The sequence below is a fragment of the Drosophila yakuba genome, chromosome 3R (assembly GCF_016746365.2).
Source record: "Drosophila yakuba strain Tai18E2 chromosome 3R, Prin_Dyak_Tai18E2_2.1, whole genome shotgun sequence".
Lineage (NCBI taxonomy): Eukaryota > Metazoa > Arthropoda > Insecta > Diptera > Drosophilidae > Drosophila > Drosophila yakuba.
This window is the reverse complement of record NC_052530.2, coordinates 2,083,296-2,145,263: the sequence shown is the minus strand read 5'-3', so window position 1 is coordinate 2,145,263 and position 61,968 is coordinate 2,083,296. Positions and strand designations below refer to the sequence as shown.

General features: G+C 42.2%; 3 protein-coding genes and 2 long non-coding RNA genes across 6 annotated transcripts; 2 read left to right on the top strand and 3 right to left on the bottom strand.

Moving 5' to 3' along the window:
- Positions 1 to 5,733: 5,733 nt before the first annotated feature.
- On the bottom strand, positions 5,734 to 7,023 carry LOC122319615. The gene is made up of 2 exons (XM_043207163.1): positions 6,312 to 7,023; positions 5,734 to 6,260 (listed from the first exon to the last, which is right to left on the bottom strand). The coding sequence occupies exons 1-2, from the start codon at positions 7,021 to 7,023 to the stop codon at positions 5,734 to 5,736; spliced, it is 1,239 nt and encodes a 412-aa protein (XP_043063098.1).
- A 22,652-nt stretch (positions 7,024 to 29,675) lies between these two features.
- LOC120322048 lies at positions 29,676 to 30,769 on the bottom strand. The gene is made up of 2 exons (XR_005561843.2): positions 30,474 to 30,769; positions 29,676 to 29,835 (listed from the first exon to the last, which is right to left on the bottom strand). It is a non-coding gene; the product is annotated as an uncharacterized LOC120322048 (long non-coding RNA).
- Positions 30,770 to 31,919: 1,150 nt separating this feature from the next.
- Positions 31,920 to 37,618, top strand: LOC26536186 (histone-lysine N-methyltransferase SETD1). Of its 2 annotated transcripts, XM_039376904.1 has the most exons (6): positions 31,920 to 32,161; positions 32,307 to 32,566; positions 32,621 to 32,870; positions 32,925 to 36,493; positions 36,549 to 37,182; positions 37,236 to 37,618. In XM_039376904.1, the coding sequence occupies exons 2-6, from the start codon at positions 32,307 to 32,309 to the stop codon at positions 37,407 to 37,409; spliced, it is 4,887 nt and encodes a 1,628-aa protein (XP_039232838.1). In that variant the 5' UTR covers positions 31,920 to 32,161; the 3' UTR covers positions 37,410 to 37,618. The 2 variants fall into 2 exon arrangements, with proteins under 2 accessions (XP_039232838.1, XP_039232837.1); XM_039376903.1 differs by having other exon boundaries at positions 31,920 to 32,566.
- Positions 37,619 to 37,864: 246 nt separating this feature from the next.
- On the bottom strand, positions 37,865 to 38,666 carry LOC6535239 (mediator of RNA polymerase II transcription subunit 21). Its single transcript, XM_002095860.4, has 3 exons — positions 38,527 to 38,666; positions 38,348 to 38,410; positions 37,865 to 38,295 (listed from the first exon to the last, which is right to left on the bottom strand). The coding sequence occupies exons 2-3, from the start codon at positions 38,387 to 38,389 to the stop codon at positions 37,909 to 37,911; spliced, it is 429 nt and encodes a 142-aa protein (XP_002095896.1). The 5' UTR covers positions 38,390 to 38,410; positions 38,527 to 38,666; the 3' UTR covers positions 37,865 to 37,908.
- Positions 38,667 to 39,831: 1,165 nt separating this feature from the next.
- Positions 39,832 to 43,699, top strand: LOC120322047. The gene is made up of 2 exons (XR_005561842.2): positions 39,832 to 41,886; positions 42,069 to 43,699. It is a non-coding gene; the product is annotated as an uncharacterized LOC120322047 (long non-coding RNA).
- Positions 43,700 to 61,968: the final 18,269 nt, after the last annotated feature.

Here is a 61,968-nt window from a genome sequence, read left to right as displayed (position 1 = left end):
TTGACCGGTACGATGGAATGGCGCTACATTCCAACTGCATTTTTTATCCGGCACATATTCATTCGCGAGGAGCTCTTCCAAGCGAGCTTTACGAGTCCCCCTTGCGAGCCCATGGACCGCCTTTTCTGAGTCACCCCATAACTGATAGGTCACAAACAGTAGTAACTGAGAAGCCAATACTGGAACTTCGTCCAAGGGTCTTGCTTGTAAAATCTCTGTACACTGATATTGTTGCATGATCTCCATGTACGTTTGGATACATCCATAAGTTTTGCAAGCGCATTCGACATTCTGGCATACTGTCACAGACGTCAAAGTGGGACTTATCTGTTGCCGAGTCTGGTTTATCTTGCTCAGTTATGGAATAATATTAAATCCTTGCAGACCTAAGGGGTTGAACCGCCGTCTAGTCCACTTGCCTCGCTGTCACCCTTCATTAACCAAGTTCTTCGGGTAGATGGTCGGTTAAAGTACTCTTCGTTGGATTTCCAAAAGTTCATCTTGAAATCACTGGCACCGTCTTCTGTATACTAATTTTTTTATAAGCCTGAGCCGTGCCATAAGGCTCCTGTAAAATGCTCCGTGTGTGTTTTTATTTGCTTCGCATCCAAGGCGATACAATTTGAGCTCATTAAGGAATTTTCTACAGTTGCTTTCTTGCACGGCCTAAAACGGTTTATATGCATAATAAGGAGTCCACGACAAATTATTTGCTTACTTTTGCACGTGATACGACTGTTAATACACATCCATTAATTATAGTAAAATATGGAAAATAAAGGTCAAAGTATGTAGTTTTTAACGTATGTAGTTAATACATGTAGATATATGTTTATAGTTTATTGATAATTAATAGCTATTTAAGTAATACAACGAATAATAGCTCGGCAAATGTTTATAATAAGTAAGAGACTTGACAACAGCACTTGATAACGGGTTCTGCTACGGCCTTAGATTACATCTTTAGGTTACTGCTTTAGGTTACTGCTTTAGTTCGGCTCGGCTTCTTTATAGCAACTCTTTACACGTCCTTCTTTTCCAATGGCTCTCGATCGACTTCTGACTTCTAGTGCTGCCAACTCTAGTCTCTCCAACCAACGCCGCCAACTGCTCGATATATCGCCTGCTTACATTCGGTCATCCTGCTCCTCGTCGTCTGTCCCAGACGACAAAAAGTCTTAATTTGCTGCTACATATCTCCACAACTTGATGTTATGTACGCTTATGGAGGTATAATTTGGAACTTTAAACTCGGCAGCCTTCTTGACGTCATAGCAACCACAGCGTTTCACTTTCACCACCTCGTAAGGAAAAAGAAAAGTATTAGCCAGTTTCCTACCAGGGACGAACTGCGTCCGCTTAATGGCAACCAGATCCCCTTCCTTATAAGTGACCTCCTCCTTTCTCTTTTTGTCAAAATTGTGTTTGTAGACATCTTGGGCTTTTTGTATCTGCATTCGAGCTTCGCGACGCATTTCTTTCTTAAAATCTTCCATTAATTCTTGTTCTAGGACCATAGTTATCTTGTCTGTAATTTTGGTCAGCATCTTGGTAACAAACATAAGCTCGAATGGTAATTTTTGTGTAGTCGAATGAACATGCGAGTTGATTGATTTTTGGACTTCGGCAACGAACTTATATCATTAAGTTGTATCGTCTGCAGAAAGTTTACTAATGATGGACAGGATAACTTGCTCTATCTGACCGTTTCCTCTGAGTCTGAGGTATAAGCTGCTCCTCTATCCGTCACGATCCGAACAGGAAATCCAAAAACTTTTGACCATTCCTTCAGCTTTTTGATAACTTCATCGGCCCCTGTAGACTTTGTAGCGAACAACCACACGAACTTCGAAAATCCATCAACTATTGCAAATATGTACTTATAAAGTTTTGCCGTAGAATCCATTGGGCCAAGGTGATTCAGATGCAGCGTCTGTAACGGTTGACCGCCTTTGTCTATACAGTTCAGGCCAGGCCAAATCCTTACGTTTTGAACCGTATGTCCGAGGAAACAAATCCTGTTTTCCAGAAAACGGCATTTTTTCCATTTTATTATCAATGAAAAACAAGCAGCACTAATTTAAGCTTTTCCAAGCATTCATCTACCGACATGCCGTATATGATAATGTCATCCATATAAATAACATCCATATAAATAACAAGATCTTGGAAAACGGCGTTTATAAATCGTATAAACGTAGCTGGCGAGTTTGTGAATCCGAAGGGCGTTTTATTGAACTCGAACAGACCTTCCTTGGTTATAAATGCTGTGTATTTCCGGCTTTCCTCTTCTACAGAGACGTGAAAAAAACTGTTCTCCAAATCCATGACAACAAAAAGCTTTGCTGCCTGCAGTTTTTCGAGGATGTCATCCATAAGCTGCACGGGAAAGCAGTCTTTTAAAACCATGGCCATGCATGGCGTTAAGTTGACGAAAATCAACGCAGACTCTGTTGGATCCATCTTTCTTATTGACGATGACAACTATGCTAGCAAAATTCGACGTCGACTTGCGTACTATTTTGTCTCGTAGCCATTCCGCAACTTGATTTCGAATCGCTTCGCATTCAACCATTGAGTATCGACTGGGCTGGTGTTTAAATGGTATCATCTTCTCCTTTGGCACAATCTTCAGCTCGATTGGGCTTTTTGCAGCGGGCGATTCTAGCTTATAAGCCGTGACAATGGATCCTATAACTGTCTCGAACTGGGAGGAGTGTGGATTTCAGTATTGGCTTCTACAACATAATATATACTTAGCTCATTGTGCGCCTCCTGTTCCACCGGCGCAACCTTCCTAGAAAAGTGAAAACCACTCTAATCCAAAACCCCACAAAATTTTGACACGAAATCGTAGCCCAGAAGACCATTGTACTCGAGTTTGTCATCCGGCACCACGACGAACTTCTGCTGAACTTGTATGTTGTCCACCAGCACATCAGCAACAAAATGTACTATTGGCAATGTTTTAGTGTTGCCCAGACCCCTCAGCATTGATACCGACTTCTGCAGCTGGACATCAGGAAACATTTGAAACACGCTGGCTTTTATGATGGATACATCAGTGCCTGTGTCAACCAGACAATCGATCGCAACTTTATTGATGACAACAGAGCTAAGGCGGTTGTTCATAAATAAACCGCCAGTGTTACTGTTTAGTTTGATTTATTGGTTAATTTCCGACACTTAATATTAATTAGTTCGATACCGATGCGTACGATTTCTTGTAGATCAAAAATGTGACTGACTTAAGCTTTGGCTGTACTCACGCCATACGATTAAACTAGCATAAGACGTAAACAAGTTACAGTTAGAAGAAGTTAGAAGTTTGGAAAAGTACTGGGCAAGCTCGCGGACAATTACATTGATTCCGCTGATAAGCTCCGCTGCAGCTGCAGACAAATGCAAATGTAAATGTAAACAAAGATAAAGGGTGACTTGTTCGCGCGGTGTCTCGTTCCCAAATATACCGGCCCCCCTGAACGGTTGTTCAGCAGAGAGGCAGTACAGCGATTTTGGCAATTGGGCGTTTGTATAATCCGTGAGCAGTCTTCACTGTAACGACTCGGACCTTGTTGTCGATTCCTGCGTGCACTGCGGTGATGCGGCCAAGAATCCATTTAGAGGGCGGTAGATTGGGCTCCTTGAGTACTACCAGTGTGTCGATCTTCAGATTCTCGGTTTCCAGATGCCACTTTGTCCGCTCATGAAGAGATGTCAGGTATTCCATATGCCACCTTTTCCAAAAGCCTTGAACCATGGCTTGCAGCTGGTTCCACCTCTCCAATCGATTGACTTGCATATCCAGACGACAGGGTTCAGGCAATGCAGTATACGGAGATCCAGTCAAAAAATGAGCAGGCGTCAGTGGATCCAAAGAAATGGGCACAGCGGGCGTGAATTCAGGATAGCTTCAATTTGGGTCAGGACAGTAGAGAGCTCCTCAAACGTTAAAGCTTTTGATCCAAGTATCCGTTTCATATGGAGTTTAATTGAGCGAACTCCAGCTTCCCACATCCCTCCAAAATGGGGAGCAGACGGGGGTATAATGTGCCAAGAAATCCCTTCATTGGCAAAGAATCCTGCTAGTTCCTCATCTTTGGCTTGTTGAATGGCCAGACGTCTCATGTCATCCAAAGTTCGCTTGCCTCCATGAAATGTAGTTCCGTTGTCCGAATACAGGTCAGTAGGCTTCGCTCGGCGGGCAATGAATCGTTGAAAGGTGCGATGAACGCCTGTGTAGTTAGCTCACTAACAACCTCGATGTGAAGTGCCTTTGTAGTGAGGCACACGAAAATAGAAAACCATGCCTTTCCGATGCGTGGAGTTCTTCCTTTTGATTCCTTGATTGCGATCGGTCCAGCGTAGTCCAGCCCTGTGTGTTGAAAGCAGCGGCTAGCTTGAACTCGAGGAATTGGTAGCTCTCCCATGATCTGGTTGCTTGTGCCCTTTCGTTGAAGAAAACAGGATTTGCATTGGAAGACTGCCTTTCCGACGAGATTGCGGGCTCCCAGAATCCAGTACTGCTGACGAAGATTGGTGAACGGTGCATCAACTCCAGTGTGCAGATAGGAGACATGAAAATGTCGAACCAGCAGTCCAGCTAGTGGTGTATCTTTAGGTATCAGAATCGGGTGCTTGGCGTTGTAGTTGAGTGTAGATTGCTCGATTCTCCCACCGACTCGCATGACTCCATAATCATCCAGAAACGGAGAAAACCGGATAAGATGCGATTTAGCGTTAAGCTGGCGTCGATTCTCTAGCTGCGCATATTCTCTGGCAAAGGATTTTTGTTGCACATGTCGAATAAGTCGGCGGTGTGCGTCCAGCAACTCTTCAGACGTAAGGAATGTTGCCGAATTCCTATGATGCGTAAACTACCGCACCGTAGGCGTGCGAGGATGCGTCGGCGAATCCGTGTAGTTGAACATCTCGAAATGGTGACGCAACATACCGTGGTACTTGGCATTGCGTAAGTGCTGGCAAATCCTCTACTAAGGCTCTCCAGCGCGTACGTGGACTTTCAGGAATGGGGTCGTCCCACTGCAGGACACTTGTCCAGCTTTCTTGGAAGATTAGCTTGAGTAGAACTGTGACCGGCGCTACCAGTCCAAGCGGATCATAAATTCTTGATAGCTGAGACAAGATTTCTCTTTTCGTCGGAGAAATGGTCGCATCGCATCCCTTTAGGTTGAGATACAGAACGTCCTTCCCAGGGTTCCATTGGATACCAAGAACTTTGACAGGTGAATCCGCAGCTGATTTGTTGAGGAGCTGGATAGGTTCAAAACATCTATCTTCCTCTGGTAATGATTTCAGAAGACGCCAACTATTAGAACTCCATTTGCGTAGCTTGAATTTTGCCTTATCCAAGAGGGCTATAAGCTCGTCCTTGAGAATCATAAGCTCCTCGAGTGTGTTGGCGCCTGTAGGGATATCGTCCACATAGGCATCGTGCAGAAGAGCGTGAGCTGCTGCAGGGTATTCATGGCCATGATCATCGGCAAGTTGCTTTAGAACTCGAACAGCCAGAAATGGTGACGGTGCCAATCCGTAGGTAACCGTCAGCAGGCGAAAATGAAGCAGAGGTTCATTCTCAGTCTTGCGCCAAACAATGCGCTGAAAATTGGTGTGTGGCTTAAAGATTCTAATGCCTCGAAACATCTTTTCAACATCTGCGCATAAAACATATTGGTGCTGCCGGAAGCGTAGACAAACGCCAAGAAGATCGCGTTAAATCGGTGGACCAATATGTAGTCTGTCATTGAGCGATACTCCAGAGCTGTCCTTTCCTGATCCATCAAAAACTACACGACATTTGGTAGTCAGACTGTCCAGTTTGATGACAGCGTGGTGCGGCAAATAGAAGCAGGTGTCTGGGGACTCCTCAACCTGAGCCGAGGTCAGTTGTTCCATATGTCCACGTTGCAAGTAGTCGTCCAGGAAGGCTTCGTACTGCTGCTTCAATTCTGGATGCCGACGGAATTTGCGTTTCAGCGAGAAGAAGCGATTGATGGCCTGTGGCAAGGTCGAATCAATAGGCGGTGCCTTCTCCTTGAAGGGATACCCGACGACGTACACCCCGTCCGTTGAGCGCTTGTGTGTGGCAGCAAAATGACGCTCTGTGGGATCGCTGGCGTCCAGGAGAGCCTGGTTAGGCTGAGTGCTGTCCATCTCCATGAATGAACGAACCATCGTGTCTAGGTCCGCGTGATGAGTAACCGCAGAAGTAGGGTGATCATCGAATGCAGAGTAAGAGCCTGCAAGAATCCAACCAAATACAGTATTGAGAGCGATAGGAAAGTCGTTACCAAAGTGTTTCCGATCTCCTGTGTATAGAGACCAAAGTTGATCCGATCCAACAATGACATCGATTGCTCCAGGTGTGCAGAACGTTGGGTCTGCCAATGGAAGCTCGCAGATTTGCCTCCACGTAGAGGATGAGGTGTCAATAACTTGGGCAGGAAGTGATGACGTCAGCGAGTTGAGAATGAACGAGACCAATTCGACAGTTTGGATCGAATGACGAGAGCGCAGCTTGATATGTGCGCGTCCTCGGGTAACGCCCGCGCTGTTGGCGGCGAGACCGAGAATAGAAATCCGTGCGTGCGTTCGACGCACGCCTATTCGCTGAACAAATGATTCCGATGCCAAGGTTATTGTAGATCCAGTGTCCAGGAGCAGCCTGCAGGTTGTAGTATTTCCCCAGGCGTCGATGACGTCAGCAAGGATGGTTGGCAACAGAGTCTGAGAACCAGCCGCCGGAATATTCTCCAGAGTATGATGCGTAAAGTTGTTTTCCGCGGGAGTCTCGCTTCCCAAGCGATGACCTTCTCGAGCTAGCGGTTGATTGTGGCCAATTGTAGATCCCGCATGTGAGACTGCTGGTCGATCGCGGCTGCCAACACTTGCCGTGTCAATGTTGTTGCCATTTTGAATTGGCTGCGACGAGCCATGAACCAAAGTATGATGCTTGCGGCGGCAGATCCGACAAGTATGCCTCGATGTACAGTTGCCCACCATATGAGCCGGGCTGAGGCAATTGAAACAGAGCTTTCTTGATTTGAGGAAGTCTCGGCGAGATGCAATGTCGAGTGCGATGAATTGAGGACACTTAAACAGTTGGTGATTCTGCTGGCACGATGTGCACTTCGGCTCTTCCCGTCTTGGATGCGTGTCTGCGTGGTGCGTGGTAGCTGCGCGTCGAGCTTGGGTTGATTGAGTTAAGTTAAAAGCCTCCAACGTATCGCAGCGTGAAGTGAGGAATTTCAGGAATCGGGTAATGGTCACACCTTTTTCCTCGGATTCTGCGCACTGAGCCCAGGCTTGGCGGGTATCGCTATCTAATTTTGAAAGTAAAATGAAAATTAGCCAGGGATCCCTCTCTTCGCAATTAAGAGCTCGTAGACCACGAATAACTTCGTCTGCACCATCGGCAATTTTCCGCACTGTGCCGATATTTGAATTTATAGCACTCGGAAGGCTCATGAAACTGTTTAAGAACGATCGAATAATTAGCGATTGTTTGTTATATCGCTGTTCCAGACGATCCCATGCTTCCCGATAGTTGTCATTAGTAACTGGAATATGTTTAACTAATGCAAGCGCGTCTCCGGCAAGGTACGATTTTAAATAATGAAATCGTTGGCAATCCGTCAGGCTCGAGTTGGAAGCAATCGATCCAATAAACATGTTCGAAAAATGTTTCCAGTCCTCATAATTTCCAGAAAAAGTCGGAAGTTTAATTCGCTCGAACTGAAAATCGACATGACTTCTCTGGGATGTGCCTGCGGCTTGAACTGTGGCATCAACACTGTTTGAGGTGACATCCCGTCTCAACTCCTCCAAAGTATTGCTGAGAATAGCGTGTGTAGCATAATGTTTGTCCTCATATGCGTCAAAATCATCGTCAGGGTCCTCCCAATCGGCTTCCGATTTAAATGCATACAGCTCTTCCGAGAGCCGTACGAACCGCAAATAATTTTCCTGTAGTTGCGCCAGGCGGACAACTATTGTTTGCACTGAATGAATGTCATCAACAAATTTTAAGGCATTATTATGCGCACGAGTAATTTGGCTTTTGCAGAAGCCCCGTTGCTGAATCACACTCCGCATGGTGGTCGAAAGAAGGGAACGATTCTATACGATGTAGGAATCTGTAGATCACCGTTTGCCAAAAGGCCAATAATCAAAATCAAATGCCCGAAAGAAACGCAGTTCCGGTAATCCGGCTCTCGAAGGACCAATTTTTTATGTTCATAAATAAACCGCCAGTGTTACTGTTTAGTTTGATTTATTGCTTAATTTCCGAAACTTAATATTAATTAGTTCGATACCGATGCGTACGATTTCTTGTAGATCAAAAATGTGACTGACTTAAGCTTTGGCTATACTCACGCCATACGATTAAACTAGCATAAGACGTAAACAAGTTACAGTTAGAAGAAGTTTGGAAAAGTACTGGGCAAGCTCGCGGACAATTACATTGATTCCGCTGATAAGCTCCGCTGCAGCTGCAGACAAATGCAAATGTAAATGTAAACAAAGATAAAGGGTGACTTGTTCGCGCGGTGTCTCGTTCCCAAACAGCGGTTGTTGTCTCGTATCACTCTTACGCTTTGCACAGCTCTTGGACAATTTTTCGACATGTGACCACTTTCGCCGCACTTGAAACATTTAGTCGCAGCTTAACAATCTTTCCTGAGATGATCTGTGGATCCGCAATTGAAACAATGCGCTGCTCTGCCTTCATATTCGGCTTTTTTCCCTGATCCGGCTGTATATTTATGAACTGGTTCGCGTTCTTTCATTTGCTCGTAAATTGAATACTGACTCTGTAGTTCAACGTAAGTCTTGCAGCTGTACATGCTGTATTTGTATTCATTTTTTATGTTCAATCCATCGACTGTGTACCGGATAACAGACATCGTATCCACACCTGCAACGAGCGCAGCAATTTGCCTCATCTGTAAAACGTATTCATGAAACGATTCGGCTTCTCGTTTCTTTCTCTCGGCCAGCTTCTTATGTACATCAGCGCTGGCGTACATACGTTTGAATTCAGCGATTAATACACTTTTCAGCTCTTCGTATGAACAAAGACTGTATTTAAAACTAAGGCTGCTGCCTTGGTCATTTTACTGCGTGCTTGTACATATCGCTGCTTTTCATCCAGAACGTAGGCATCTGCATTTTTTTCAAAGTTAAAAAATATTCTGTCCATCAAATTCAGGCACCACCTTTGAAAAACTTTCTGCTGATATTATGCTGGTGTTCTGTGGTCTCTGAGCATTTTGGCATTGTATGCTCAGCAACTTCACTACTTCCTCGAGACTTCTACTGTTTTGCCAAACTTGTTGTTCCATCGTCACTTTTCTAGGATTATTTAAAGCCAATTTTTCGACTTCCTTTTGTTTTTCTGTTTCCGACATATACTTCGCTTTTTCCCCGTCGCAGATCGTGTGTGTGCCCTCTGGCACTGCTGGTTTAGACGGCTTCAATGACATTTACACAGCTAAAGGTTTCGCTTCAATGTTCTGTCTCTGTTGCTGCTGGTACTGCTGGTTTCTGAGCGGCTTTTCTTGGTGTACTTGCGGTTTTTTTTGCGAATTTCCTTTTCTCATTTTCTTTTACAGTTTCGGCACGTTTAACTATTTATCAGCACACTTTCAGCCTTTTGATTACGCACAATCCGTCACGGTTAGGCAAGGTTGAGCGCCCAAATGTAGATATATGTTTAGAGTTTATTGATAATTAATAGGTATTTAAGTAATACAACTAATAATAGCTCGGCGAATGTTTATAATAAGTTAGAGACTTGACAATAGCCCTTGATAACGGCTTCTACTACGGCTTTAGATTACGGCTTTAGGTTACTGCTTTAGGTTACTGCTTTAGTTCGGCTCGTCTTCTTTGTAGTAACTCTTTACACGTCCTTCTTATCCAATGGTTCTCGATCGACTTCTGACTTCTAGTGCTGCCAACTCTAGTCTCTCCAACCAACGCTGCCAACTGCTCGATATACCTGCTTACATACATGTGTAGTTGTACTGTATTTGTGTTGCTTAACAGCCAATTTTTTGTGTATTTTAATAGAAAAATCTAACGTGTCCAGTGTGCTTCGTGTAGTACTATTTAACTATTGTCTTTGACGGTAAAGTAATATATTTAGCCCATTTTTGCTTGTTTTCTAAGAATTTGATTTCTATATAGGCAAGATGGAGTTCAGACATAGCGACCTCCTGGACATTTGGATGCGTGACAATCGGCAAATAAGTTACGTTTCAGATTACGTTTATTCTGCAATCAACAACAATAATCTGGAATTGAAAAAGACAGAAAAGATTAGACCGATTTATTTCCAAACATACTAAGTGGATGGCGTCTAAGATAACAATTCGTGCTAGTGATTTTGAAAACTCCAAGACACCACAGCAAATAGGACGCCGAGACTTATCTTGTCAAAATGCAGGAGGAAGATTATGTACACGTATACACATTTATTATTATTTAAAAAAACAATAAAATTTCGTTGACTCCTGAGTCATACCATTAAGAGAGAGGCAAGAAAGGGTGTGGTCGCACAGACTCCAAATTTTGTGTGATTTAACAACAAAATGTACAAGTTTGAAGTCTTTAGCTCAATTTTTAGACTTTATGCCAATAAAATCGAATTATGGAACACAGAGCAACGGGGGGAGTACGTTTCAGCCGCCAGCAGCACCTAAACTTATGTCCAGTTGTTGCCAACATTGGCGAAAGCAATTCATCCACGGTACTTTAACTTATTTCGTGGTGTTATTAGTGGAGTAACTCTGCTAATATGTGTTTCAAAATTAATTTCCTTAAGATGTCGGCGAACCGGTTTCTCACTGATATCGATTTTTGCTTCTTCTTGTACTTCTTTGACAACCAATCGGGGAATTTGTATAACATTATGCTTAAACGTCCGTAAAATATGAGCTTTGTCTTATTCAGTTGTTCTACGTGGCCGGCATAACGGGTTTTTGGTTGTATGTGTTTTCTTATATTTATTTTTTGGTAATACACAGTTGCCCGCGGAATTATATATAAATCAATGATAGTTTGTACCGAAATACCAGAGTTATACTCAATTATTATTTTGTATTTTATAAATTCGCTCAGTTTCCTTGTTTTCACCATGCCTAAAAAGGATTTAAAAGGAATATAGAAGGGAAAAAAATTCATACAGATCAATATATTTGAAGCCATTTTTTGTTTATACTTCCTAGCAAGTTTATTTTTAATAGGTGTTATATTTTATTTATTCATTATTAAATTATCAATTTCTTATGCCAGCTCAGGGTCTTCCCAATGCGGAGTTTTCCCTTTGCCACACAACACGCAATTTAAATATCAATAACTATCGACGTCTTACAACTCTACACAACTACGGTTTCTAATAAACAACCAAACAGAAAAAGGCAAACAAATGTATTCATTTTAAATAAACGACGATTTGTGCCCCCACCCAACCGAGGATGCCCTGAGGATGTAACGGACATCACCCATAATCAGTACGTCGGTGTCGCTCCAGACGACTACGACGCTTACATCTCCCCTACAATGAATACTCACTCAAACATTTTGGTAAGTTCACACATTTTAATAAAAGTAATTATGGACTAATGCTAAAATTATTCACATTTTCTTGTCAATCCCTCATCAGGCAGCAATCACCCTTGATCGTCGACTGCTTTTGAAACTGTCAAAGCGACAAGTCCAGAAAGCCTTCGAGATCTACAAAACACCGCGGAAACTTGTCCCGCAATTGGCTGTGCTTTGTACCCGGCACTACAATGGACGTATTTACATACGTTTAGGGTCACCTAATTCTGAGCAACTCCAAGGGATAAGACCAAACGTGAGTATGTGTTATATATTCCTGTCAGACTAACTAAATTCTCACGACCCAATTTTAGCGGCAATGGAACGGCACGCCGACAACAATTCGGACTCGCGTTTGACTCCGGGTTGATAAACAAAGATCGAGGTAAGTGGAACAATGTAGAAAAATAGATTTAAATCCTTAATCTGGAATGCCTGTTGGACGAGTAAGTTTCCCAAATCGGGCCAATTCCTAAGCAGAGAGGTTAGAGCTGTCTTGCTTCAAGAAATATTTTTTTTGCCGACTTCCAATTTACCCGGGTAACCTTCATGTTGGGGCCCCGGTTGTTGTAGGGACAAATGCAGAAATAAATAACTTTACACAACACTAAATAAGTTGCAACCGGATATCTCGTCGGTATGGCTTAAATGGACAATAACTTCCATTTTATCATGCTCCCCGTCATATTCCAAATCCTCTCTTTGGGTCATTAGACATAATCCAGGCCATTTAAGAGTAATACCGGTGCCGTCGTTAAAGGCTTTGCTGAAATCATTCACCACGAAGTTCCTCCAAAAGACTTCCTGTCTTGGCTTGGCGTGCAGTGTGCGGGCTTACTTGTCACAGCGCTGACGACTCATCTCATAGGCGACCTCGAGGTGTTTCTGGACTTTGGCGTGAATAACCCGATGTTTATTCTTCGCCTGCATCCCTGCCATTATATGGTCGCACAGAGACCTCAGCTGTCTGCCCAGCTTAAAAAATGGAGCTTATCTTGTATGGCCACATCGATCTCTGGCAGATGCGCTCTCACTCTCTGTGATTCTCGTCCAAGAAGCTCCGGATTGCCGACACCACATTTCGATTTATCCTCTGCACTGCGTTGCTTTGATGTGTACTGCTTACTATTTTCCGAATGTACAGTTGAAATCCGCATGAACCAGAACCGGTGCGCTCGCCAGGGCGTTAATGCTTTAAAGCAAAACTTGGATATCTTCAGGGCGATTGTTAACCCAGCTGATTTCAGGCTCTTGGCTACGAGAAGCAGGTACTTCAAATGTGTTTGGAAATCGGGGGCCAGGATTAGAAGGTCATCCAGATAAACAAAAACGTTGGATCTCATCTCCGCTGGTATCACCCGGTCTATCAGCTGCACCAAGCGTTGCGCTGTGTTGCACAGCCCGAATGGGATAATCCGGAACCAATACAACGGCCTCCCAGGAACCGTCAAAGCCGTAAATTCCTTATTCTTGTTATCTTATTCGATCCTTCTCCGTCAAAGGGTTCAGTTTGCGGGCAACTCCCAACGCCATCATCTTGTCCACTTCATCTCAAGAACTTCTGCTTTGCCGAAGACATGGGATAGGGTCGATTCTTAAAGACCCGGACACCGACTAGCTCGATAGAATGTCTTTCCTAGACCATCTCGTTCAAAGGTGAGGGCCTCACACTCTTGACCCTTTCTAAGGCTTCCATTTCATGCGCAGACAGACTCCAGGATTCCGGCTCCTCCTGGGCTTCGTCCATCTCCTCTTGGTCGGCGTAGTACTCGATTTGCCTGGCATCGATTTCTGCGGCTGCCTTTCCTGGCTTCGGCACGATTTCCTCTACTACCGCTGGTGTTAGCCCGAGCGCTCGCCAGAAATCGATTCTAAAGTAGTCAGATTGTTTCAGGTAAGAGCCTGATAATGGACCGATCCTCACCAGACGCCGTTCTCACCACCGAGAAGTATGGCTGTTCGGCGTCCCTAGTCTAGAATCCCGAGATTCGATACGCTTTACGGCGGCCACCACCTCGCGTCGCTTAGATCTCCTGATCTTCAAGCGGTCCCTCGTCTTTTTAACCATCTTCGAATCCAGCCGCATGCCGTTAATTTGGTGTTCCGTGAAAATTCGATTTCGGACCTCTAAATACCGTTGCATTCGTTACTCCGCTGGTAAGAATCTTAGGATAGACTTACGACTACCCAATCCTGTTTCTAGGCTCCAGGCTCTCACAGTTCCAGCATTCTGCTCTCGTTGCGGATCCAGGTCTGGTACGGATCTCATCCACCTCGAGGGGGAGGGGGATAAATTTCACCTCAACGCACTACTCCCGAAGCTCATATACGGTGAACAACTCCATCGCGTATACTTATCGCGCTATTTCATCTCACAAGACTTTCTTAACCCCTTTACCAATTGCCGTTCCGGCATTGGTTTTTTCAGGCGTGAGGCGAGTTGTTGCATGAAATGGATGTAATCATCCGCGCTTTCCACCGGCTGTTGCTCGCTCTGAAGCAGCTCGTGCATGCGTTCGTGCTCCGCATGGTGGCCACGGAACCACTCTGGACTGTCGACCGTGGACCCAATACCACTCCATCGCTCTTCCCAATAGGAGGACATGGAAGTTCTCACGTACACCGGTGCTGACGCTGCAGGTACTTCTCTGCGGAATTCCGGTCGTCCTCGCCATCAAACGTTACCTTCCCGCAATCCACATGGATGTAACGGCTTCCGTCGATGGCACCTGTGTTGGCATACTGTCTCTGTTCATCCTGAGTCTCCGCGGTCTTCGGTCCATTGCGACCGCCCAACGTAGTCGCTTCTTCCGGTCATCTGGTATTCCGTTTCGTCGGCCCGCTGCTCTCAACTTCCGTAGGGTTTAGGACTGGTGGCCGATGCCGCTGCCTGGGCGGCAATTCCGGTGGTCCTCGACAACGTCTACCCGTCTCTGGTAGATGGCAACCTGGAACCCGCGAATCCTGGCCGGACTGTTTGCCTTAAGTATGTACTTGCATGATCCAAGTCCTTTAACAGCAGCATCATGTCAAGTAAACCGTCACTTGCCTTGACATCTGTTGACCAAACTTCGTCTACGTCGAAGAACCTTTCGACCTCAAATGGTGGTCCTGCCCAGCCCCCGATTGCTCATTCGATTACATTCTTTTCACTAATTCAATTTTTAATGGCTAGTATGAATAAATAAATAAAAAGATTTTCCTAAATAATATATCTAAGCAAACAAAAAAATCTTCGTATTGTGGACTCCAAACTGGTGACCCATACTCGGGGATCGGACGGACTAGAGAAATAAATAAGGTTTTGGTCATGTAAGGATCATCAAATTTCTTTGACCACCGTTTTATAAAACGAAGCACACCCCTTGCCTTATTGACAATAGACGAAATATGGTCTAAAAATTTAAGCTTAGGGTCCAGAAGAACACCAAGATCATTAACATGTGTTATTCTGTCCAAAGAGCACACACTTAAAGTGTAAGTTGCGTGCATTAAGTTGTCATAACTTTACACTTAGAGCCATTTAAGTTTAATACGTTATCACGGCACCAGGTTTGAAAGCAATCTAGATCGGATTGTAAGTCCAAATAGCGAGAAATGTCCTTATATTGCAAGCATAATTTTACATCATCAGCGTACATTAGTACACGCGAATGATTTATTATTAGGGGAAGGTCGTTAATAAATAAGGTAAAAAGGAGCGGACCTAGGTGGCTCCCTTGTGGGATGCCGGATAGGACTCGGAGAATACAAGAAAGAGAATTTTTAAAGAGGACCCCTTGCGTCCTGCCATTCAGATAACTTAGAACTTAGGTTAGCTCCAGAAGGTTAGTAGTTGTTGATCTGCGTTTGATAAACCCATGCTGACATGGTGATAGAATTGACCTACAAAGGTGCTGCAAATGAGGAGTGATAACGTTTTCAAAAAGCTTTGGGATAGCAGACAATTTGGAGATTCCTATGTAATTGCTTGCATCCGATTTGCTACCATTTTTATGGAGAGGGATCACAAAGGACTCTTTCCATATTTGAGGGAACTGTGTAGATTCCAGAGATAAGTTGAACAATTTCAGTAGAGGTTTGCACAAGGCTTCCGCACGGAATCTAAGCACACAGCCAGGAATTCCGTCGGGACCTGGCGAATAAACAGGCTTAACTCGCTGAAGATCATAAAGCAGTGAGCTTTCGATTAGAGTGGGACAGAATATTAAATTTGACTTTGATACCGCGTAAGAGTAAGGCCGTTCGGAATGAGGTTACGTAGAATGTGTGGTTTGAAAAAACATGGCAAATAGATCGGCTATTGCCTGATCCGATGTTACCGAAGTATTTTCAAAAAATAGCGAAGAAGGGTAACTGGTTGTTTTGCGCTAAGTGTTAACGAAATTATAAAACTGTTTGGGATCCTCAGCTAACTGGAACTTACAACGGTTTAAATAATTCTTATAACACTGAGCATTAGGCACGGTAAAATTTATCCGAGCACTTACATATTTAGAAAATATAGATTGAGAACCGGTATTTTTAAATTTTATATAAAGTCTGGACTAAACATTTCTTAGATGTGTCAACTCTTTATAAAACCAAGGAGGTTTGTTAGAGGTAGACGGATAGTACATCGGAACACAAGAGTTAAAAAATGATTTAATTGCATTATAAAAACAAGAGAGAACGCTATAGTCGAGTTCCCCGACTATCTGATACCCGTTACTCAGCTAGTGTAAGTGCGAAGGACAGTTTTTGGCGGTTTGTGGGCGTTAGAGTGGGCGTGGCCAAAAGTTTTGTGGCAAATAGATAGAAATTTACAAGACTAATACAAAAATGAAAAAATATCAAAACATTTTTCAAAAGTGTGGGCGTGGCAGCTTTGGTCGGTTTGTGGACGTTAGAGTGGGCGTGGCAAAAAGTTTTTTTGCAAATCGTTAGAAATTTTCAAGACCAATACAAAAATCAAAAAATATTAAAACATTTTTCAAAAGTGTGGGCGGTGCAGTTTTGGGCGGTTTGTGGGCGTTAGAGTGGGCGTGGCAAAAAGTTTTTTTGCAAATCGTTAGAAATTTACAAGACCAATACAAAAATGAAAAAATATTAAAACATTTTTCAAAAGTGTGGGCGTCGCAGTTTTGGGCGGTTTGTGGGCGTTAGAGTGGGCGTGGCAACATGAATCGATAAACTTGCGCTGCTTCTATGTCCCTGGAGTTTGTATGCTTAATCTCAACTTTCTAGCTTTAGTAGTTCCTGAGATCTCGACGTTCATACGGACGGACAGACGGACGGACAGACGGACATGGCCAGATCGACTCGGCTATTGATCCTGATCAAGAATATATATACTTTATATGGTCGAAAACGCTTCCTTCTGCCTGTTACATACTTTTCAACGAATCTAGTATACCCTTTTACTCTACGAGTAACGGGTATAACAAGGGAGAACGCTATAGTCGAGTTCCCCGACTATCTGATACCCGTTACTCAGCTAGTAGAAGTGCAAAGGAGAGTCTTTAACACTGACAGTTTTTAGCGCTTTGTGGGCGTTAGAGTGGGCGTGGCAAAAAGTATTTTTGGCAAATTGATAGAAATTTACAAGACTAATACAAAAATGAAAAAATATCAAAACATTTTTCAAAAGTGTGGGCGTGGCAGCTTTGAGCGGTTTGTGGGCGTTAGAGTGGGCGTAGCAAAAAGTTTTTTGACAAGTCAATAGAAATTTACAAGACCAATACAAAAATGAAAAAATATTTAAACATTTTTCGAAAGTGTAGTCGTGGCAGTTTTGGGCAGTTTGTGGGCGTTAGAGTAGCCGTGGCAACATGATTCGACAAACTTGCGCTGCGTCTATGTCCCTGAAATCTGTATGCCTAATCTCAACTTTCTAGCTTTTGTAGTTCCTGAGATCTCGACGTTCATACGGACAGACAGGCGGACAGATCGACTCGGCTATTGATCCTGATCAAGAATTATATACTTTATATGGTCGGAAACGCTTCCTTCTGCCTGTTACATACTTTTCAACGAATTCAGTATACCCTTTTACTCTACGAGTAACGGGTATAACAAGGGAGAACGCTATAGTCGAGTTCCCCGACTATCTGATACCCGTTACTCAGCTAGTAGAAGTGCAAAGGAGAGTCTTTAACACTGACAGTTTTTAGCGCTTTGTGGGCGTTAGAGTGGGCGTGGCAAAAAGTATTTTTGGCAAATTGATAGAAATTTACAAGACTAATACAAAAATGAAAAAATATCAAAACATTTTACAAAAGTGTGGGCGTGGCAGCTTTGGGCGGTTTGTGGGCGTTAGAGTGGGCGTGGCAAAAAGTTTTTTTGCAAATCGTTAGAAATTTACAAGACCAATACAAAAATGAAAAAATATTAAATCATTTTTCAAAAGTGTGGGCGTCGCAGTTTTGGGCGGTTTGTGGGCGTTAGAGTGGGCGTGGCAACATGAATCGATAAACTTGCGCTGCTTCTATGTCCCTGGAGTCTGTATACTTAATCTCAACTTTCTAGCTTTTGTAGTTCCTGAGATCTCGACGTTCATACGGACAGACAGACGGACAGACGGACGGACAGACGGACATGGCCAAATCGACTCGGCTATTGATCCTGATCAAGAATATATATACTTTATATGGTCGGAAACGCTTCCTTCTGCCTGTTACATACTTTTCAACGAATCTAGTATACCCTTTTACTCTACGAGTAACGGGTATAAAAATTATACTTTTTAAACAAATAATTTTTAAATTTTTATTAATATACATATGTATTTGCATATAATCTTAATAGTGCTACAAGCGTGCCTTTGTAAAGATCTTTTAATACTGTTTATTTATTGATATTGATTGATTTTTTTATTGATAATCAAGAACAATAATTTAAGCTTGACTGTTTTTATACCCGTTACTCGTAGAGTAAAAGGGTATACTAGATTCGTTGAAAAGTATGTAACAGGCAGAAGGAAGCGTTTCCGACCATATAAAGTATATATATTCTTGATTAGGATCAATAGCCGAGTCGATTTGGCCATGTCCGTCTGTCCGTCCGTCTGTCCGTCTGTCCGTCTGTCCGTATGAACGTCGAGATCTCAGGAACTACAAAAGCTAGAAAGTTGAGACTAAGCATACAGACTCCAGGGACATAGACGCAGCGCAAGTTTGTCGAATCATGCTGCCACGCCCACTCTAACGCCCACAAACCGCCCAAAACTGCCACGCCCACACTTTTGAAAAATGTTTTAATATTTTTTCATTTTTGTATTGGTCTTATAAATTTCTATCAATTTGCAAAAAAACTTTTTGCCACGCCCACTTTAACGCCCACAAACCGCCCAAAGCTGCCACGCCCACACTTTTGAAAAATGTTTCGATATTTTTTCATTTTTGTATTAGTCTTGTAAATTTCTATCTATTTGCCAAAAAACTTTTGGCCACGCCCACTCTAACGCCCACAAACCGCCAAAAACTGTCCTTCGCACTTACACTAGCTGAGTAACGGGTATCAGATAGTCGGGGAACTCGACTATAGCGTTCTCTCTTGTTTATAACTTATTCTTATCATATTTCTACCCGTTACTCGTAGAGTAAAAGGGTATACTAGATTCGTTTAAAAGTATGTAACAGGCAGAAGGAAGCGTTTCCGACCATATAAAGTATATAAATTTCTATCGATTTGCCAAACAACTTTTTGCCACGCCCACTCTAACGCCCACAAACCGCCAAAAACTGTCAGTGTTGAAACCCTCCTTCGCACTTTCACTAGATGAGTAACGGGTATCAGATAGTCGGGGAACTCAACTATAGCGTTTTCTCTTGTTTTTTTCAATTAAATATAAATTTGAGCGCATTAAATAATATATTTTTAATAGTAGTAGTGTTCATCATTTTTAAAAATGTCGCGTCTTAACAGACCCACACTGCTTCTCAACGTGCAAGAACGCAAATGTTGAGAAATAGGATAAATAGGTGGAGAGGTGCAGAGTTGGAGAGAGTGGCAAATACAGTATCTCAGCGTAGGCGTAGGGAAGACTCGTTAGTCAGGAATGCAGAACAGGGCGTCAATACAGTGTCGCGAAGGTCGAGACGCTTGAATCGTCCTGTTCGTGCGATTGGGCATGAATCTAACTCTCAGTTTCATTCTCAAAAGCGGCTAGATCCTGCAATTCGCGCAGCTGAACAAACAGCCGATACTGTGCGACGCTTTCCAATGAATATAGACCCCGCGACTCGAGAGGTTGAACAAGCAGCCGCTACTCGTCGTTGTTCTGAAAGGCGACAAAATCGTGAGAATCGAGCTGTGGAGCAGGTTCAAAATACTGCTGGCCATAGGGAAAGGCGCTTGGATCCTGCTCTTCGCGCAGTTGAGCAAGCAGCCGATACCCGGCGCCCTGTGTCGGGCAAGAGATACACAGGAACGCTTATTAGAAAGAGAGCGTTAGGGCTAACAGAGCTAGGGCTAGGAACGGTAGGGATCGCAGGGTAGTCGAGCAGGTGAGATATACACTTGCTAGACGAAGCGCACGATTAGCTGCTCGACAAGCAACGATCGATGCAATTAGAAATATAAATCAAAGAGTTAGTCAGTAGAGAAGCCTTAGGGAAGCAGAAAATCTTCGGAATGCACTTCGAAGAAGAATTGCGAATTCAGGGAAGAGATATACCAAAATGCAAGACATCTTGCTTTCACTGGTAATCTTTACAAGTTTTGCAAATGTTGTCACACCAACATTAAAGCCGGCCGAAAGGCCAAAGGGGCCACTTCAAATGGCTTAGATTTCCTAGAAATGTATAACTCTTCGGGTGGCCTAACTGCCTTGGAAGAACGACTGATTTCACCTCGCCTTCCATTTATGATTATAAAGTCATTAGGTCATGAGCGTCAAAATGCTATTAAAGGAGCAGTTTTTAATGTCCCTATTCCAGTAAGCAATATCGTGACGTCTCTTTTATTAGCTTTCAATAAGGCAGAGCTAATTCAGCTCCACCTCAAACGAAGAATGGAATACGGACATGATTTCATGGCAGAAACCATACGGCAGAAACCAAAATTGCTGACGCTTTTAGGTATTTAGTTAATACGGAGCTTTATAGAAAGCACAATGTGTCAGTTAACGACTTTACATCCGAAACTGTTCCAATCATAGCATCTAAAGCTGATATAGCCTTTGTAGAGGGACAACTAGCTATCTAGCAGGAGGATGAAAACTAGGAGGCGCGTAATTCTGATTAGAATACAGAAGCCGAAGAACTAAGTCCCGGAGGACAAGAAACTTTGCTTAAGAATAACCAGACACATACTGTAGGAATGACGAGAACTACAATAGCTCCAGGTGAGGGCCAAAAGCCTCTCGACGTAATTATCGATGCTGATTCTGAAGAACTGGCATTCCCTAGCATTTCTCCTGTCATTAAAAGACCATCTTTAGAAAATTACACAACCATAGTAAGATCAGAACTTAGAAACGTAGATAGACGTGGTTGTCGAACTGATAAGTTATTCTTCAATTATAAGAAGTTGGAATAAATAAAAATTCGAAATAATATTTCAACTTGCTTATGTAAGCGGAGCGCCTCCAGTGCCATCACAGCTGCTAACGTACTTAATGAAGATTTTATGGGCAACCTTAATTGTCATGATAAGGGATATAGGATCCTTAGGGATATTCGCACGTCTCCTGCTCACTGGAAAATTGAGAAGAAAAAGGTCATGGCCATGATTCGCCAATTTGGGCTGCCAAGTTTTTTCATAATATAAATGAAAAAATCATAATTTTTCATAATATAAATGAATATAAATGAAGAAGAAGCTTCAAAACAGTTTAGGGAAAAGGCATGTTTGGATGCCCCAAAAGTGGATTTAAGCAATGAAGACTCTATGTGTAGTGTAAAAGCCTTCATTGATCAGTTTGTAACTGTGGATGTTACAAACCCAGATTTGGCTCCGTATATTGAATACCAAAAACATAAGCACGAGCATTCGTGTGTGACGCGCCGAAACGCGCACATAGTATAATAAGAGAAAAAACATGAAGTACATAGTAGAATAAGAGAAAAAACATGAAGTACATAGTAGAATAAGAGAAAAAACATGAAGTAAACCTATTTAGTTAAAACCTATTTTATATTTCAACGAAAACATGAAGTAAGCATATTTAGATAAAACATATAAACATGGAATCAATCAATGAAGTAAAACGCACAACCCGCATTCGAATTCAAACACAATAGATCGGCCACACTAATACAGCATTAAATCGGTTGGGATATGCGGGCACACTATCCGCTGCCAAACCGCTATATAAGGCGCACCCCAGCCCTCTAGAAGTCATTCAGTTCGGCCGGCGATAGGCAACAAGACCTCCAGGAAGAGGAGCTACCAGGAGCAGGATCAGCGGTATGGAATCGACAGAACCACAGGAGGCAGGCAAGGAGGTGGTAACTAACTAACCATAATAGTCTTTACATATTACGTCTCATTCTCCGGCTCGGTTCACCGACCCGCGTGTTCCATTAGCAGACCTTAGCGGCCTCTAAACTCTTCTCATACATAGCAGACCTTAGCGGCCTCTAAGCTCCTCATCCTTAGCAGACCTTATCGGCCTCTGAACTCCTATCCTTAGCAGACCTCATCGGCCTCATAACTGTTCCTATCCTTAGCAGACCTTATCGGCCTCTAAACTCCTATCCTTAGCAGACTTCATTGGCCTCTAAATTTCTATCCTTAGCAGACATAATCGGCCTCTAAAACTGTTCCTATTCTTAGCAGACCTAATCGGCCTCTTAAACTGTTCTCACCATTAGCAGACCTAATCGGCCTCTAAAACTCGTCTCATACTTAGCAGACCTAATCGGCCTCTAAAACTCGTCTCATACTTAGCAGACCTAATTGGCCTCCACAACTCTTCTTATATTTAGCAGACCTAATCGGCCTCTACAACTCGTCTCATACGTAGCAGACCTTAGCAACCGTGTATTGTTGTCTGGGAATGACGTTGTCCGAAGCATGTAATAAGTGCGTTCATATAAACACCTTCTCTCCAGAACACCGAGTTCCTATGCTTCGCGACCTTCAAAATATGCCTCAGAATTCAACTGACATATTTCTGAAAGTATTGCTGGATAGATACGAAAAAAGACCAGATTTCCATGAAGACCTGCGTTTAGCCGATTTTTCAGCAGAAGTACTCGTCAGATGGCAAATAGTGACGATGACGCTGAATAAGGCAACGACGTTTTAGAAGATGTATATTTTCCGCTCCGAGATGGAAGCGGCTTTATTAGGGAAAGAAAAAAGGCTAGTATTATTAGGTATAGGCCATTTAATATTAATACAGATAGGATAAATTATTTTAGAAAACTAGTAATGCCAACTTTGAAAAGTATAATGCCATAGATAGTTTAGAAGACGCGCTTAGAAGGGCCTTGGAAGCAGATAATAGAGAAGAACATGACGAAGAGGAGGTAGAACCAAATGAGGAGTTTAGGGCATTAGCTATTCCTGAAATATCTTCTGAAATTAATATTTTAAACTTAAACAACAATTTGTTAGATGTTGATCCGGACAGCAATATCCGGGTAATAAAGCTTTAAACTTAGCAAACTTAGTTTGATCTCTAAATTGGGAGCAAAAAACTTTCCTTACACATGTCTTGCATAATGCAAGGACAAATCGAACTTTTTATGAGATTATGAGTAGGTGTCCGCAAAAGTACACTTATATCAACCTTATTTTAGTCCCTATCCAAGAAGTATAATGGTAGAGTAGGATGCGACCAAACTTCTGTAAAAATTTTACTGTGTGCTCCCACAGGCAATGCTGCTTTCGGAATCTGAGGATCCAGTCTTCATTCCATGTTCTTCCTCCCTGTGAATCAGGCTGGGTCCGCATTTAGAAGTTTAAGCCCTGATTTGTTGAATACCCTATGTTCAATATTTATTGATCTTAAAATTCTTATAATAGACGAAATTTCTATGGTCGGTGCAACAATGTTTTCTTATTTGGACTCTCGCCTAAAGCAAATTTTTTCTAATGTTGAAACTCCTTTCGGAGGTATTTCGGTTATCGTGTTCGGCGATCTTAGGCAATTGCGGCCCGTATGTGATCGCTAGATTTTTCAGGCCCCGTCGCATGATCCGTACAGTGCTATATTTGGATCGTATCTGTGGAGTCCTTTTAGGTTTTTTGAACTCACAGAGATAATGTGACAGTGAGATGACCAACCGTTTGCAATTGCACTTAATAACATGGCATCCGGCCAAATGACGTCTGATGATGTTAGGTTGCTTATATCTATAATTTCCGATGAAAGTCAAATTCCAAATGACTCAATTTACCTTTTTACAAGTAATCAGGACACAGATCGGTACAATAGGGAGAGGCTTAACTCGATTCCCACTGCACAATTTCTCTCGGAAGCCATAGACTCAGTTAAGTCCGCTCAAATAAGCTTAGAGCAGAGGAACAGATGCCTGGAACAAGCTAGGTCCCTAAAAACATCTGAGACACAAGGATTGTATACCTCTCTGACTTTCACGACCACTGCCAAATATATGATGACGGTCAATACATCAAATGGTCTCGTAAACGGAGCCACTGGTGTCCTTAGGGAGATAGGCTTCAGTACGTCCAACACTCCAGATCTTCTTTGGATACAATTTTTAGATGAAATCATAAGAGTAAATGCGCGTTCCAAGCGCAGACATTGTGAGAAGGCTTCATGGACGCCGATTTCGAAAATTTTAAAAAGTTTTCAAATTAATTCTAACCAGGCCACTACAATTGAGCAGTTTCCAGTGGTTTCTGCAGAAGCAATTACTATTCATAAAAGTCAAGGAGCTTAGTACAGTAAAGTGGTCGTTCACAATAACTCCAGCATGCAGAGAGCTGCGCTGTAAGTAGTCTGTAGTAGAGTCACAACTGCGGCGGGTCTCTTCATTATTGGACCTTTTGTCTGCCCAAGAGCCGCTCAGGATTCAGCTTCAGAAGCAGAGCTCCGAGAATTGCGTTCCACTAAGCTACTGAATATCCATTTCGATTGTTTAATCAATAGTCTGAACCTTCATATTTTTTTTCCATAATACGGAAAGTTTACACTGCCACTTTAGCGATTTTTGTCTAATGCTTAGGTCTTCTCTTTTGTGCTTCGTTGAAGCATCAACATACTCAAATGAGATATATGAAATTCCTGGCTTTACCACAGCAGTGAGATTGGATTTTCAGTCAGTATTTTATTCGAAACGAACTATTTGAGAATGTTAGCCTTTGCTGAAGTGGTCGATTTTAGCCTCTCCACTGTTTGAGTTTGCTATCTTTAAGTACCGATTTTTATATTGTATATAAAAGTCCGAGATATCCCTTAAAGAAGTTTGAAACTGAGTTTAAGAAGTTATTTCAAATGTAAAATTGCGATTTTTAGAACGAAAAGAGGCTTAGAAGGTTATTCTGTGGAAGGAAAATTACCTGCCTAGATACTTAGGCAGCGATGTCTTGGTCTTTTATTCCGTACTAGAGCTTTTATTCAACTCCCTAATTGATTGGGTAGGATTGGGTAAGTGCTCACATCTGTTTGTATTCAACGTTCTGTTGAAAAAACTTTCCGCGTTTCCCGTTTTGGTAGTACTACAGTGCAAATTTTCGTTCCAAATATTTAGATACATTTCAGCATTTATAATTTCGTCTATAAAAGGATTTTCAAACTCCTCAAGTGGACATGCATGTTGGTCTAACATTTTTATACCCGTTACTAAAAAGAAAGTTGAGATTAAGTATGCAGACTCCAGAGACATAGACGCAGGGAGTTTTGTTGACCCAAACCGCCAAAAACTGTGCTGAAGTCTCTCCTTCGCACTTCCAATAGCTGAGTAACGGGTATCAGATAGTTGGTGAACTCCACTATAGCGATCTCTCTTGTTTAACTTTAATTCTTTCCCGAGTTTTCGATATGATATATTAACTGGTGAAAGCAACGACTTTTGTCAAGGGCATCTCCCTTGCAAATCTGCTATGCGACGCTTCTGGGCGCCGTCTGTTCCTTGTCGGTCTGCTGTGGCGTCGCTTCCTCACCGAACTTAGTTCCAACGTAGCATCCGCGACCGTGACATGGTTTCTTTTGATAGCGGATGTATCGTCTGTATGGTTAAGCCTGAGGTGCCTCTGAAATCTTCCTCTTGATCTCAACCGCATCCTGACCTTCCTCTCCTGGTGATTTTTAACCTTCAACGCTCGGCGTACCGTCCCGCTTCTTGGTGGTTTCCCAAGGCGATACGTAGTACGTTATTAGAGGTTATGCCGCAAAGTATCTGAGTCTTCTGTTTTGAGAAGTCTTTGGGTGGCGTTATCTAGGGGTCGCTTGGGAAAGGACGAGATAGCCATTTTTGGATTGAGTATGAGTAACAGGGGTAAATGTCGGGTTTTCTCTGTCCGAAATATTCACCTCTGTCTCCACGCTTAGGTTACCGCCAAAAAGAGGGCGACAGAAGCGAATATTTCCGCTCATTTTGCAAAAAGCTCTTTTATAAAGAGTTTAAGGAGAAAATGAGAGATAAAGGTATTTCGCAAAGTGTCGCAACACAAATGAAAAAGTAGAGATAAATTCGGGTGCATCCGCAACCAATGTTTCAGCAGAATGATGATTGGCAAACAACGTCCTGCGGGCCTATTGTTTTCTGAAAAAGCGGTGGTTGTGTGGGGTGGGAGAGAACAGTTCGAGAGAGGGGAGTGGAAATAATTCGCGCCTTTCCTGACAAGAATGGCGGAGTGTTGGAACCCCTGCTGGGAGGCGTCCATAGGTGGTATATAAGGTGGTACCCTGGCAGCCACAAAAATTCAAAGTGCAGTGTCGCAGATATTTTATATTAAAATAGTGAACGTAAACATCGCGCCATGCTGAGGCAATGCATGATTCTGCCTTATACAGAACATAACTGATCACTTTTCTTCGTCGATTGCAACAGCCGTGGGTAGCACGTGGTAAGTTGTTGTTGTTGGGGTATTAGGGCCGGTTAGCCTGACTCAGATTTCCTTGATAGGCTAGGTCTTGGCGGACAGAAAATGAAAACAGCCTAACAAGCATGGCTACCGCGTGCCTACAGTTTCTTCGTCGCACATCGGAAAGAAATAGGTCTCTGGCGACAGAGACCGCGCGTGGCCAAGAATCACATATATTAGCATTAACAATTTTTTGGCAGTGCTTTCACCAAAACCTGTCAGTGCTGAAGACTCTTCTTCGCACTTCCACTAGCTAAGTAACGGGTATCTGATAGTCGGGTAACCCGACTATAGCGTTCTCTCTTGTTTTTATGTATGTTTTATTTGTTGTGAAGCTAAATTTTATATTTGTTTAATGTTAGATTTATGTGAATAAATTATAATTAATCCGGAATAGAGTTTTGAGTAAAGCTCGCGCTGATGTAGCTCCGGAAATATGGATGGAGGGGTCGTTGGAAAGGTAGGGAAGGAACGATTACTTCAATAGTGGTCACGTTTTGTGTGTGTGTCCAATATGAGAGTTATATATTCTTGTTATATATATTCTTGATTAGGATCAACAGCCGAGTCGAAATGGCCCTGTAAGCCTGTCCGCTAAAAAATCTAGAGACGTTAATAGAAAATTAACCTACACAGCGGCGAAATAGGTGGTAAGCGCAGGCCTTGCTCGATTGGCTAGCTTGAGTCCAAAGTCCAGCGCGGCACCGTTAGTTCACGGTCTCTCCGCTTTGCCGGGGTCCAAGGTCCATTATTTACCGTTTGACCTGGCCGCTCTTGCTCGCGGTGGACCCAAGAACGCGGGGCCGCAGAGTTTCAGAACGACTCGAGACGTATGCCAACAAAAGAGCCAATGACGGGACCCGATACATCCGGGTGGACTGCTGGAGGGACACGTTTGATGGCGGGGAAGACCTCAATCCTGTTGACGGATTACATCCGTTCCATGCAACAACTCACCCTCGCCCAAAAAACAGTGACGTAACGGCCATTAATGAAGGTAGTTAGGAAAGGCTTAAGGAGTTCCCTAGCCTAGTCAGAAATAATTAGCCACCCCAATAATGTAAGCCTGAGCTAAGATTCTTACCGCCGATGGAGCTGTCATAGTCGCCTGAAGCGCCTCTTATTTACCAATAAATGGTGATGCTCTCCGGGCAATCTGGGATCGGTGGGTCCGCAAAAGGCACTACAACTGCTTTTATTATACCCGTTACTCGTAGAGTAAAAGGGTATACTAGATTCGTTGAAAAGTATGTAACAGGCAGAAGGAAGCGTTTTCGACCATATAAAGTATATATATTCTTGATCAGGATCAATAGCCGATACGATCTGGCCATGTCCGTCTGTCCGTCCGTCTGTCCGTATGAACGTCGAGATTTCAGGAACTATAAAAACTAGAAAGTTGAGATTAGGCATACAGACTCCAGAGACATAGACGCAGCGCAAGTTTGTCGATTCATGTTGCCACGCTCACTCTAACGCCCACAAACCGCCCAAAACTGCCACGCCTACACTTTTGAAAAATAATTTAATATTTTTTCATTTTTGTATTGGTCTTGTAAATTTCTATCAATTTGCCAAAAAACTTTTTGCCACGCCCACTCTAACGCCCACAAACCGCCCAAAGCTGCCACGCCCACACTTTTGTAAAATGTTTTGATATTTTTTCATTTTTGTATTAGTCTTGTAAATTTCTATCAATTTGCCAAAAATACTTTTTGCCACGCCCACTCTAACGCCCACAAAGCGCTAAAAACTGTCAGTGTTAAAGACTCTCCTTTGCACTTCTACTAGCTGAGTAACGGGTATCAGATAGTCGGGGAACTCGACTATAGCGTTCTCCCTTGTTATACCCGTTACTCGTAGAGTAAAAGGGTATACTAAATTCGTTGAAAAGTATGTAACAGGCAGAAGGAAGCGTTTCCGACCATATAAAGTATATAATTCTTGATCAGGATCAATAGCCGAGTCGATCTGTCCGCCTGTCTGTCCGTATGAACGTCGAGATCTCAGGAACTACAAAAGCTAGTAAGTTGAGATTAGGCATACAGATTTCAGGGACATAGACGCAGCGCAAGTTTGTCGAATCATGTTGCCACGCCTACTCTAACGCCCACAAACTGCCCAAAACTGCCACGACTACACTTTCGAAAAATGTTTAAATATTTTTTCATTTTTGTATTGGTCTTGTAAATTTCTATTGACTTGTCAAAAAACTTTTTGCCACGCCCACTCTAACGCCCACAAACCGCTCAAAGCTGCCACGCCCACACTTTTGAAAAATGTTTTGATATTTTTTCAGTTTTGTATTAGTCTTGTAAATTTCTATCGATTTGCCAAAAAACTTTTTGCCACGCCCACTCTAACGCCCACAAACCGGCAAAATCAGTCAGTGTTGAAGACTCTCCTTCGCACTTCCACTAACTGAGTAACGGGTATCAGATAGTCGGGGAACTCGACTATAGCGTTCTCTCTTGTTTTTATTTGTGGTTGTGCCGCTAGCTCAGGATTTTCCCAGGGTGGAGCTTTCGCCTAGCCACACAGCTCGCAACATAAACATATACATATACAACATAAACGCAACATCGATTCTATACCACTACGATTTGTAATCACGCAAACAAACTGAAAAATGTAAGCAAATGCATTAATTTTCAATGAACGACAAATACTTTAATTTCTGGTGGCATCAGATTTAGTGACCAGATTTAGACTACGACGACTACATCTCCGAATTGAACATTCACTCAAATATTCTGGTAAGTTCACTCGTTTTAATAAATATAAACATAATTATGGACTAATTATTACATTATTCACATTTTCTTGTCAATCAGGCAACAATCACCCTTGTTCGTCGACTGCTTTTGGAACGTTCAAAGCGACAAGTCTACGAAGACTTCAAGATCTGCAACACACAAACATTAAGCCTAATTTAGTTTTAAATTTCAGCGCCAGGACTAGCAGTAGCAGTTGACGCCTGTTGAAGGCAGATGCGGAAGTCGTTGTCTCGCGGAATAGCCAAGAATTGTGCTGGACTTAAATCCATACTAGTTTTTGAACGCAGGTTTTATTGGTTTGAACATTTTGTGTTATTTATTGATTAATTCTTTTATCATATACTATAAACCACTGTGTAGGCCAGAACACGTATTGATGAAGCACAATAAAAATCTTCTGTTGTTGTCCGATAACGAGCGACAACCAATCTTAAGACAATCGAGTAGGCTTTAAAAAAATTATAATTATTTGAGTTGATATAATTATTATGTTGGGGCTAGTGAGGCTAAACACAACCCATAGACTGTAAACTGTAACTCATTTTGCACTCTTAAAGAGAATGAAGGAGGCTATGAATGAGTACTGTCATTTTAAATTAATTTTTTGTTACAAAACTTTAAATTTGAACCTTTGTATGAAACCAAGTCAAAATGTTTTTTTTTTATCGATAAATATTAATTATTTTGTTAGTCATGTTTTTTGAAAAGTTCAAAAATACTATTTAATTGAAAATTGACAAGTTATGTACTTTTGTATATTTTCATTTTTTTTTTCAAAAGCTGCAAATTTGCTTCTTCTTTTGCTAACTCGCAATTGAGCGCGCCGAAACGATTTCAACACAGTGAATTGCGCATTTGTTAGCGTTGTTTTCGTTGTATGCGAAATGAGTGAAATTTAAACCAAAGCGGAATGGATGAAATAAGTGAATGCAGAGTAAATGTTTAGACTACTTGTATAAAATAATAAAGAAAATGGGAAATGGGAAAAAAAAAGTTTACTCAGTGGTCTATTGATGTTTTTTCCTCATCGCCACAAAATCATTCTGCCACTTAGTTATTTTATAAAAAAATTATTTCTGACCACACCTCATACTTGACAAACAAAATGTTGCCGTCGGCAACAACAATTTACGATTTGGTAAGGGGTCGATAAGTACGTCGCCAAAAGCTATCGCGAAGGCTGCCATACTGTTGGTGAAACGAAACAGGCAGATAAAAGTACCTATAAAATATAAAAGAATTCATTAATTAATTTAAAAGAGGGCCAAAAGTGTTCTTTGTAAATAATGCTATTTAATTGAATTACTTAAATGGTCAAAGTGAAGTAAAACAGTAATTGCGAACATCGGAATTAGAACTGTGAAAAAGGTGGTAGCTCTAGATTTTCTCAAGCCATCCATCTTCCGCCTTTTCTTTCATTCAAATCAAGCAATTGCAAATATAAAAGGCATTTATCGTGTTGTTTGATTTTGACAAATAGTATAAAACAGGCGATTGAGCTGCAAGAAGCGATGAGAAACGAAACATTCCGATAGCAAAACGAGAGCAAAAATGTTGCGAAAACCAGACCTAAAAACGTAATTGTACGATTTGGCCCAAATCGAAATCGAAAAAAACTTTTACTGAGGCATTTCTGAAAAATAGAGCATTTTCAGATGCTAGAAATTTAATTTCAGAAAAACGATGTATTATTATTGCTATCAATTCTGATACTATTAACAAAATTATGTTTCTGCATTCAGTAATTGAATCATAAAATAAATAAATTACATACATATATATAATAATTACTCCATGTCTTTCCATTTTTCTCTGTCTTGTATTAAAAAGCAAGACACAAACGAAAAATCGAACACGTAATAAATTTGACGTCGCCAATGCGGTGCACAGTTAACTGTCTCCGTTATTCCGAGTACTCGGTCGCTAGTACACTAATTGGTGCATTGCTTCGCCGTTCTCACTTGGGCAGTCAGAACATTGAGTAGGAGTACCAAATAAAGCAGCAGCGACTGTATTCATGCAGACCTCTACTATAAATCTTTTGATCAAGGACCAGTTTCGCTGCTTACGTCGCTGTTACCCTTAAAGCAATAGATTTGAGAATAATTTATTTTGTAATTTCAGATTCACATTGTAAAAATAACTGGAGCAATGGAAACTCCGCTGTATACCAAAATTAACTTTTTATTCTTACTTCCCACGCTCGAAAATGGATTTCCCTTCAAACAAACTTCTCATATGACTAGGGATTGCTCATGAATTTAAATTGCTAATATATTTTTATTCACCCATTAAAATATAATATATAAAAGTTAAAAGCCGTCTAAACGCAACGCAACACCATAAAAAATATTTCGTATGTAACAAACTTTTCTTGGCTTTAAACATCCGTATACTGTTAAATGAATTGAAAGAGAAATCTCTCTCCAAACTCCACATTGTAGCAATAGTCTGAACAGGTTATTATTATCTAAATCGATTTCACAAATATCGTACCTACAAATCGAAAGCCTCGTTTTTTGTGTATTTTTTGCATTGTGATCTAGTATTTCATATATTTGAGAGTTTAATTTAACATTCAACCAATATAATAATGATAAAACCAGGTTCATTATTATTTCTATAAATAAAAAGCACCGTGTACGATTTCAATTAGACCCATATATTTGGCTTATGATCCCTTTGTAATCCAATCAAAGCGAAGAGAATTTTATTGTGATTTTCCGAATATTTTGATATTCTATTATAAGCCAATTTTTTAATAAGCAAATTAGGTATGTAAGATTTTATATTCATGGAGCAGTAAACTTCGTACAAATTTTTCAGTTTTATTAGCTTTTACAAAAGCTAATATTAAACAGTTGCACCTGAGTTGTAGATAGGGTAGTTCATAATTGAACAGAGGCTCCTTTGACACAGATGCAGGACATTCGTAATATTACCCTTGTCAACAATTCCGGCAACAACCATGATTCGTCTCTGGCCAACTCCAAAATGCCGCGCAACTTTAAACTGCTAGCTGATCCACAGTTGGTTAAATGTGGTACCAGACTCTATCGTTACGATGGTTTAATGCCAGGAGACCCGGCTTATCCAACAATAACTCCCAGGGACCCACGGAATCCACTTATTCGCATACGCGCCAGGGCTGTTGAACCACTTATGCTTCTTATTCCGAGGTAACCATTACCTAAATTTAAAATGTCATCTAATTACCCAGACCTTACCCATAGGTTTGTCATCGATTCCGACTACGTGGGCCAGCCCCCTGCAGTGGAAGTTACAATAGTGAACCTAAATGATAACATCGACAAGCAGTTTCTTGCTAACATGCTGGACAAATGTGGAACATCTGATGAAATACATATTTACCATCATCCCATCACAAACAAACACATGGGCATTGCTCGTATAGTGTTTGATAGTACAAAGGGAGCGAGACAATTCGTTGAAAAATACAATCAAAAGTCTGTAATGGGAAAGGTAAGCCGTAGCTTGGAAGCTTTTGTCGTTTTTTAAAGTATTTATGTCTTTAAGATCTTGGATGTGTTTTGCGACCCTTTTGGTGCCACATTAAAAAAAGCTATTGAGAGCCTTACAAATCCAGTCGCTGCAAAACCATTGATAGGTACCAAAGAAACGTTAAAATGGACATTACAGCATTCGGCTTTAGAGGACACCGAACTCATCCACGGATATCTTGAAAAAAACGGCGAACATGTAAATGATATCTACACCACTTTTAAAAGCAATCCTACTGCAGACCGCAGTAGAGATCGAAACTGGAATCGTGACAAGGAAAGAGATCGACATTTTAAGGACCGCAGTCGACACTCGCCAGAGCGAAGTTATGATCGTGATCGTGGAATGCGTGAAAACGTTGGCGCTTCAGTAAGAAGTAAACGTAGTTTTTATCGACGCCGTTCTAAAGATATATCCCCAGAAGATTCTCGGGATATATTGATCACGACAAGAGAACGAGGTAGAGATTCAGATTCACGGCCTCGCGACTATTGTCGTTCTAGGGAGCGAGAATCGTTTCGAGACCGTAAAAGATCTCGCGACAAAAGCCGAGACCAGCCCAGGGAAAAGAGAGAACATCGTTTTAACTCATCTAAAGATCGAGAGTATCGCGGAAGAGATCGCGACCGATCTGCTGAAATCGATCGAAGGGATCGCGAAAGTCTTAAGTATTGTAACCGCTATTCATTGCATGAATATATTGAAACTGATAGTAGACGCTCATCGAATACAATAACTAGTTACTATTCCAGTTCCAGTTTGCCTAGCACAAACCATGGTTTCAGTAGCTGTTCTTACCCTTCAATTGAAAATATTCAGAAATGGTCAGATCATAGAGGTTGGACCGCGCCTCAGCCCGACTTTCAGCCAGTACAACCACCCCCGCCGCCACCAGAAGAGATTGAAAACTGGGATGAAGAGGAACACCATAAAAATTGTTTTACGTCAACTGCGCATTATGGCTGCGCAAATATTCAACCGCCAGTGCCGTCAAACGTTAATTACATGACTAAATTAAAGTCAGTTACACAATTAAATTCCGATCCAGGGAACGTAGATTTAGATACTCGAATTGCGTTAATATTTAAAGGAAAAACGTTTGGAAATGCACCACCTTTTCTTCAAATGGATAGTAGCGATTCAGAAACAGATAAATGCAAACCTGATGTTTTTTCAGATGTTTATTCCGATTCAAACAACTCAGAGCACAAAAAAAAGTCAAGTGACAAAAATGAAGCAAGTGATATATCAAGTGATGAAGAAATAATAGGTAAAAAGGACAAGTCGAAAACCAGTTTAAGTGAAAAAGAAGTAGATGATGACAATATGTCTTTATCGAGCTTATCTTCCCATGAGGATCCTATTCAGACTAAAGAAGGTGCAGAGAAACCTATTATGTCACCTTACATATATTCCCATTCAAATCAAAATCCTTTTTATTACCATGCAACAGGCTATGGGCACTATCTATCCGGTATCCCGTCGGAATCTACAAGTCGTTTTTTTTCAAATGGCGCTTACATGCAGTCTGATTATTTAAAAGCCGTTGCTTCATTTAATTTTGATTCGTTTTCAAAGCCATACAACTACCATGAAAGTGCTCTATCAGATCCGAATGATGGGATACGCAAAAAAGTAAAAAAAGTAATTGGTTATATTGTCGAGGAGCTGAAACAGATTTTAAAAAGGGACGTTAATAAGCGTATGATTGAGATAACTGCATTTAAAAATTTTGAGACATGGTGGGACGAGCATACAATAAAAGCTCGTTCAAAGCCGCTATCCGAAATATCAGACTCCATTGTCAATACACCCTTAAATTTGATTAAAGATACTTCCTATAAGGAAAAGAATGCTGACATTGGTCTTCTTAATAATTCCCAAAGGGAAGTCGCAGATTTTCAATCCTTCTCAAGTATAGGCTTACGGGCGGCAATGCCCAAGCTGCCATCATTTCGACGTATAAGAAAACATCCTAGTCCTATACCTAACAAAGGAAATTTTTTGGAAAGAGATTTAAGTGACCAAGAGGAAATGGTGCAATGTTCAGATTCTGAAAAAGAGGATTCTAATATGGGAATCTCCAATACTGCACGTTCAAACATAAAGGGTCCAGACCCACTTCAAGAGTCAGATCATAAATCGCGAATATCTGATTTAATTTTAAAAAGAAAGGGAAGTGCTTCAAGTTTCTTTTCATCTTCGTCTTCTTCCGCTTCTTGTGAAGCTGAATATGAAGCCAGCGATTGTGTCGAAAAAGCAAGGACTAGTGAAGAAGATAGTCCTGAAGGATATGGTCAAAGAAATAGGAATCTACGGAAAAAAAGTTTTAGAAACAAAAACAGAGTCGGTACAAGGGATAAAATTTTGAAAAGTATGGATTCGGGCTCAGATGAAAACAAGAAAGAGAACGTAACAAGGCACACAAAAAAAAATAATATATATTCCGATACAGATGAAGATAATGATAGAACGTTGTTTACTGCTTTACAAGAAAAAAATATTTCAACTATTCTATCTGATCTCGAAGAAATAAGTAAAGATAGTTGCTTCGGATTAGACGAAAACGTGATCGAGCCCACATTTTTAACAAAGATACCAAACACGCCGAAAATGAACGAATTTAGGCGCTCTCTTACCCCTGTTCCACCACCGGGGTACAATGAAGAAGAAATTAAAAAAAATGACTGTAAACAAAAGTCAGTATTTGATTATAATAGAATTTACAGCGACTCCGAGGAGGAGAAAGAATATCAGGAAAAGAGAAGAAGAAATACTGAGTACATGGCTCAAATAGAACGAGAATTTTTAGAGGAACAAGAAAAGAGTATTGAAAATTCTTTGGATAGAAACCTACAATCCCCTAATACCACGGTACAAAGCGGAAAAACCCCAAGAAATAAAAATGACGAAACTCGAGAAATATTTAATTCCCAAATTAAACCATGCTTTGAAAGTGCAAGTAAAGTTGACAATACTGCAGTCAATGTAGAAAATATTGAGAAAAATCTAAATGAATTTGTCGCTGTAGAGAGTGATGTTCTTTCAAACGGTTGTAACAAAGTGTATCCAAATTCAAAAGGTGAAACCAAAGGAACTCAATCGCCAGTGTACTCTGACGGCGGTTCCAGTCAAGCGTCACAGGCCAGCCAGGTTGCGCTAGAGCATTGTTATTCGTTGCCGCCGCACGCACAATCAGTTTCTTTGTGCAATTTTCCATCTGGCCAGTTGAATGAGACTAAAAACATTTTAAAACAAGAACCAGAGAACATTGCAATTGTTAACCAAATGACGAGGACAGGTCCAGGCAGACCTCGCAAGGATCCAAGTCGCACTCAAAAGAAAAAGAAAGATTCGGTCCTCAGGGTGCCAAATGTAAAGAACAAAATGGCACCAAACAGAGATGCGTGGGCCGAATTGGCACGAAGAACTGCAAATTTTGTTCCGTATGATATGTATAAAACTCGTGATCAGAATGAAGAAATGGTTATTTTGTACACTTTCTTAACAAAAGGCATTGATGCAGAAGATATAAACTTTATAAAAATGAGTTATTTGGACCATTTGCATAAGGAGCCGTATGCGTGAGTGTTATTACTTATTATATATTATAGAATTTCATGAGCATTTATTTTCTAGTATGTTTTTAAATAATACTCACTGGGTGGATCACTGCACAACTGACCGAGCTTTTTGGCCACCGCCTCCAAAAAAACGAAGAAAAGATGATGAACTGATGCGCCATAAGACTGGATCTGCACGAACTGAAGGATTTTACAAATTAGATGTTCGAGAAAAAGCTAAGCACAAGTACCATCACGCTAAAGCCAATACAGAAGATTCCCTTAATGAAGATCGGAGCGATGAACCTACAGCACTTACAAACAACCATCACAATAAAATAATTTCCAAAATGCAAGGAATTTCCCGCGAAGCTCGCTCAAACCAGCGAAGGCTCTTAACAGCCTTTGGTTCTATGGGTGAGTCTGAGCTCTTAAAATTTAATCAGCTAAAGTTTCGGAAGAAACAGCTTAAATTTGCCAAATCTGCGATACATGATTGGGGATTATTTGCAATGGAGCCCATAGCTGCAGATGAAATGGTTATTGAATATGTTGGTCAGATGATTCGACCTGTAGTAGCTGATCTAAGAGAAACAAAGTACGAAGCGATTGGAATTGGTAGTTCCTATTTGTTTCGAATCGACATGGAAACTATAATCGATGCAACTAAATGTGGAAACTTGGCTCGTTTTATAAATCACAGTTGCAATGTAAGTATAGCTAGCTTTTTTTGACGTTTCTAACACACAATTTTGTTTTTCAGCCGAACTGCTACGCTAAGGTTATAACTATTGAATCTGAAAAAAAAATAGTTATATATTCAAAACAACCCATTGGTATCAACGAGGAAATAACGTACGACTATAAATTTCCATTGGAAGAAGAAAAAATACCGTGCCTGTGCGGCGCCCAAGGATGTCGAGGCACACTTAACTAATACTTATTTACAACTATGAATGAAATATTTAAGAGCTCATACATTTAATTTATTTATAAAATCCAAAGCGGGGTATATGTAAGTACATATAGTATTTTTTTTTACAACTTGCAGAAAAGTTTTGTTCAACTAAAACAATGAGTAAATTTATATAAATCATTATTTTGCATCACGTCAATAAACAACAAAGTAGCAATATATGAGGAAAAGAAAAAGTGTAAATTTCTTGTTATATCCGTTAAAACCAGCTAATACTTAATATAGCTAAACCGGGTATGTTTAAATAGACGATTGTAGTGCACACGAAGAAATATTTGCCGACATAGAACGGCGCGCCACACTCATTTAAATCAACGAGGTCAGAAGTGATGTTAAAAATGGTCTTAACTAAGGTAAATAAAGATGCGTTTTGTATATGCATAAGGCAAAAATGCAATAAATTAATAATCTTAAAATTTTAAAACTAATTATGCCTTTATATTAAAAGTTAGATTTGCGCCTATTGTAAATCATGTTTAAGTGTTATTTGCATATCTAATTGAGCCTGAGCAATGCTTTCCAAAGCATACTGCATTTTTTCTAGCAAAAGTTCGCCTTTTTGCACTACTTCCTCAAGGTCTTTTGCAGTTTCTTGGTTTTCGATCTCAAGTCTCTTAAGGCTAGAATTTTGAAGTTCAATGGAGCTGTCTTCATTTGGAAGCGACTCAATTAAGGTGTCGATGTCTTTAGCACATCGAGCAATTAACTGTGCAAATAGTTGGGCATAATCTTCTTGCGGCTGACACGAGTTTGGCGTTTGGGGTCCAATGCGTTCAAAATTAACAAATTTACTCGGAAAAGAGGTTTGTTGAATTACACCAATAGCATTGCAGAAGTTCTCGGCTTGCTGCAATGATTTTATTTACTTATTTGCAGTTATTTTTAATGCGGAGTGCTACCTGATTAACGGTGTCTTGCAATTGTGTAAGGCGGTCAGCCATTGTAGTATCCAATTAAAATTTCTAGGAAAACATAAATGAAAAGGTAAAGATATGGAATTAAATTCTATTACGATTGGACGTTAAAAGTGACAGTCAAATTTATATCATATTTGCAGATTATGATGTGACAACAATACTTTTACAATCATTGACCGTTGGTAATAAGAAAAATATCAATGTATCAATATAAAGATTTTTGTTTAATTTTATGCACAAATTCTGCGTAACAGCGTTAGCATCAAATTTTTTCTTGAAATGGAGAAATGCTATTAATATGGCTTACACACTGGCACGGTACTACATTTTATGAAAAAAAGGTGTTATTGCTCACACTGCGTCATTATAATGTCTTGATTCCATTGAGATGGTAAAGACACGTACTGCACGACCTTTGCCTAAATAAGTAAACATCTATTCCCTGAAAGGCTATGACAGTGAAATTAAGACCAAATAAAATATATAAGTTCACACAAGCAAGTCAGAGGGGTGCAACGACCCGTCGAAATGCCATCCAACAAGGCACGAGGCGCTGACTAAGGGCTCAGCTGGGTCCGCTGCCTAAACCGAAGACTTGGCGGCCTTAATAAATTTGATTTGTAAGATACCAGAATTCAGAGCAGTTGGCTCTAATAAAAGAACATTTTAATAATACAAACGTATTCGGTTTAATTGACGCCCAACGCGTTGAAGTGTCGTAATAACGTAAAATCCGTAATAAAAAGATCTAGAAATCAAAAACACTTCGGACTCGCGCGCTGCACAACAACTGTGAACAGCAACACACAAACAAAAATATTTAATACAAAAGCAAAACAACGCTGCACAAGCAACAGTGAAAACCCCTGCATATTAACAGTAAACAGCGAAACCAACGACAGCCAGAGGATAAACGGATCAACCAGCTACCGTCTTTATTTTCAATTTACCTCTTTTAACGTCAAACAGACATGTGTGCCATTTTTTGAAAAAAAAACCCATAATTAATAACGAAATAAAACAAATAAAAAAGAGTGATTACAATTAAAAGTTCAAGTATAGTGATTTTCATTTACAAATTGTTTAAAAAAATTTAGAAGGAAAATTAAAGTCTTTCCTAACAGGTAATTCTTTCTCATACAAATTATAAAATAAAAAATCACAAACGTATAATTGTCCGATGTATAGAAACAGTAACGAAAACAACGACAGTGACGGGGACTTAGTACAGAGCTATAAAGACATAAGAAATAACAACCAGCAAGGGGGTTACATTGACGGTACTGAGACAGACGAAGATATTGAATATATATACTAGTAATAATAGTAATAGTAGTAGTAACACCCCAAAAATAGTTAATAACCACAAGAACTCCCAGGGAGTTCTCCAGAGAAACCAAAACAATAATGCACCGGGCACTAGTAATCAAGCTAAAGGCTCTCAATTTTCTAAAAACCAGGGACATAAAGGCCAAACGCAACAGAACAATGAATCAAATAATCCTCGAAAAGGCTATACGCAAAACCTAGGTCCTGAACCAATGGACGTCGATCCCACATCACGTTCTAAATTTAGGGGCGAGCAGACAGCTCGCAGTCGTCAACGGTTGAACCATACGACTCAAGAGCAGGCAAATGACCAGGAGTATAGGATAAAACCATCCTACGAAGCAGCGGAAATCGAGGCAGATAACACGTCCGATTCCGAATGATGTAATTTTTTAGGGGAACGTCCCTGCATCCGTACATAATTCGTACTATAGCGGGACGGGAAATTATGTTACTGTTGGATACAAAAATTACATAAGACATCTAACAAATTTAAAACACTTCAAGCCGGTGGAAACACCATTTAAAGTCACATCAAACCATGGTCATACAAAAATAGAGCAAAAGTATCTGATCCATCTATTCAATGTTAAGTCATACTTCTTCTTGTTAAACAACCTGAACGGATATGACGGAATTGTTGGACTGGATGTGCCAAAAAGGGTCAAAAATTGATCTAACAAAAACATCATCGAACATACGGAGCACATTTTTTACTCAAAATGCAGAATTGTAAACTTTATTAACATCGATGACGTGGGCGTGCCAAACGCCGTCAACGAAGATTTCAAAAGGATGATAAAAAACTAGAAGGTCATAGGAAAAAACGTCTCGTTATTGATATCAGGAAACTGAATCAGAAAACAATTGATGACAAGTATCCCATACCATCCATGTCGACTATACTGTCGAACATTGGAAAAGCTCAGTACTTCACAACTCTTGATCTGAAGTCGGGCTTCCATCAAATTGAGCTCGCGGAGCGCGATCGGAAAAAGACAGCTTTTTCGGTCAACGGGGTATGAATTCTGCAAACTTCCTTTCTTTTTAAAAAAAAAATACCCCTAGTATTTTCCAACGGGCCATAGATGATGTTCTGAGAGAACACATCGGTAAAACTTGCTATGTCTACGTCGATGACGTAATCATTTTCTTCCAAACAATGGAGAGTCATGTCAACGATATAAAGTTCCAAAAACTTTGTGCATTGCAGCCTAGCGGCCTAGGCAATAGTATGGGCACTTCAAAATCTTAGAAATTATTTATATGGTGTAAAGAAGCTAAACATCTTCACCGACCATCAACCACATCGCTACTATCCACAGCGAGTAGTCGATGACCTACACTGTAGAGTCAACAGAAAAGCTTTAGACATTAACAAACAGTACAGAGCAAAGCGAAATTATGACCACGGAAAACGTAAAACAGGTCCTTCGTGACTACTTTTTTCCCAAAATGGGCCAGCTAGCGGCAGAAATCACCGCAAATTGCAGAACGCGTTCCAAAGCAAAATACAATCGTCATCCTGTGCAACAAACCATAGCGGAAACACTAATTCCCGGTTATACTGGGGAAATTATCCACATAGATATATTTTCAACTGATCAAAAGCATTTTCTAACTTGTATCGACAAATTCAATTCAAAATTCGCTATAGTCCAACCAATCTATTCAATAGCAATCGCAGATATCAAAACTCCGATACTACAACTAATAAGTCTGTTCCCCAAAATAAAAACGGTTTACTGCGACAATGAAAGGTCTATCAACTCACAAACCATCCGAAACATCCTAGAAAATAGGTATGGTATACAGGTCTCAAATGCGCACCCGTTGCACAGCACATCTAATGGCCAAGTTGAGAGATTTCATAGCATCCTAGCGAAAATCGCACGGTGCATCAAGATAGATCAAAACATAACCGAGGCGACCGACCTTATTCTATTCGCAACAATAGAATATAACAGAACTGTCCACTCGGTTACAAATAAAAAGCCTCACGAAATAGTTCACGCTATTCCACCAGATCATGCGGGCACAATAAGAGACATGATCAAAGAGGCTCGAGAGATAACACTTAAGTACTCAAGTGCACACAAACGCAATAAGCAGTACCAAGTAGGCAAAAAAATTCCTGTTTAAAAACCAACAGCCGCCTGGGTACCAAATTAACGCCATTCGGCTCAGAAGAGGTAAATGAGGCTGATCTGGGCCCGACAGTGCTTATTAAAGGGAGGTTGGTCCATAAGGACAACCTTCGGTAAGAGGGTGCCCAATTTTATATTTTGTATACATTTTTTTATATTATCACCTTTTTATACTTTAGTGACGTTTGTTACTCTCTATATTTTATATTTTTCGCACCTTCGTGAAGGAGCACATGAGACTGGTACTTGAAACGGACTTGGAACGAAAAGACCCTCTTCTGGACACATTAAAGGTACGTCACCAACATGCCCGTAGTCTTAATTTCATAGGGACTGATTTGAAAGCAATAGCGGGGACACCTGACTCTGACGACTGGGACCAGGTGAGGTTTAGACAGAACTGCTAACGGACTCGGTAAACGGAAAGATAGAAATAAACGACAAAATACAATTGCAATGACTGACCTCATCCATGAATTCTTTTTTAAAATCGGGCAACTTAGACACAGAACATTTTGACAAAAAACCGTGTTGTAATTCAAGAACTTTAAAATTTAATACTTGCAATCACCCTTTCCAAATTAAACGTAATAAGTCCAATAATCTTGAATGACGTTGACGTAAAGGAGATTGAAAGTAAACATTCCACAAACATTACCGTGTCAGATATTTTAGAGGTAGCTAGCATAAAAACTTTTTAAAATCGAGAACTATTGTACTTTTTATTAAAATTTCCGTCCCTTGTTAACTTGTAGAAAAATAAGAATATTAGAATATTAATAAATAAGAATATAAGGAGAAAATAAGAATAGAATCTTAGATTTCGAAGACGGTAGCACGGTCGCGGATTGCGGGACGGAAACCTTCGCCGTCAAAGACTGCAACCTATCAGCGGGCAGGAGATCGAAAGCGCCAACCTGCGCACAACAACTCATTTTTGGCATGGTCGCCCATTGCAACACCCAGCCTGGAGACTTGGACCCAGTCACCATGATAGACGAAGGAATGCTCTCCACCAACGATGAAACTATAAATATAACCGACGAAAAGGGAATAAGCCGGATAATATCAGGAACATACCTGGTATCATATACCGAAAAAATTAAAATAAGCGGCACCCTTTACGTCAACAATATCGAAACATCAAAGAAGAGAGCCGCAGTTTCACCCATGGCTCAAGTAAACGTTCTGAGACATCTAGAGCGCCTTAGTCTGTCATCAATTCACGGAATGAGCGTTAACAATCTGCACCACATCAACCACCTTCAATCCCGACTGCCATCAGGCAACACCTGGATCTTTTGCTCTGTCTCCTCTACAACCTCAATAACCCTGGTCATCATCTTTCCTATCTACCGTCTGAAAGCCAAACGTCAACAACCGTCAAGACCATTGAATCCGGGGACGACTTCATCTTAAGACAAGTTAGGAGTTAACACGAGCAAGTCAGAGGGGTGCAACGACCCGCCGAAATGCCATCCAAGATCCGATGTGCCAACAATAGCATGATGCTCCAGACGGCACGAGGCGCTGACTAAGGGCTCTGCTAGGTCCGCTGCCCCAACCGAAGACTTGGCGGCCTTAATAAATTTGAGCAGTTGGTTCTAATAAAAGAACCATTTAATAATACAAACGGTTTCGGTTTAATTTGTATAAAGATAAAACACCTGGGATACACACAACCACGCATCGCGTGACCACGGATTAAGTTCTGGTCACCTGCCTCCATCAGCCCGAGCTCATAAAAAAATCTATTCAGAATTCATTAAAATTTATTCATTTATAACTAACATTAAACAAAGATAAAATTTAGTTGGACAAAAATGAAACATATAAAAAAAATAAATAACTGAAATTACTATTTTTCTTTATTTCCTAGATTGTATATGCATATCGAAAACCTAACTGCACTTTTATTTAAAAACTAAAGTTAACGGATCGTAACTGATCCTATTCGGATGATAGCGCATCCGATCCGGTGCGGTAAAAACTTGCAGCTGAGGGCTGGTTATATGCTTCGGTCGAAACGAAAGCTCTAGTTTTGCGAAGCAATAAGAAAGGAAAATATCAATTTCTAACAAACCTCCTTGGTTTAACAAAGAGTTGACACACCTAAGAAATATTAAGTCCAGACTTTATACAAAATTAAAAATACCGGTTCTCAGTCTATTCTTTTTAAATATTTAAGAGTTCGGTGCTTAATGCTCAGTTTTACAAGAACTATTTTAACCCTTGTAAGTTCCAGTTCGCGCAGAATCCCAAACAGTTTTATAATTTCGTTATTACTAAGCGCAAAACAATTTCTTACCCATCCTCGCTATTTTTAAAAAAATAACGGTAACATCGGTTCAGGCAATAGCTGATCTATTTGCCAAGTTTTTTCAAGTTTTTTTCTTTGTTACCTTATTCCGAACAGCCTGACGCGTTATCAAAGTCCAATTTAAAATTTGTGCCACACTAAACGAAAGCTCACTGCTTTATTATCTTCAGCGTGTTATGCCTGTCTATTCGTTAAATTTTCTAGGTACTGTGAATAGTTGGTAGTTTTCCACAGAAAGTCCTCGTATTCTTATAGCCTTGAATTTTTTTGTAATACCTTAAGATTATGGGTCAATTAAAATTCGCAAATTTTTGTACTGAAATTTTTTAGAAATAAGACCTTCAAGTTGGGCCCCAAAAATAAGATAATAATAATAATATTTGTAACGAACAACGTTTGTGGGCTGCTGGACTGTATCTTGGTGCAACGCAGACCTAAATTTTACTGCTGCGCTCATCGCTATTTGAGGGTTGATTTTCGCTCCTCAACATTATTATCATATTTTTTAAATAGAGTGCTGCGATAAAAAAAAAGTCTGGGATACACACAGTTTGCGTCGCTACGTAGTGACAACCGGAAAGAAAAAACACGAATCAAACATAAAAATCTTCTATTGGAAACACACACAAAACATGACCATGGTTGAAGTTGTGGGTCACCTGTCCATCTACTTACGGTCGTTTCTTCCCCATCATTTCAACGACCCGTGCCCACATTGCACCGAAGCTGCTGTAGCGAACTACGTGTATAATTTTCCCGAGCAGATGGTAATATCTACGCGATCGAGCTCGGGCTGGTTCCAGACACTAATTTTCAGTAGCCTTAAGGGGGGGGGGGGGAGTAGCAGCCTAGGCATGTATCAATGTACTTATATAATTCGCGCTCTAGCATTAATCTCAACAGTATAACACGGTCTATGGGACTAACTGACGACTGACCTAAGATCAAAGAACAAACAAGATATAGCGACTTCTTACGACAGCAGCTGTTATGCAGTCAACGCCCACCCTACCGTAACCACCAAGTACCGAGATGGTACCGAGGTAGATGGTATACCCTATAAGTATGTTACACCTTACACGTCATAGATCCTCCGACGACGGTTGACTAAGGGAAATTCCTCGTTTACTGCCCGTCTTATTACTCCAGACGCGGTCCTCAATTCTGCAACTCGAGCGACGCCGTCTCTGCCAGGAATCAACTGCATGACTCTCGCCAAAGGCCATCTCATTGGGGGTAGATTCTCGTCCATAACAAGAAGGACGCTGTCCACGGCTACGCTTGGCCTTGGAGCGCAGCTGGAGCAACGTCAAGTATTCTTTCTTCCATCGCGACCAAAAGATTTGCTGAAGAAAGGAGATGCGCTGCCAAGAGTCAAGCCGATTATAGTTTAGGACCGTTATATCTGGCTCGTCAAACGACGATGGCGGACCACCATTGAGAAAATGCGCCGGAGTGAGGACGTTCAGATCGGCAGGGTTCTCTGAAATGGGAACTAAAGGTCTGGAGTTAATAACTGCCGAGATGTGGTACACCAGCGTCCTCAGCTCGTCGAAGGTCAGAACCGCCGTTCCCACAGCGCGGTAGAAATGATGTTTGGCCGTTTTCACCGCTGCTTCCCAAAGTCCACCGAAATGGGGCGACCGTGGAAGGATGAACCGCCAGTCAATCGTCTCCGAAAGGCAAAAATTCTGAACGGAGCCTTGATGCTCGCTGCTGAGAAATAACCTTCGAGGTTCCAGAAGTTCATTCTTGGCGCCGACAAAATTGGTGGCGTTGTCTGACCAAATTTGCTTCGGCTTCCGCCGCATATGAACCTCTTGAGTCCGCAAAGACACGCAACTGTCGAGAGATCCTTGATCAGCTCCAGGTGCACTGCCTTGGTAGCAAGGCATATAAATACGCAGACGTAGCATTTAACCGCAGGCTTTTTGCGTCTAGACTTGTGAAAGAAGGGTCCACAGTACTCTGTACCAGCAACCTCAAAAGCGTGAGCGTGTGCTCTATCAGCCGCTGCTTAATCCGAATACATTGATGCATCTGTTCACGGCCTTAGTAACCGTCTTCCTCCCCCCAATAGGCCAATATTGCGATCGAATTGCACCCAGAAGAGCTCGAGGTCCGGCATGAAGATTGGTTTCATGGTAATGTGAAATAATTGCCAGAGTCACCGGATGGGACCTTGGAAGGATTTTTGGGTGGCGGCCATCAAAGTCCAATAACGAATTCCGGAGGCAACCGCCTACTCTAAGAAGTCCAAATTGGTCCAGGAACGGCAAAAGCGAGGATATGGGACTACACGAGGAAACTCTTCCCAGCGTTTTAGGGACTGCATATGCTCCCATAACTGCGCGCGTTGCACCAAACGCAGCATCATCTGAGTACCCTCTTGAATGTGTGCGACGGTGAGCCCGGCATGACCAATTCCACCACAAAATTTGTAAATGTATGCAAACACTCGTTGCAGTGAGGGGTAAGAATTTGCAAATTTGGAGCTAGCAATTACATCCACGTACGGTGACTTTACGATGAACACACTTCGAAGCTCAATCATCGGTTTTTCAGGACAAACAGCTGTTGGCCAATCTCTTTCAGGCTCCGTAAGATGGGCGGGTCCATGAGCCCAGAGTGAGGACTCGCTAAGCTCAGACGGGAGGGATCCTTTGGATAAGATGTCAGCCGGATTTAACGCTGTTGGAACATAACGCCAAGCCGTGGCATCTGTCAGCTCCTGAATAGCATCAACCCTATTTGCCAAAAATATGTTAAGCCTGGCGGGCTCATCTCGGATTGGGGAAAGTGCCACCGTCAAGTCGCACCAACAATAGTAGCGTCCTTTGAATACTTTCAAGCCAACTATTTCCCTCATGATTTTAGCCAGAATATCTGCACCACAAAGCTCCAGCTTTGGTACAGTTATGGTCTTCAACGGAGCTATGCGCGACTTTGAACAAAGCAAATGGCTAAAACTTTGATTCCCTTTAGAAACCACATATGCGCAGGCTCCATAGGCATCAATGCTTGCACCACAAAAACCATGCACAGGACCGACCAGGCCGAGAGGATCGTAAAATTTAGCAATTGCAGGCAAAACAGAGCGCCTGCAGGGTCTCAATGGCGACTGAAAGGCAGAGAACGAAAACAATAGCTGGTCGGAGGCGGGATCCCAAGCGAGACCTAAATTTTGGTGAAATCGCTACCATCTTCAAACTTCATAAACCACTCCTTGTCCTCGGAGGGCACACCCTCCAGCACAAGCGGAATGTTAGAGCACCATTTCCTTAGCTTGAGCTTGCCCTTTGCATTATGCTGATAGCATCCTTTACCGTGCCGGAGCCGGAAATAAGATCCTCCACGTAAAAATCGCGCCGACTTATCGATTGATAACTGGTGCATAGCCCATACGAAAAAGTATGAGGCTGGTTTGGTGCCGTAAGTAACTGTGTCGAGTTTGTATACGTAAAGGTCATCGATCGGGGAGTCCCTCCACACAATGCACTGCCAATAGCTATCTTCTTGCGAGACCCTTACACATCGGTACATTTTACATATGTCTACTGTAACGGCAACTGGCTAGTGGTAGCTGATCCGTCAAAGACAACGCGAGGATTGGTGGTAGAGCTATCCTCCTCCATGACGCAGTGATGTGGTAAAAAACCCGGCGAGATGACCTCGAAAGCAGGCACAGGAGACATATGTCCCAGATGACGATATTCCTTCATGAACGCCGCATATTTAACCCTCAAGACTGGGTGCTTTGTAAGCTTCCTTTCCAGCGACAAGAATCTCCGCACAGCCTGAGGATAGGAATCTCCTAAAGAATCCAAATGGAGTAATCGCCAGCTGGCAATCGGGTGTAATTTTTACAAAGTGGGCCTCGCAATCTAGCTCCTCCTTAGTTGCTTGAACAATAGCCTAATAAGGCCGGGAAAATTTTCTACCTCCCAAAAGCGCTGCAGAAGTGAATCAAGTTCATCATCAATGATGTTTTCCTCGCTGGCTGCAGAAGGAACGCGTGAAGCTATTAAGACGCTACTGCACGGGCGCGCGCAGCCTCCAGACACAACCCAGCCCAGACGAGTTTTTCGAAGCAGTGACAGTCCTGGCAACAACTTTATCTGACCTACAAACAGCAGCTCATAAAACAGGCTAGCTAGTATTAACAGGTTGTCGGAGCAGTAATTTATGTTAAAAAGAAATATTTGTAATTTGTAAACATAGATGAAATGTAAACATAGCATAACAGCTAATATGAGAGCTTAATTGTAGTTGTGCTCACTGGATTACTCTTCTACTGAGAAGCTTTATCAGTCGTTTCGTGAGCATAACCGTGAAGCTTACACAGTCGTTAAATTGAAGTCGAAGCCGCCAGCTGCGCCCGCGCAAATAAACGCATTAAAATCGAACTTTTCGTCTATTTTTGCTAGCCGCCAGTCCAAATTTTCATCGGGAAAATTCTTCCGATTTTTCATGGCGCCCGAACAGGGACTACGGCTAACGGTTGTTTAATTTTTGCGTGCGAAAAAACGAACAAAATAGTGCATTTTTCGTCGTCTCGGCACTTGTTCTGTTTTTTATCTATTGTTCGCGAAATAACCTAGCTGGTGGAATTCGGCGAGTTTTTTGGATTTGGAACAGGAAAGTCATTGGAAATTATGCCAAATAATAACCAGGTATTCAGTGCAAAAAATTAAAAATAATAAGCACTCCACTTTTTGTGTGTATTGTGTGCGTTTATAATTCTTGGCATATGTGGTAAATTGGAAAACCAATTTAAATCCAAAACAAACCACCACCCCCAAATAAAAAATAAAATAAAAAGTGAACTGCCTTTGACAAAACTTATGGTGTTAATTTCTGTGAATATTTGGAGAAATTTATGTGCGTTACATACATACGGTCAAACTGCAAAAGTTCAGTAAACCTACATACATACAAATACATAACGCCAGTTTGCCGCCAATTTCGTTTCTCTTTAGTGCAGTGCAGAACAGTTATCTGTCTGCTATATACACGGTTTCAGTGGCCAACCATATATACCTCGCAAATTGGTTATTTTCAGCAGTACATACTGTGGCAGTGGCTCTCAAACCGTACATAGTGGAAAGTTCCTGCAAAACTCGGCAGTGAATTTAAGCCCTGCTCACATACATCTATGCATTTGCTTGAACATTAATTCGATTTATAGTGAGATATTTGGCCTTATAAAATTGTATTACATTTTTTGAATTTCTCGGCGGTGTTTGTGGGCGTATTTAACCCGAAAGGGATCCGCTTAAATATTTCGGACAGTTTATGTGTCATAAAATTCCAATTTTGTGCATTTTCGGCTTTGGTTATACCCATCAACGGTACATACACATACAAACTACACATTTTGTGCATTTCGGTGGTTCTTCGGCACAGTTAACCCGCATATAACTCAATAAAATTTATTGTTGAATTTGAATTTGGAAATCAATTTTTTTATATTTGGGCATCGATTAAAAATTGGTTTCGTGTGCATTTACGTGTGTGATTTAACCCTTGTTTTGGAAATTTACTAGTATTTGGACTATTTTATTTATTCCAATTCATTCAAAAATGGAAAAAGAAAAGGAAGTATCGGCAAAGCTTAATTCTAAATTAATAGTGGCTATGCAAAAACACGATAGGGTTATGAGCGATATTGGACGTATGAAAACTGCATTTGAGGAAAAAACTATTTCGTTCGATAGTTTTCAACTGGAATACCGAATGCAACTTCTCGAAACATATTGTGAAAAATTAATGGATATTCAGTCAGACATTGATGTGCTAAACCCAGGAAATGATTTAAGAGCGTCTGTCGAGGATATGTGCATGATCACAAAGGCTTTATATCGGTCCGCAATGAGTCGAGTCGAGGCTCCGAGACTTAGTCACGGGGATAACAGTGGGTGTCGTCATTCGTCCTATTTACCAAAAATGAATTTGCCCAAATTCAGAGAAAACATTCCGACTTTAAAAATTATATAAGACTTTTCGAGAGCTTAGTGCATAATGACCCGTCTCTAACAAATATCGAAAAATTCAACCATTTGCTGACATGTCTAACAGACGATGCATTGGGAACTGTCAAGGCGTTTCAAATTTCGGATTTAAATTATGAGAAAGCATTGGCTAGTCTGAAAAACGTTTACGACAATAAATGCTTGATTTTTTTTGACACAATTTCTTAATTGTTTGACCTCCCTCAAGTATCGAAACCATCTGCATCAGGCTTGAGGTCCCTTATTGACGAAATATCGGCCCTTTATTCGTCATTACAGTCGTTAGGTAGTGAAAAGGACATAAATAACGCAATTTTTATTCACATTGCAATGTCCAAGGTAGATCACACTACAAAATCCCGATTTGAAGAACAGCTTGATTATAACACGCTACCGACATGGTCCGATTGTGCGATTCAATTGAATCGAAGATATCAACATCTAGCTGCTGAGGAGTCAACCAAAAGTAAAGGGAGCCTAGCCAAGCTTCCAATAAGGGATATTCCAAATCTTCCTTCTCATGCACACAGACAGACCGCAGACCGGATTCAAAGTGTCGATATTGCTCAGCCACAAATCACAGTTTAGGCAGTTGTCAACCTTTCATGGCTTTATCGGTGATTCAGCGGTTCGATTTTACAAAACACAATCGGTTGTGCATAAATTGTTTAAATCCAGGTCATCCAGTGAAGAAGTGCAAAGCAACAAAGTGTCGTGTTTGCTCTAAGCCTCACAACACACTTCTACACAGATACGGGGTGGAGCAGCAACCATTTTCGTCGGGATCAGTTCCTCAAGTGCATGTCCAGGCACCTTCAGTAACAGTCCATTCAAGCCCATTCTTGTCATGTTGCTAGTACTGACCAAGTTATTCTTGCTACTGCTGTCGTTAAAGTACGGGATAGATTTGGACAGTTTCAATTAGCACGAGCGCTATTAGATTTAGGATCTCAAATCAATTTTATGGCAGACGACTTAGCACAGCGTTTGCTGTTATACAGCCAAGAATCATATCTTAATATGACTACTGTAGGGAAAAAGGACTCGGTAGTACGGCACAAAGTCCACACTTCAATTCATTCTCGCGTCAATGCTCATAATTTCGCTACCAATTTTTGGGTGTTAAGATCAATTTCATCTTATCAACCCGATCACGAAGTCAATTGTGCCCAATGGAAAATTCCGGCAAACATTGAACTGGCAGACCCTCGTTTTCACAAGCCCGCAAAAGTAGACTTACTGATTGGCGCAGAATCCTTTTTCGATCTTTTGAGCGTAGGCCAAATAAAATTGGGTTCTGAACATCCTTCACTTCAGAAAACTTTACTAGGATGGATTGTTTCAGGAAAGTTCACTCAACGCGTATCAAAGAACGCTCAGGTATGCAGCGTCTTTGGCAATGAAAATGTAAGTTCTCTCGACTCTCTTGTGGAACGATTTTGGGAATTGGAAAACGTTCCTGAGAGATCGAAGGCTGTTTATACAGCTGAACAACTTGCTTGCGAGCAGCATTTGGAACAAACCGTACATAGGCTTTCGTCTGGTCGTTTTGAGGTGAAGTTGCCATTTAAGAAAGATCCGAGTGTCTTACGCTTATCTTTCGAATCGACAAAGCGCAGATTTCTGGCATTGGAACGCAAGCTTGCAAATAATCGCGAGTTACATGACATGTCTCAGGAGTTTACATTCCACATCAATGTGTCTTGAGACCTGAGTAGCACCACAAAGTTGCGAGTTGTTTTTGACGCTTCAAGTAAAACGTCAACCTCGATCTCATTAAATGAGACTCTAATGGTGGGTGCAACTATTCAGAGGGAGCTTTACTCCATTCTGGCAAGATTTCGTTTGCACATATATGCCTTGACGGCGGATATCTCAAAGATGTATAGGCAAGTTAACATTGCAAATGAGGATAAAGATTTCCAACTTATCGTGTGGAGGGAAAAATCAACGCAAGCTCTCCAAACCTAACGCCTCAACACTGTCACTTATGGGACAGCCTCTACTCCGTTTCTGGCCATCCGCTGCCTCTTTGAGCTATCAAAAATTTACGCTGAGTACCATCCTGTTGCATCAGAGGTGATTTCAAGCGACTTCTATGTCGACGATAGCGAACAGTATTAAAGAGTTGGAGGTAATTCGCAAAGAAGTGACGAAGGTTTTGGAGTTAGGGGGTTTTCATCTAGCCAAATGGGCAACAAATCACCCAAGTTTGATGACCAACCAGGGATCAGAAAAATCTCTTATATTTAACACTTCTGAATCCGTTAAAACGCTTAGGATGAGATGGAACCCTCAAAATGATGCGTTTCATTATTGCATGGAGGATTCGTTTCAGTCCTTACCACCAACTAAACGCAACATTTTGTCCGTCTCAGCTCGTTTGTTTGACCCTTTAGGATTATTATGTCCAATGATTACACGAGCAAAAATCTTGCTTCAGGAACTGTGGCGACAGAAATTAGATTGGGACGAATCGGTTCCCATGAACTTGCATACCAGTTGGAACGAATTTAAGCAGAATTTACTAGCAATTGACAAGATCTCCATTCCTTGATATATCTGTCTGTCTGGCTATGACACTGTTCAAATCCACGGATTTGCTGATGCATCGAGCCACGCCTACGGCTGTTGCATTTATATTCGTACCGTGGCTGGGACAAATAGGTTATCAAGACTTCTAACCGCAAAGTCTAGAGTGTCCCCACTAAAAACAAAGTCAATTCCAAAGCTCGAGCTGTGTGCAGCGCATCTGATGGCCAAATTATGGTCTCAAGTATCTCCTTTGCTTAACAAGTTAGATCTTGAAAGCATTAACTTCTGGTCGGACTCACAAGTCACATTATACTGGTTAAAGAGGAATCCATCCACTCTAGCAACATTTATCGCAAATAGAGTATCTGAAATTCAAGAACTCACAGAGAATGTAGCTTGGCGTCATGTGCCCACGGAAGAAAATCCGGCTGATTTAGTCTCACGTGGAACAGACTTAGAAGGTTTGAGGTGTACTCTATGGAAAAATGGACCGGAGTTCTTACTCCGAAATCCAAGCGGGTGGCCTCGGTCCCATCAGATTGAAGTTTCAACGGAGTTACAGTTTTCTGAGAACAATAAAAGCGTGGCAGTATGTTCCGTCACAAAAAAACAAACCGAATGTCTTTATTGAGCTTGTTGGAAGATGATCATCATTTAGTAAACTCTTACGGATCATGGACTACGTAAATCGATTTGATCAAGGGAAGAAGCGTCAACGCGAGGTCGTCATTTCGTCTAACGAACTGAAATTGTCGTTTCTTAGGATGGTCCAAATATTTCAAAAGGCGGAGTTCAGTTCAGAATAAGTCAAGTTGGAGAAGTTCTTGGTTAAGCCCACATCTACAACATGGGGCCTCGTGGTGTAGTGGATAGCGCAACTACCTGCTAACCACGGGGTCGTGGGTTCAAACCCCACCCATGACGAGAGCATGTCCATACAAAAGCTTCCTCTCTGAAATGTTTTTCTAACTCTTAGAAAGTATTCTTCCACATAAAAAATGGCTATTTCAATAAATTTCGGCAACTTCCGCTTGCCCCACCCCCCTCTTCACTACATGGGAGAAAAAAACGGGGGCACCCACAAAAAGGACCAAGCGCACCCTGTGTTTTTCTGCGAACAGCAACAACACCCAGCAGGGCGAGCGCCCGATCATTAGATCAGTCGAAAAACTTACAACGATTACTGAAACTAATACGAGAAATTCAGCTCTCGTAGAAGCCCTAAGTTCCCGAGAGGAATAGAGGAATAAATTCAAATTCTACAACGTTTAAATCCTCTTATACATACCAGCGATTTAGAAGGTGTGACGTTCAACTTAATCCGAGTTGGGGGGAGATTGCTAAATGCACCAATTCCGTATGATGCCAAGTTTCCACTATTACTGTTCTCAAAGTCAGAATTTGTTTCGCTATTTCTTCGCAACCTGCATCGCACTCATTACCATGCTGGTGTCAAGGTTATGGTTTCACTTTTGAGGCAACAGATATGGCTGATCAATGCGCGAGAAGCATGTACGAAAATTGTCCGTAGCTGCGTTCACTGTTTCCGATATAAACCAGTGCTGATGAGCCAGATAATGGGCAATTTGCCAGCCGATAGAGTCCGAATGGAGCGCCCCTTCCTAGTTCGCGGAGTAGATTTTTGTGGTCCATTTTATGTGTCCTTAAAGATCCGCGGTAGACCTCCTATCAAAACTTATGTGGCCGTTTTTGTGTGCTTTTCGTCAAAGGCTGTTCACCTTGAATTTGTTGTCGACCTATCCACTGACAGCTTCTTATCCGTCTTTAAAAGGTTCGTCGGGAGGAGAAGGCTGTCGGAGAAAGTGTACAGCGACAACGCCACGAATTTCGTCGGAGCGTGCAACGTGCTGAAGGAGCTCAGCGAAGCGTTTCACCGCAGTCGGGACGAGCTGAGCGGATACGCGGCTCAGAGAGGCGTCGAGTGGTGTTTCATACCGCCGAGGTCACCACACTTCGGAGGACTGTGGGAAGCAGCCGTCAAATCCGCCAGTTTTGGGACAGCTGGTCCAAGGATTACATCGCCAGCCTGCAGTAGCGCAACAAATGGAGCGTCGGATGCCGCAATCTGGAGGTCGGTTGCCTGGTGGTCGTCCACGAGGACAACGTGCCCCCGCAGCGGTGGCTGACAGGCCGCGTGGTGGCAACAACAGCAGGCGAGGACGGTAGAGTGCGCGATCCATCCACTCTAGCAACATTTGTCGCAAATAGAGTATCTGAAATTCAAGAACTCACAGAGAATGTAGCTTGGCGTCATGTGCCCACGGAAGAAAATCCGGCTGATTTAGTCTCACGTGGAACAGACTTAGAAGGTTTGAGGTGTACTCTATGGAAAAATGGACCGGAGTTCTTACTCCGAAATCCAAGCGGGTGGCCTCGGTCCCATCAGATTGAAGTTTCAACGGAGTTACAGTTTTCTGAGAACAATAAAAGCGTGGCAGTATGTTCCGTCACAAAAAACAAACCGAATGTCTTTATTGAGCTTGTTGGAAGATGATCATCATTTAGTAAACTAAATGGAGCGTCGGATGCCGCAATCTGGAGGTCGGTTGCCTGGTGGTCGTCCACGAGGACAACGTGCCCCCGCAGCGGTGGCTGACAGGCCGCGTGGTGGCAACAACAGCAGGCGAGGACGGTAGAGTGCGCGTGGCGGAAATTCGGACGTCAGGAGGCGTAATCATGCGCGCCATCCACAAGCTGGCATTGCTGCCAGTGGATACTGCTCCTGTTGAGAAGATGAAAGAGCCGGAGGCCTTTAACGGGGCCGGAATGTCGGAGCAGTAATTTATGTTAAAAAGAAATATTTGTAATTTGTAAACTTAGATGAAATGTAATCATAGCATAACAGTTAATATGAGAGCTTAATTGTAGTTGTGCTCACTGGATTACTCTTCTACTGAGAAGCTTTATCAGTTTCGTGAGCATAACCGTGAAGCTTACACAGTCGTAAAATTGAAGTCGAAGCCGCCAGCTGCGCCCGCGCAAATAAACGCATTAAAATCGAACCTTTCGTCTATTTTTGCTAGCCGCCAGTCCAAATTTTCATCGGGAAAATTCTTCCGATTTTTCACAGGTCAACACGCTGAGCTTTATGAAGTTCCGGGTCGGCGAGCTGCAGGTTTTCTGGAATCTTCCAGTCCCCAATGTCCACATTAAAGATTGGCTGGCGATCCGTGATATTGGGAGCGATAACTGCTGTTATGCTCGTTGAGGAATTCGAAGTGACAGACCGCATCCCAATTCCTACCGAGAATCCATCAGTCGCGAAATTGGAATCCCCGATTCCAGTGACGGAGCCAGACGACCTCGACCTCTTAAGTTGCAGTTGATTTGCAAACCGAAGGTGACCAAGTGCAGTTGAGAGCCAGAATCTTACAAGGCCCCGGGAACGAACAGTCCCGACCGATTCTGCACTAGAACGGTTGCAGTGGGTACCGAGATCACTACCGAGATCCTGGGCAATTAGAGTAGAAGTCGAAAGCGGGCCAGAAGGTTCAGTGTGGTAAATTGAAGACACCGAAACACGTGGCTGCGAGGAAGGCGGACCATCTATATGGAGCAGCGTATGGTGCCTGATTCCCAGGTGCGGCAGCGGCTCGAGTTGCATTGCCGTAGCTGATGACCTGCCTTTAGGCAGTTTAGGCAAAGTGCTAGTCTCTTTGCCTCGCGCAGACGATCTACTGGCGCTAAGTCTCTAAATTGTGGGCAATAATATATGGCCTGCTCTGCACTATGGCACAGCATGCAACCAAGAGAATTTTGGGTGGTATCAACTAGCGTCGAATGATTTCTGCCCACCGGAACGCCTGGCGCATAGGTCGCAATGGCGCAATCCACGGCCTCCAAAGTCCTACATCGCTGCTCCAGGAATGCAGCCATCCATTCCTCCGACGGAATAAGGTTGACAAAGACCGGATCCTCCAAGCGCTTCTCCCACTTAGGTTGGCTCGCCGCATCCAGCTTTTGCAGCAGCACTTGCACTATGATGCAGCCAGCGATTTGCTCGATTTGGTGCCCAAACCCTTCAACGCACGAATGTAAGCGTTAAACTTGTCCGACAATTCCCGAAGCGATGCCACTGAACCATTCCGTACTACCTTTAGTACGTTCCTGAGAGATCGAAGGCTGTTTATACAGCTGAACAACTTGCTTGCGAGCAGCATTTGGAACAAACCGTACATAGGCTTTCGTCTAGTCGTTTTGAGGTGAAGTTGCCATTTAAGAAAGATCCGAGTGTCTTACGCTTATCTTTCGAATCGACAAAGCGCAGATTTCTGGCATTGGAACGCAAGCTTGCAAATAATCGCGAGTTACATGACATGTCTAAGGAGTTTACATTCCACATCAATGTGTCTTGAGACCTGAGTAGCACCACAAAGTTGCGAGTTGTTTTTGACGCTTCAAGTAAAACGTCAACCTCGATCTCATTAAATGAGACTCTAATGGTGGGTGCAACTATTCAGAGGGAGCTTTACTCCATTCTGGCAAGATTTCGTTTGCACATATATGCCTTGACGGCGGATATCTCAAAGATGTATAGGCAAGTTAACATTGCAAATGAGGATAAAGATTTCCAACTTATCGTGTGGAGGGAAAAATCAACGCAAGCTCTCCAAACCTAACGCCTCAACACTGTCACTTATGGGACAGCCTCTACTCCGTTTCTGGCCATCCGCTGCCTCTTTGAGCTATCAAAAATTTACGCTGAGTACCATCCTGTTGCATCAGAGGTGATTTCAAGCGACTTCTATGTCGACGATAGCGAACAGTATTAAAGAGTTGGAGGTAATTCGCAAAGAAGTGACGAAGGTTTTGGAGTTAGGGGGTTTTCATCTAGCCAAATGGGCAACAAATCACCCAAGTTTGATGACCAACCAGGGATCAGAAAAATCTCTTATATTTAACACTTCTGAATCCGTTAAAACGCTTAGGATGAGATGGAACCCTCAAAATGATGCGTTTCATTATTGCATGGAGGATTCGTTTCAGTCCTTACCACCAACTAAACGCAACATTTTGTCCGTCTCAGCTCGTTTGTTTGACCCTTTAGGATTATTATGTCCAATGATTACACGAGCAAAAATCTTGCTTCAGGAACTGTGGCGACAGAAATTAGATTGGGACGAATCGGTTCCCATGAACTTGCATACCAGTTGGAACGAATTTAAGCAGAATTTACTAGCAATTGACAAGATCTCCATTCCTTGATATATCTGTCTGTCTGGCTATGACACTGTTCAAATCCACGGATTTGCTGATGCATCGAGCCACGCCTACGGCTGTTGCATTTATATTCGTACCGTGGCTGGGACAAATAGGTTATCAAGACTTCTAACCGCAAAGTCTAGAGTGTCCCCACTAAAAACAAAGTCAATTCCAAAGCTCGAGCTGTGTGCAGCGCATCTGATGGCCAAATTATGGTCTCAAGTATCTCCTTTGCTTAACAAGTTAGATCTTGAAAGCATTAACTTCTGGTCGGACTCACAAGTCACATTATACTGGTTAAAGAGGAATCCATCCACTCTAGCAACATTTATCGCAAATAGAGTATCTGAAATTCAAGAACTCACAGAGAATGTAGCTTGGCGTCATGTGCCCACGGAAGAAAATCCGGCTGATTTAGTCTCACGTGGAACAGACTTAGAAGGTTTGAGGTGTACTCTATGGAAAAATGGACCGGAGTTCTTACTCCGAAATCCAAGCGGGTGGCCTCGGTCCCATCAGATTGAAGTTTCAACGGAGTTACAGTTTTCTGAGAACAATAAAAGCGTGGCAGTATGTTCCGTCACAAAAAAACAAACCGAATGTCTTTATTGAGCTTGTTGGAAGATGATCATCATTTAGTAAACTCTTACGGATCATGGACTACGTAAATCGATTTGATCAAGGGAAGAAGCGTCAACGCGAGGTCGTCATTTCGTCTAACGAACTGAAATTGTCGTTTCTTAGCATGGTCCAAATATTTCAAAAGGCGGAGTTCAGTTCAGAATAAGTCAAGTTGGAGAAGTTCTTGGTTAAGCCCACATCTACAACATGGGGCCTCGTGGTGTAGTGGATAGCGCAACTACCTGCTAACCACGGGGTCGTGGGTTCAAACCCCACCCATGACGAGAGCATGTCCATACAAAAGCTTCCTCTCTGAAATGTTTTTCTAACTCTTAGAAAGTATTCTTCCACATAAAAAATGGCTATTACAACAAATTTCGGCAACTTCCGCTTGCCCCACCCCCCTCTTCACTACATGGGAGAAAAAAACGGGGGCACCCACAAAAAGGACCAAGCGCACCCTGTGTTTTTCTGCGAACAGCAACAACACCCAGCAGGGCGAGCGCCCGATCATTAGATCAGTCGAAAAACTTACAACGATTACTGAAACTAATACGAGAAATTCAGCTCTCGTAGAAGCCCTAAGTTCCCGAGAGGAATAGAGGAATAAATTCAAATTCTACAACGTTTAAATCCTCTTATACATACCAGCGATTTAGAAGGTGTGACGTTCAACTTAATCCGAGTTGGGGGGAGATTGCTAAATGCACCAATTCCGTATGATGCCAAGTTTCCACTATTACTGTTCTCAAAGTCAGAATTTGTTTCGCTATTTCTTCGCAACCTGCATCGCACTCATTACCATGCTGGTGTCAAGGTTATGGTTTCACTTTTGAGGCAACAGATATGGCTGATCAATGCGCGAGAAGCATGTACGAAAATTGTCCGTAGCTGCGTTCACTGTTTCCGATATAAACCAGTGCTGATGAGCCAGATAATGGGCAATTTGCCAGCCGATAGAGTCCGAATGGAGCGCCCCTTCCTAGTTCGCGGAGTAGATTTTTGTGGTCCATTTTATGTGTCCTTAAAGATCCGCGGTAGACCTCCTATCAAAACTTATGTGGCCGTTTTTGTGTGCTTTTCGTCAAAGGCTGTTCACCTTGAACTTGTTGTCGACCTATCCACTGACAGCTTCTTATCCGTCTTTAAAAGGTTCGTCGGGAGGAGAAGGCTGCCGGAGAAAGTGTACAGCGACAACGCCACGAATTTCGTCGGAGCGTGCAACGTGCTGAAGGAGCTCAGCGAAGCGTTTCACCGCAGTCGGGACGAGCTGAGCGGATACGCGGCTCAGAGAGGCGTCGAGTGGTGTTTCATACCGCCGAGGTCACCACAATTCGGAGGACTGTGGGAAGCAGCCGTCAAATCCGCAAGTTTTGGGACAGCTGGTCCAAGGATTACATCGCCAGCCTGCAGTAGCGCAACAAATGGAGCGTCGGATGCCGCAATCTGGAGGTCGGTTGCCTGGTGGTCGTCCACGAGGACAACGTGCCCCCGCAGCGGTGGCTGACAGGCCGCGTGGTGGCAACAACAGCAGGCGAGGACGGTAGAGTGCGCGTGGCGGAAATTCGGACGTCAGGAGGCGTAATCATGCGCGCCATCCACAAGCTGGCATTGCTGCCAGTGGATACTGCTCCTGTTGAGAAGATGAAAGAGCCGGAGGCCTTTAACGGGGCCGGAATGTCGGAGCAGTAATTTATGTTAAAAAGAAATATTTGTAATTTGTAAACTGAAATGTAATCATAGCATAACAGCTAATATGAGAGCTTAATTGTAGTTGTGCTCACTGGATTACTCTTCTACTGAGAAGCTTTATCAGTTTCGTGAGCATAACCGTGAAGCTTACACAGTCGTAAAATTGAAGTCGAAGCCGCCAGCTGCGCCCGCGCAAATAAACGCATTAAAATCGAACCTTTCGTCTATTTTTGCTAGCCGCCAGTCCAAATTTTCATCGGGAAAATTCTTCCGATTTTTCACAGGTCAACACGCTGAGCTTTATGAAGTTCCGGGTCGGCGAGCTGCAGGTTTTCTGGAATCTTCCAGTCCCCAATGTCCACATTAAAGATTGGCTGGCGATCCGTGATATTGGGAGCGATAACTGCTGTTATGCTCGTTGAGGAATTCGAAGTGACAGACCGCATCCCAATTCCTACCGAGAATCCATCAGTCGCGAAATTGGAATCCCCGATTCCAGTGACGGAGCCAGACGACCTCGACCTCTTAAGTTGCAGTTGATTTGCAAACCGAAGGTGACCAAGTGCAGTTGAGAGCCAGAATCTTACAAGGCCCTGGGAACGAACAGTCCCGACCGATTCTGCACTGGAACGGTTGCAGTGGGTACCGAGATCCTGGGCAATTAGAGGAGAAGTCGAAAGCGGCCAGAAGGTTCAGTGTGGTAAATTGAAGACACCGAAACACGTGGCTGCGAGGAAGGCGGACCATCTATATGGAGCAGCGTATGGTGCCTGATTCCCAGGTGCGGCAGCGGCTCGAGTTGCATTGCCGTAGCTGATGACCTGCCTTTAGGCAGTTTAGGCAAAGTGCTAGTCTCTTTGCCTCGCGCAGACGATCTACTGGCGCTAAGTCTCTAAATTGTGGGCAATAATATATGGCCTGCTCTGCACTATGGCACAGCATGCAACCAAGAGAATTTTGGGTGGTAGCAACTAGCGTCGAACGATTTCTGCCCACCGGAACGCCTGGCGCATAGGTCGCAATGGCGCAATCCACGGCCTCCAAAGTCCTACATCACTGCTCCAGGAATGCCATCCATTCCTCCGACGGAATAAGGTTGACAAAGACCGGATCCTCCAAGCGCTTCTCCCACTTAGGTTGGCTCGCCGCATCCAGCTTTTGCAGCAGCACTTGCACTATGATGCAGCCAGCGATTTGCTCGATTTGGTGCCCAAACCCTTCAACGCACGAATGTAAGCGTTAAACTTGTCCGACAATTCCCGAAGCGATGCCACTGAACCATTCCGTACTACCTTTAGACACAGAATCTCGGTGATGTACGCCTGAAAAAAGAGACGCCGATTTTAAAACCTTTTTTGAAGCAACTCTAAAGCCGCTTCGTAATTGCCGTTTGAGATCTCCAATGATCAGATAGTTTTCAGCGCCGAATCCCTTAAACATGACTGCTGATGCTGAAATTGCTCAATGTTGGAAAGGTCCGGATGGCTGTCGATTATGCTCGTGAAAACGGAGTAAAAATTCGCCCAGCTTGCGTAGCCTCCTCCAAAGGAGGAGGCACAGGCGGCAACGGCATTGGCCTCGGCCGCGGCTGCGTCTGCGTCTGATGACCTTCCGCAAGCGTCGAGTGCGGCGCCAAAGGCACATTGCGTTTGGCTATTTCCGCGCGCACACTATCTCCAGTTCTGTATGCAGAACATTGAAGGCACTTTGCAGCTCATCAATCTG

Bases quoted from the DNA above. Each gene is read 5' to 3' on its own strand.
- LOC122319615 (XM_043207163.1), bottom strand. From the start codon at position 7,023: ATGGTGGGCAACTGTACATCGAGGCATACTTGTCGGATCTGCCGCCGC. The intron at 6,261-6,311 runs GTAACGACTTTC...GGATTCTTGCAG, and splicing joins AGGAGATCGGAAACACTTTG to GCTCTTACTCTGCATTCGAT.
- LOC6535239 (XM_002095860.4), bottom strand. From the start codon at position 38,389: ATGGCTGACCGCCTTACACAATTGCAAGACACCGTTAATCAG. The intron at 38,296-38,347 runs GTAGCACTCCGC...AAATCATTGCAG, and splicing joins TGCAAGACACCGTTAATCAG to CAAGCCGAGAACTTCTGCAA.
- LOC26536186 (XM_039376904.1), top strand. From the start codon at position 32,307: ATGCAGGACATTCGTAATATTACCCTTGTCAACAATTCCGGCAACAAC. The intron at 36,494-36,548 runs GTGAGTGTTATT...TTTATTTTCTAG, and splicing joins TTGCATAAGGAGCCGTATGC to TATGTTTTTAAATAATACTC. The intron at 37,183-37,235 runs GTAAGTATAGCT...TTTGTTTTTCAG, and splicing joins TTATAAATCACAGTTGCAAT to CCGAACTGCTACGCTAAGGT.